This window comes from Henckelia pumila, chromosome 4, assembly GCF_033568475.1.
Source record: "Henckelia pumila isolate YLH828 chromosome 4, ASM3356847v2, whole genome shotgun sequence".
Lineage (NCBI taxonomy): Eukaryota > Viridiplantae > Streptophyta > Magnoliopsida > Lamiales > Gesneriaceae > Henckelia > Henckelia pumila.
The window spans coordinates 22,578,102-22,643,684 of NC_133123.1; the positions used below are offsets into that span (position 1 = coordinate 22,578,102).

Genomic DNA, 65,583 nt, shown 5'->3' on the forward strand with positions numbered 1-65,583 from the left:
TCCTGTCAACATAATAAATTTATTTTCAGTCTTGTAACTTGCATATTTGTTTTTAATTTTGGTCCAGATTACGGTGAATTTACATTTTCAGCCCTGCAACTTATGATTTGTTATCGTTTCTTGTTCTTCAATTGATATGCTATTTTTATTTTTATCTTTTCTTGTGTCAGGATCTACCGTATTTTTCGGTCATAAAAAGGTCAATTTTTGTTCTTTAACATGACAACAAATGAAAAAAAAATGCATGCAAGTTACATGATTGAAAATACAAATTAATAATAAGACCAAAAATGCAAAAAAAAATATTGTTACCTCAAATTAATAATAGGAAAAATTGCATATATTACCCTTGTGAAATCTCGGGTTTGCTGATAACCCCCTGACCGGCTAAATCGATATGATTAAAAATCAACTGGCAAGTGCACCAGGTCAAATTATAATATAGTGGACAAAGGTCCAGATGTCGAACCCACATGGACTGTATATATATGAATACCAAAATATATTTATTTCTACTTAATCAAGACTAATCAAAGAGAGAGATTTCAAATTTTAAACTAATAACTAAAAATTTCAATTAAAATAAAATTAGCTAAAACACAGCTGGAAAAATTGGATTTAACTCAAATTTGGGAAAAACTCGATCAAGGACTCACGTAGATACCAGACAATTCATGTAACAAGCAATCGATCTAAAACATCAGACTTAATCTTAATTCACGGGAATTTTCCTAATTTGTTCGAAGGACTATTTCTAGAACAATCAAACCTATTCAAATATTGATGAACTAATCTTTCGTAATTCTAATAAAATTTGAATGCATGAATAACTTTGAAAATTCAGTTTACACCCAAACCGCATAATGAAACCAAATTATATTTCTAGTCAGTTTTACACTATGTTGACTATCAAAGTGATCGAATTCGAAACCTCCTCTGTCGACTTGGAATCGATTAACAAGCAAACAAATAACTGGCCAAGAAATTTGCAAGACAAATATAAATTCGATAATCAATAAAATCAAATCAAGTCTGAAAATATCAAATAAACAAAACAAGTTTTCTACATAAATTGTCTGATCCAATCACGTGGCCTTGATCGAAAAAGAAAAACTACTCAAGAATCAAATTCATAATTCAAACAATGCTTTAATCATGAATTGATAAAAATAAAATAAAAGAAAAGAAGAAGAAATCATCTCCCAAGCCTGGTAGCAGTAGCCGCCTTGCGTCTCAATTTTCTGAATTCTGGAACCCTTTTTCACGTCTGAACAAGTCCTTTAAATATGAGTTTAAAAACCCATGAAAAATAGCCTGTAAAATAAGACTTTTTAATTTCCAAAATTTTGATTTTTTCCTGATCCCGAACGTACCGTTCGAGCGAGCACAACCTCTCGCTCGAGCGAAAGACTCTTTGTTCCGAAGAATTTATTTTCCCGTCTCGCTCGCTCGAGTGAGCACAAGCTCTCGCTCGAGCGAGCATGATTCTGCCCGAAAAATAACTCACACACAAATCCTTGCGCGATTGCTTCCTTCCTTGCGCGAATATTTAGCGTGTTTGCGCTTCTTCCTTGCGCTAACATTTAGCGCTAACCAAAATTCTTGATGCGCGATGGCGCTTCTACCATGCGCCAACAGCAAGACCAACAGCGCTGCTCCTAGCTTTCTCATGCGCGATAGCACAACATGCTGCTCCCTCCATTGCCAACCGCGCTACATCTCGTTTCGTTTTCAGGTTCTGCATAGCTGCTCTTCATCATTGTTGATGCGCGTAGGGGTGTTCATCGGTCGGTTCGGTTTTAATTTTTCTAATTTCGGTTCGGTTTTTTGGTTTTCGGTTTATAAAAAATGTAATCCGAAGTCAAACCGTTCTATTTTGGTTCGGTTTGGTTCGGTTTTTGTATTATAATGGACCGGTTTATACGGTTCGGTTTGGTCGGTTTGATCATTAATAATACATAACATAATAAAAGAAACATAAATTTCATTCAACATATAATTTAAATATACCAACACACAACTTAAATTTATAGTCATATAGTGAAGAAACAAAAAAATAACAAACACAAAGATCCAACCACAATCTTATAATATTTTAAAAATAACAAAACAAATTTTGATATGGTTATTCCGATTTTGATACAATTATTAAAATTAATAATATAAATACATTTTAAAATATAATATGTTTTTTGACATGATTTCTTAATAAAAACTTTAAAAATAAAGTTTAAATGACTTATATAAACAACAATCAACTAAAAATTAAATAAAAAAAATTTAATTAATCAACTATAAATTACATAAACGACAACAATGAATAAATAAATAACAATCAACTAAAATTATTCAAAATGATTATTCATTCACTAAATATCATCTCATAACATATAAAATATAAATAAAATTATTAATTTAATTCAATTTCGATTTTTTTGATCGGTTCGGTTTTGACATATATAATCCAAAATCGAACCAAATAAACTTCGGTTTTAATATTTAAATCCGAATTACAAAATACGTTTTTTGGTTCGGTTTGGTTTTTGATTTTTTCGGTTTGAATTTCCGATTTTTTCGGTTTTATCCGAAATATGAACACCCCTAGATGCGCGTCTCTTTCTTGCACAATAGTTATGACCATTAATCATGTTCTTAATGTAGGTGCCGCTGAATTATCTCATGCACAGCTGCTCAGCGTTCCAAATAATGCGCCGAGACACAGTCCCTTAAATCCCATTCTCTTCATCGGCAAGCTGATCCAATTAATGTGTCGCAAATCGACTCTCCCATCTCCAAAGCGACAGCTTATCTTCTTAACCAAAAATACCAAGTTTTCGCAATTTTCTGTAAATAAACCAAAAGAAATGCTATGAGCATAAAATGCATAAAATGACACAGAAACAAATATAAAATATTACGAACTAATGCAAGAACGACATAAAAACATCATAACAAAATGCATACAAAATGTAGTTATCAACACCCACATACTTAACTCTTACTCGCCCTCGAGCAAGACATGCAAAAATAAAATGCAAGCAAAACATAAGTAAGGACGATTCATGAGAGTGCACAACCTCCGAGAAGTTCAATCACAAAAACAAAATCACCGACATGCTCTCAACTTTTCATAATATACCTTCAGTTTAACGTGAACGCGTGTGTGTGAAATGTCATTCCAATTTCATGCAACTTAGACAGAATTCGTCTCAAATCTGCTTAGCAACCTATGACAAATTAGTGCAAGTTTCACTCTTCAAGTATCCATTCCTTCCAACGACCTCTAGACTAAACTCACCTCCCTTGAGATAATGAATTACACCTTCGGATTTTGCACCCGGTATTGCTTTTAGCCCCAATAATTACCCGCAAACTTAGCTATAACTGGCTAGGATATGAAAAATCATTATATTTTTTCTTTCTAATCCCCTCATCTATAGCCCGTATGGAGCATCAATCTCATTTAATCTGCATACTTAGCCTTAAATTTAATCTTTTATAGGATTTTAATCCTTTCAAGGCCCGGATGGAATTGTATATTAAAATTTTTTTTAGGTGCGCCCAAGATCATAAGTGTCTTACTAGAGCCTCATCAAAACTCATAGAACACAATCAAGATCCACAAACCACCTATTGTCGTGCAATGATCAAACAGACAGAAACTTCATCAAATCTTTCGCTACAATTCACTGGTCTAATATTAGTGCTTAAAAATATTCACGGTTCAACCTACAACTTCTTATGTCCAGTCAAGAGAAAAAATTTTAAATTTTTTTCAAAAACCCAATTTTTTCAAATAAACTTCATCATCATTGGCTATTATGACTCATCCAACTCATGCAAGACAACACAAATGAACAAAAACAAAAATATGAAAACAAACACGAAACATGACAGATGCAACACAAACACATAGATAATGCAATACTAGTCTACCCCCCCATACTTATCCAAAGCATTGCCCTCAATGCTCCAGAACAATGAACAAAATGAAAAACAAACAAAAACACAATGAAAACGAAAATAACACTCCCCTGGTTTTCAATTCATCCTCTTCCTTCTTGACAGTATCTGCTGGGACGGTATCAACAGTCTAGATATATCGGCGAGCACGACCAACTGGCATGGGAAAGAAACAAAACTCCATAAAAAATAAAGATAAAAACCAAAAACAAAATAAAAAGCAAAAAAAAAAAAAACACTGGGTTGCCTCCCAGTCAACGCTAAATTTATAGTCTATAGCCCGACTCTACTCCTCTCTTGAGTGGCGACATTCAAGGTGGTTTATCCACCGTCTTGGAACAACTCAGACTAGTCCTGCACTTGCATGCCACACCATTAAAGAAATTGTGCAAATGACTAATTCCTGCAGAGAGATGCACCTGCAGACATTCACCAACATCATGAATCATATCACCCAAATAAATCGCATAGCAAGATTTTAAAATTGGGCTCTCAGTAGCCGACTTTAACATTTTAAATATAACTTGCTCATCGTTCAGTCTCAAAACTAACTCTCCTCTCTCAACATCAACTAACGTTCTACTAGCAGCAAAAAAAAGGGCGTCCTAAAATCAACGGAACCTCACAATCCTCATCCATGTCAAGAATAACAAAATCTACAGGATAAGCTACATCCTGTGGATCGAGCGGCGAAGAGATCTTCAGAAATTTCAGTTTTTCCATTGCTTCAAAGCTCCGTCCTAGTCCGCCCAAAATATGCGACCTAACCACAAAAACGAGAATCCCATCATGCAAATACAAAAAATGCAATACTAACAAAATGCAAAAATAAAACATGTAAACTAATGCAAAACAACAACAAAATGACACTAACAAATGCAATAAAAACATAACTATCAGCAGGATTCTCAAATTTGGCCTTAAGGGCAAGTTGTCTCCCAGATTTATTGGTTCGTTTGAGATCTTGGAGAGCATTGGCGATTTGGCTTATCGTTTGGCTTTGCCACCGTATCTGTCCAGTATTCACAACGTGTTTCACGTATCTCTGTTGCGACGATATGTGGCAGATCCGTCTCATATTCTGCAGCGGTCTGAAGTTCAAATGGATAAGGATTTGACGTATTTTGAAAGACCTATTCGTATCCTGGATCATAAGGATAAGGTCTTGCGGAACAAAGTCATTCCTTTGGTTTTAGTTCAGTGGCAGCGCCGAGGCGCTGAGGAAGCTACTTGGGAACTTGAAGATAGGATGCGTGCAGAACATCCTGAGTTATTTTGATTTCATTTTTGATTTGTATTCAGATGTAAACATTTGATTTGAATAAAGAATGTTTTGGATTGTTGTTTTACATTCGGTACTTAAGATCGGATTTCGAGGACGAAATATCTTAAGTGGGGGAGAATGTAGTAACCCGTATCCAGAATTAATGATTTATGAGTAATTAATAATATGATCATGTTTAGATGTAATAAAACATGATTAAGGGAGTCCCAGATGGATTAACAGAGTTCGAAAATGGATTCAGAACGCTCGAAAATGGTTCGAGGGCCGTCGAGTTCGGAGGCTCCGAACTCAGGGTTAGGAAGGTCCGAAGTCAGGGTTCGGACGATCCGAAGAGTGGTTCGGACGCTCCGAACGTGCTGCCGACAGTCTTCATGGATGACGTCATTGTGCTGATGTAAGCAATGACGTATTATTGGGTTCGGGCGACCCGAAGTCGAGATCGGATGGTCCGATCATGTTCGGACGCTCCGAAGTCCAGTTCGGACGATCCGAATTCCGTCTATAAATAGGAGGGCCGAGATTCAGATTTAGACGCACCAATCACCTCTTCTCTCTCGATTCCTTAGCCTTCTAACTCAGATCTAGGAAATTCTAGGCGTCCCATCGGGAATCCGGAAGTGGCATAGAGATCCAGGCATCGTAGCGGAGCTGTGGCCTAGTTTTGAGGCAATCGACATCAAAGGACTAACGACGGACGAAGGTATAGCTTTTGCTTCCTAAAAATATTTAGGAGTATGCTTTAGCTTAGTTAAGGCTTTTAGAGTGCTATAATGATAGTAGTATCATTTGGCAGTGTAGAGCGGATTATAGGCGTGGACCTAGGGCTGATAGAACTTGCCTAGTATTTGAGGTACAAAAGTATTATTCGAGATATCCTGACTGAGTATGCATGTATTATGTGACTGCATGATTTATATGTCATTGATTTATGCTGCATACATTTTCATATTGAGCTATCTCGTTCGAGATGTCTATAGTAGGGGTGATTGGACTTCCATCGATTTGGGTCCGGCATATCCACTGGTATTTTGGTATGGGAGCCACCTCCTGAAGCGACGGCACAGCGTACTACATACCAGGGTCCGGTCTGTTTATGTTATCTGATCCTTGACCTCGAGTTTATAGGGAGTTCACTTTGCATGCATGTATACTCATACTCTCATGCTGAGTGTTTTATGCTCACGTCTCGTACTCTGTGTTCTGGACACCCTATTCTAAGGGGCAGGTTTGCGATTGGACGAGGCGGGTGGATCCAAGAGGGGCTAGGCAGTGGTTGATCAGCTGGAGCTTCGTTTAGGTTTTTATTCTGTTGTTTTGGGTTTATACAGCTATTCGATTTGGTTTTATATTATTTTGGATATTTACAGATTCCTTTTCTTGGGATTGTATAAATGTTATGGTTTCCGCAGTTGAATTCTGATTTCTGTTTAATTAAGTTAATTGCATGCCTAATTTCTGTTTAGTAGGTGATTCGGGTAAGGGTCACTACAGATATGTTATCTACTTGCAGCTCTAGACGTTGACTCCTCAGACTATGAAGTCCTTCATGCATCCAAATGGTTAAATGCAGTCACAATCCCTCTGTTCTTAAACAAGAATCAGGTGACTTCTGACCAGCTCAGGACTATCAAACGAGAAATTGGGGCAGATCAACAAACTGCCAAAAGCACTGCAGCTCCCCAAGGCAAGCGTACTCGACCGATCAGACAACCTATTCAAGTGGACTTTGATCTGGAGGATAAGGTTAGTGACAATGCTCCCTTAGTTCAAGTATTCGCTCACCCCTCTCCATCCAAAAAGGCAAAAATGGCTCCCAAACCATCTCACCCGAAACCAAAGAGGATCAAGTTGCTATCTACAGTTCACACCCCAACGTCTCAACTGGCCACAGCAACCACTGAAGTCTCAACATCCGAAACACTACCTACTCACCCAATCAAAATTCTCCAAATAACTTCCGAACCAATTTACAACACCATTGTTACCACATTACCCATTTATGTGCCCTGACCGACTTCATCAGTTGATATTGCTGCCATCATCAGTCAGCAAATCTTGAGAACACAAGAGTTGGTTGTGAAGACCCAGATTCCTCCACCAAAAAAAATCACTATCCAGGAACCCTCATTCTCTGTACTGACCACAACTTCAATCGACCCTCAGGGCAAAGGAAAAGCACCTCTCATACCATTTCAAAAAGCCCAATCGGTAGGAAAAATGAAGGTTCTTATCATAATTTTTAGCATTCTCCGGGCTGTGCGGTTCAAACTACAGGAATTTGATGAATGGGTGCACTATCGTCTGAATGCTTCATATTCTCAGATCTTGCTTGAGAATAAAATGGAATACCTTTCCAAATTAGAAGACAAGATATTCATTCTCACTGCCACATCAAGTCTTGAAACAGCACTCGGCAGATATAAGTTAGTGGACGTTCAGCTCCGTGATAGTCTCGCCCGATATATTCTTGACAAAAGAGAAGAGCACTATCAGCCGATGAGAAAAACTGCCAAAGATGACACTGAAGTCATCTTACGCCTTAAGCAGTCAGTTGATGTCACTGACACCTTTTTACGAGAATATCGGCTCAAATATTCCATCCCACTATCGGACGATAAATACATACAGGCGTATAACAACGAAGTTCAGGCCATGATCCCTCTTCTAGATTCTCATGATAACTCGGAAGCATCTAACTTCGTATTCTCAGCAGAGGAATAGGAATTTATTGCGGCACAAGACGAATGTCCCTTGGCATACTTTCCGTTTGCTTCCTCATCAGCCGCTGAACCTACATCAAGTGCTGATCTCATCACAGACCCTCAACTGATTGACCCAATCACAACAGTTGCTGGTGATAATCTTCCTGAGATCCCACTCACATCAGTCTCAGATGTTATGCAATCAATTTTTGATGATGAACAACCAACATCTCCTCTTCTGGAGATCCATTCTGAAGACTCGCCTCAACCGACGAATGACGGCTCGCAGCCCTCCAGTCCAATTCACCAAACAGATCAGGTGATTGGAATCGATGTTCGTTCATCAATCGAGACCACCAAAGTCTCGCCTCCAAAATATCAAACTGCCACACTTGCTTCAACTTCAGTTGCTGACTCCAAACCAGCGAATTATTATTTGGAACGCATCGTAGAAGATCTTTGCGTGACCATACAGCGACTCAGCAATCGCATACAAGGACAAGATGCTGACATTGACAACACAAGATCAGCGATAATGTCTCGTCTTAACAGTTTGTATTCTGAACTCGGCAGATGCATCACTGAACTGAAAACTACAAAGAACGCAATCTTCGAGCTATGGGTACTATTGCCGAACAGGTTTCTCAAACTGTTCGTCGCACGAATGAGCATACTTCAACGCAAATCTTAGTTCTTCAGGCTGACTTAACCGCTCATATCGACTCCCGTATTGACACTTTTCAAACCACTGTCGGTGCTCAACTAGGAGAGATCATCTCTTATCTCACCCTGGGTGATGTCAAAAAGGGGAAAGTATCCAGAAAATCAGTTGACACCTCTCCACAGAGAATGCAAAGGAAGTAAGGTACATTTTATGTACATTTTATTTACTTAACGCAATGTAGGTGTAATAAGTTTTCACTGCTACTTATCAATGATTGCTTGTAACATTAATTGTTCAATGCAATTCATCTTCGCAATGAATTCATTTACTACTATCTTCTTTAAATGATTTTTGGGGCCTAGGTTTTGTCATCACCAAAAAGGGGGAAATTGTTGAATCCTTACTTTTGTTGATAACAAAACAATACTTTGTTGTTTAGTCGGCCGCCATTTATTTGTATAAACAGCAGCTACGTCAACCGAACAATGACATATCTACCGACGTCAGCCAAAGCATGCAAAGCAGTTGTACGACAACCGAACAAAGAACTCATCTACCGACGTCAGCTAAAGCTTGTCAACCAACGAATAATGCAAAACAGTTGTATGTCAAACGGAACAAAGACATATCTACCGACTGAGATATCTACCGAACTTCAAATACAAAAAGCTACACGCTACATTTCGAAGTTACAGTTTCCCAGATCTCAGAAAGTGACAAGACAACTGAAAATCAAAGGACGAAACATTTAAGGATTCATCTGATAAAGTGAGAAAGTCTTAAATAGCATTTAATGTGAGCGACACATTGAATAAACAATTAAAGGCGCTCCCAGTAAGAAATATTCAGAAAGCTTTATCAGTAGGGCAATCTTAACGTTGGACAAAAGAAGAAAGACGTTGAAGACAAAGGCTATATATATCAAAGCCTCTCTAGACAGAAAATACGACACAACAATGCTTATTGAGAATCTGTCTATCTGAGCTCTCGAACCTATCTTGAATACTCGACCGCTCTAAGAGAAACCCTTAGCTTAAACAGCCTTATACGATCTTCGAAGAGATCTTTTCAAGGGTTGCTCAAATCCAGATATCGTTTGAAGAACGCTACCTGATACAAGGATTTGAGAAGTCTTAAGTCCTCGAGAGACTAAGACAATCATCATCACCATCTGAAGAAAAGTTTGATAAGAGCTTAAAATCTTATCACCATGAATCTAGGAGTTCCATATTAGGCATTAGATAAGTCCTAACTTGGATCGGGTGTATTGCAAGACGTTGTAATAACCAAAGTCTTCTAGTGAATCCTTTCGAGGTGAAAGAAGGGGTAACGTAGGAGATTGAGCTCCGAACATCCAGAAACATATATGTGTTTACTTACGTTATTGCATTGCATCATTCCATGGATATCATCTAGCATATTGAGAGTTATTTTCGCACTAATCTTAGTTGCTCTTATATCTCTAGCAGGCTAAAAAAAAACCGGTCGAGTGAACTAAAAATGGAGGCAGGGGAAGATCTAGAGTTTTGGATTTGGGGACCGCTTACAAAATATAAACAAAAGATTAAAAATAAAAGATAAAAATTACACTTTTTTAACAAATATATTTTTAGCTAAAATAAATTTGAAGTTCTATAAAATTTTTAAAATCTTCAATGATATCATCAATACAAATTTTTTTGGCAATGTTTTTTTTATAAAAATAATATCAATGCATTCGAGAGAAAATTATCATTCATTTTAGAGAAAACACAAGGGTTTTCATTTTTCATGATGAATATCCCTTTTTATTTTTATTATTTTGAAATCTCTTATTTTATATAATTTTAGAAGAAATTTAGAAGAAAAAAAAATAAAAGAATAGAAGTTTTCACATTTCACGATGAATAACCCTTTTTTTTTCTTTTTATTAGTGGTGTAATTTTTAATTTTATATAATTTTAGAGGAAAAGTTTTAAATATTTAAGTAAATAAAAAATTTATATTATTAGAATAGGGGTTTTTACTTTTCAAGATGAATAAAATTTTTTTTTATTAGTTTGTAATTTTTTATTATATATATATATATATATATATATATATATATTAAACAATAATTTACATATTTTAACAAAATAGGGAAAAGGGGGAAAAAAAATTGGTACAAGCTGATTCGAACTTGAGTCTTTCAAGTTAAAACAAGGTCTACCCAATAAGCCACACGAATGACACGATATTCATTCACCTTGGCCCTTGGGGGCCGATGGGTCGTTAAGTCCACTCATTGAAATGATCTGAGTAATTTTCTAAGAGTATGTCCAAGGGGCGATCAAGCCCAACTTGATCGCCCCATTAACTCCTCGCCCTTCTTTCCGCGTGCGCTCCTCATGGTGGGCCCCGCGCGAAGAGGCTCCGCGCGGTGAAGCCCACCATATATTATTATTATTTTTTAAATGAACGGCCAGATCTTTCTGGCCGTTTGAAGATCAAAGGGCCAGAAAAATCTGGCCCTTTGGTCTTAAAAAAAAAAAGAAAAAGTAAATTAAAAAAAATGAAGGGTTGGGATGATCTGGCCATTGATCAATCCCAGCCTATTTTTTTAAAAAAAATTATTAAAAATTAAAAAAATTAAAAAAAATCAAATTTTTTGAAAAAAATTCGAATTTTTTTTAAAAAAAATCTGAAAAAGTACAAACGGTAATATTTTTCAAATTTCAAGCCTTCTTCTATAAATATGTTTGGATACATCTCATAAAATTCACAATTTCTACTACTTGAATTCCAAAAATTCTATATTCTCCAACTTTCATTATATTTTCAATCCAATTTTGAAAATGGATTCATGGAAAAATAATGATCTCAATACTCCTTCACCAAATGCTTCTCAATTCACCGACGACCAAATGTTGAGTTTTATGTTCAACCAAACTCAATTCTTCCCAAAATCCCATCGAAGTCTCGCCTCCTACCTTTGAAGCCCCATCTACTAAATCTAGAAGGAAAGGGAAAAATATTGTTGTTGGCGATGGTGGTGAAGGCATAAGAAGGAAACCTTGGACGAAGGTTGAAGATGAACTTCTCGCAAAGTCATGGTGCAACGCTTCCACCAATCCGGCACTCGGCAATGATCAAAGCAACTCGAGTTTTTGGGGATTGATTTGGAGTGAATATAACCATGAGTTACCAAATGGATGGAAAATACGCTCACCGGACAACATGCGGCAGCATTGGAATGATGTTTCAAAACGAGTGTTCGCCTTCCAAAACAAAATGAGCGAACTTGAAGCACTCAACCAAAGCGGATCTTCATTTGATATGAATGTATGAATTTATAAATTTTTTTTAAATTTAAATTCAACATATTCGAAATTTTTTATTTTTATTTTTTAGTATGCTCAAGCTCAAACGATGTACGAGCAATATCATAACCATCCATGGTCCGATGAGAAAGCTTGGTTAGTGTTGAAGGATCAACCAAAATGAAAGATATGATCGTTCGATAAATTCTTAGGAAGTTCGACGAATGCTACGAAGAAGCTTAAGAATATTGATGGTGAATCCTCTCCATCTCCTTTCTCCACACCATCTGATACACAAATCGGCGAAGAAAGAGATGATGTGCAAGAAGTGAGCAAAACCACTAGACCGACGTGAAGGAAGGCCTTCAAAAGGGCAATGAGAGGAGAAGGATCGAAAGATGCAAACATGGTGGAAATGTTGAAAACAATACATGAAGTAGAGAAAAAAAAAAGATGAAGAGAGGACTGCTTTGACAAAAGAGCATTATGCAACAATGGTTCAAAATATGGAAAAGAAGTACGAAATGAGAATGATGAAGCACGAGATGAGGGTGAGGGAGCCAGAAAGAATGGAGATAGAACAAAAAAATCAAATCATGAAAAAAGATGTTAATGATCCAAGACTCAATGACATTCAACGTCAGTACTACATGAAGATGCAAGAACAAATTCTTCGAAAAAGATTCAATTAGTAATTTATTTCAGTGCTATCCCATTATATTTTATTCGATTGTAATCTTTTTAAATTTATTGTCTTTTTTTTATTTATTTTTTGTCTTTTGTTATTGCGTGTAATTTTTATTTTGAGTGTTTTTGTATTTCAATTAAGTTTTTAATTTTAATTATGTGTATTTTAAAATTATTATATTTATGTTCAAATTTATTATGTTTAAAGAAAAATATTAAATATAATAAAATAACAATATTTCAACATCACCACTACAACATCACCACACCATTGTAGAAACGTACAATGAAGTTATCAACGCTGACATCTTCAAGCGATCAAGTTTTCAACTTCACCACATCAACTTTCTCACATCCTTGTACATGCTCTAATGACTTCATGCATGATCAAACAGTAATGATGATGATGAGAATAACTTTGATCCTCTGATCTCGCTTTCGCTTCCTTACTTCTCTCAGGTCTCAATTAAGGAGATGTTTTCTATTTACATTCTCGTCTCTTAGAAAGGGCTGCTAAACGATCGGACCAAACATTTTTTCTAGGCTTAACTTCATCGTATTATTGTGGACACCGAAAAATGCTGATATGACATCGAAAATTTTGACAAGTTAGTAGAGTAAACCAATGTTATTAAAACCGGACCGGACCGGTCGATTCGACCGGGAACCGGTCGTCGGTCCGGTTCGGAACTTCACGGGGAACCAGAAAACCGGTCCAACCGATCAGAACCGGTCAAGAACCGGTTGGACCGGTCAATAACCGGAAAACCGGTTCAACCGGTTGAACCGATTTTTTTATTTTTTTATTTTTTTTTTGAAAATTTGAATTTTTTTATTTTAAAAACTTTAAATTTAATATATTTTTATATATATACATGATTATTTGGAATTTGTACTTCATTAAAAAATTATTTTAATAATTATTGATTTTTTAAAAATTAAATAATTAATTATTTAAATAATTTAGAAGTATAATTGACATTTTGAATATATTTACATATTTATTTAGCTTTCAAACTATGACAAATATATATATTTTTTGTTTATTTATATATATTTTTGAGTTTTTAAAATTCAAAATATATTATTTATTAGATTATATTATATAAACGGTTTTCCGGTTCGACCGTCCGGTTAAAACGGTACGACCGGTTGGATCATTTTTTTTAGATAGACCGGTTCGATCACCGGTCCGGTTATGAAAACACTGGAGTAAACAAATTATGAAACAAGTTAGTGAATTAAAAAAAATTCCCTTATTTTTGTATCCATGGGAATTGTTTTTTAAATAAAACATAAAAATTCGTATGAAACGGTCTCATAAATTAATTTTGTGAGACGAGTCTCATGTTCGATCACTCGACCCATGAGAAAATATTAGTTCTCATCCCAAAAAGGCAAAAATATTACTTTTGGGTCGGATCAACCCATCTCATAGATACAGATCCGTGAGACCGTCTCATAAGAGACTATCTTATAATAAATTATCCATCAAATTTCATATTTCTTTTATATTTATTATTTTTTTATTTACAATATAAATTTTGGTTTAAAAATTAATTTGAACTTAAAATTTCTCTGCTCCAAATATATTATGGGCTAGTTTAAATATAGAAGATTAAAAAAAACGCTTAAATGAGTTCAATTATTTTAAGTATTTTTATTTTTTTTAAAAAAAAAGCAGAAACGATTTTTGCGTTTGGATAAATGTTAAAAAATGTTTTTATTTAAAGTATAAATATTTAGAAGCAAAAACCCAAAAAAACTAGAAATTCTAGCTTTTAAAGAAAGCATTTTGTAAGTTTTTTTTAAAATGACTTTTAATTTGTAACCAAACGCAACAATTTTTTTAAAAAAGTGTTTTTTGCTAAAAAAAATTATTTTTATCCTCCCAGCTTCTCACCCCAAGTAGAAATTATTTTTTTTAAAAAAATTCTAATGGTTTGTTTGGACTTTAGATAATTATACAAAATGGTCTAATACATGCGTCATGGGGCCCAGAAATCCCATACCATAATGCCCTCCCTTTTCATTATTTTATATTGTATTTTATGAATAAAAGTTAGAATACTTTTAGTCATAGATTTTTTTTTTTGCCACATGACATAGGCGTGTTGGTAAGGCTTAAGGTGACGTGAAAAGAGATTCTTCAGCGTTGCAGGTTCGATCCTCGTATGGAGCATATTATGATCTGCTGAAATATTGTGGGGTATGTTCTGGGGTTTACCATGTTGCTCCCCTGCCGCTCGTGCACATCCCTCGATTTAACCTTCGCATGAGCCAATGACTCTGATTCATGTGAAATGAGGTCATTTTTGGGGTAACTCTTTTAAGATATATTAAAATTTTAAAAAATAAAAATTTAAAATAAAAATAAATAATATTACTTTATCACGATTCAATGTTATAGGGTGTTATACAAGCAAAATAATTAAGGAGAAATTACATTATTTCCCTATAATTTACATTTGTTTTTAGTTTTTTTAACGATGAATATGTGGGGTTTTTTTTTTTTTTTTTTTTTATCTTGTAGATCGGATGTGTGTGTGTGTGTGTGTGTGTTTTTTTTTTTTTTCCATTTTTAGTGCATTTTTAGTCATTTATAACTTGATTTTTTAAATTCTCTGTGCTTTACTCGTGTATATATATTTATTTGTGTTTTAAGTATTTTTCGGACTAACATCATGCACAATGTACTCCAATAAAAAAAGAATAAAAACTAAAAGGAAAAAGGACATATAAACTGCAAAACTAAAGATAATTTAACTGCATACATGTGATTATGTAAGTAATTTAATATTTTTAAATATCAAAATATAATTTTATAACTTGGTCAAAAAAAGTTCATAACATTTTTTTTAAAAAAAAAAATCATACAAAGAGAATTAAAATATTATCAATTTAATATTGCAAAACACTTAAAAGTTAAAAGAGAATCACACACGAAATCACATCAACATGAATTATCCAATTAAAAAATCAACCACATTATCAAAATAAATTTTATAAAATATGCAATCAATTATCAATTAGATAAATTCTGCTTCAGAAATTTTATAAAAACGGGACTACGAACATTAACAAGGAATGTAAGAAGGTCCGATGCATCAATATTTTGTGTCAGGACTCTCACGTAAAAACATTATCAAAATCGAAAATAAATAACTATCTATAAGCTGACGACCAAAAATGTAATTTGAAAACTAATATGACTATAAAATGACTAAGTTACATGCTCGGAAATTTTAAATTATCATAATTTTAGATATCATGAATTAGGGAAAATGAACATTCTAGGTGTCACCCACTACGTAATCAGGAGATGTGAGAATTGAGAAACATGGCGTTGTTCTTAATTTTTATGTATTTTTATTTGAAATCATGAACATTACTATTCTCTCTGTCTTAAATATATAATCAAGTTCGTTTTTCATGTAAATTAAAAAATCATCAGACAATCAAAGTTTTCCAAAAAAAAAAAAACATTCATCCTGTTTTATATCTATTTTTAATTTGATTCATTCAAATTTGGTTGCATGTAATTTCCCAAGCTTAATTAGCAGGAATGCACATATTAGTAAGGACAAGAAAAAAATGCTATTAAATATAAAATTTTGATTTCTATATAAATGGAGTAACTCGATTACCATTTTAAGGTGGTTAAATATTAAACATGATTAAGGATTATTAATTTAAATAACTCAAATCTACAATCAAGGTCAGAACCTAGAAAATGGGCTTTGGAAGATCCGAAGTCCAGCACCGAACTGGTGAGTGAATATTGAGTTTGGATACAGTATACGTGTACAGTAGGTTTAAACCATGATTGGAAGGTCCAATTAGTGTTATAACATGCAAAGTGTGAGGTGGAAATATTGCACGGATACGTGGGAGTTCGAAAGATCCGAACTCAATCGTACACTTAGGTGTCAATTAGAGACCTCAGACACGTCACTATATGCATGCGATCGGAAGGTCCGAATAGGAGACCAAAATGTCTGGGGTCAACAGTTCGGAATGGGGAAATCACATGCGCAACTCGTAATATCGTTGTCTTAGTTTATTTTTCACATCAGTTGGATAAATATTCTGGGTGTCACTGACAAGGGCAACCCTCACCTCTTGAGCTAACTTTTGAGGTGAGTTAGGTCCTAATAAATTTCTAACATGGTATCAGAGCCCAGTTCCACCGTTATATGTTGAACGACCCATATTTGGTCTTACCCGTCCCATAGTTGGCCACCCGTTAATATATCCACGCTCCAGTCGTTTCATTCCTGGGCGTGAGAGGGGTGTGTTGGTGTCTTAGTTTATGTTCCACATCGGTTAGATAAATATCATGGGTGCCCTTGACAAGGGCAACCCTCACCTCTTGAGATGTGCGAGCTGGGGTTAGACCATCCGAACTCTGATCCGCCTATAAATAGGCCATCCGAGATCGGTTTTCCTTGCTAATTTCCACTCCTACTCTCTAGTTTCTTGTGTGTTCTAGCCGCTTGTTCGAGGTCCGGTCACTAGTGGGGCGCTTCTGGGGTAGCAGCGGAGCAGTGCCTAAGAGACAGAGCCTTTGACATCAAAAGGCTGACAACGAACGCATGTAAAAATTTAGACTCTCAATAGCTTTTGGGAGTAGCTATTATTCTAGCCACAAATTTTAGTAAGAAATAAGTGATGGTAGTTACTTCATTATAGACTTGGACGTTTGACCAATGTTGCTAGGTTGCTTGTTAGAGGTACATAAGTACTATCCGAGATATCCTGGTTGAGTATGCATGCTCGATGTGTTTGCATGTTATCTTGCATGTTTTATGTGCATATATTATGTCACGATTATTATGTTACGTACATACATTTTCATATTGAGTCTATACCCTTGAATAACTTGTAGTGGGGGTGACTGATCCCCTTTTTTCCTTGAGTAGATGATTAGACCCGCTAGTACGGGATCAGATCACCTATATCCACAGTAATTTATTTGGGTGTGTGAGCCACTTCTTGATGAGACGTTTCAGTGTGCTACTTGTCATGACACCTTCTTGACTGTGCAAGAGTTTGACCGAGATAGTTTTTCGATATCCTGTACATTTGCATTAACACACTTATAAAATATGTATGAGACATAACTTAGGTTGAACGGACCCAGCAAGTGTGGCTGTTGGAGGCGATGGCTGCAGCTTTTTCCGAGGATGAGTGATTTTGTTCCAGTTTAATTAGTTGGTGTATTCGTACTATTTCGATATATATAGTTGTATTATATTTGAGTATTAATTTGCAGTATTTTCGATTGAGTTGTAATAATTTAATTTTCGGTTGTTTTATCTGTTTATGCTTATCTTAAGTTAATTGCATGTTATTATTATGTATCGTCTCGTAGGTGATTCGAAATGAGTCAGTACAATAAATGAGACAGATGTGATCATTTTCATTCAAGTTGATAGAGAAAGAAGACACATACGATATTGTGCGCCACATGCCTATCAAGTTGACTTGACATTTTTCATTTGGAAAAAAACGCCAACCTCAAGAAATGAAAGCAATAAATAGGCAGCATATATATATGCATCACTCCCAACTTTATTACAAGTTTGAAAGAATTGCCAAATGTTATGAACAGGTAAAAGAAACCAAAAACTGCCCGCATGCATTAAATAATTCCCTCAACAAACTCTTTAATTTAATGGGTACAGCAGAAAGAATCTTTATATGAAAATTTGGTGGCCATTACGCCTTCCGCTGAACTGCTATTCTTTTTTTTTTTTTTCTCAGTACTCTTACTCATCATGAAAATGAAAGAATGCTTTTGCCGATTAAATAGCTTAATTGTTTATAAAAAGAATTGGGTTCTTCATTTGTTTTAGTGCATGCAGAAAAAAGGAACCCGAGTTTATTTAAATTCATTCTGAGTTTATATTTTGCTTTTGTTTGAGTATTATTGGGATTTATAATATGTTTTCGAGAAGATTGTCTTGCAGTGTTGCTTTGGCTTTTCGGCTTTTTTTGCTCATTACTTCTTCTGCTGCAGAACAAGGTACATTCATACGCCGTATAGAGAATTGTTTTAATATATTTTTCTACTCTGATTTTATTTAATTTATATACATATATATATATATATATATATATATATATATATATATATTTATGACCATGACAATTCACAGTATTGAAGAAACATGCGTGTATGTACGATGAATTGCATTTACTTTGAATCTAAAATGCATTATAATGGGCTAATTATGTTGTGTTATACTATCTCCGTCCCAATTATATTGTCTATGTTTTCTTTTTTGTTTATCCCAAATATATAGTCATATACCATATTTAGTAATATTTTTTTACACTTCTTTACTAATATACCCTTATTTACTACACCTTGAAAATTATGCAATCATTTTTTAATACATTGAATAAGGATAAAATAGGAAGTTTATATTGAATTTGTTTTCCCAATACATTTTTCTTAATCTGTGTGAAAATCTAAAGAGGGCAATATATATGAGACGGATGGAGTATATATAATAATTAATTTTTTTTATGTTTTTCTCCATGTCGTTCACTTAACTACATACTAGTATCTTTGATACGTAATACTTGCATAGTCCAAATTTGTTTATTTTTTGACAAATAATATACTAAGACGTCTCAGATTTAATAAGATAGTGTATATATATGTATATAAATGTGATAAAAATGCTTTTTAAAAAAGAATATCAATGGTAAGTTTCATTTTACAATTCAACAAAGTTTTTGGATTTTTCCCCCCAAATATTATAACAATTTTACAGTTCAATTTATTTCCTCTTTTCTAGCTTTAAAGTATATATGCCCGACAATTATAAAATACATGGATTTTTGTATTTGTTAGCACCGTACAACTCTTTTGCCAGAGATGCTACCTCGGCTCCGCCGGTAGAGTACTACGACTACATAATAGTCGGTGGCGGAACGGCCGGCTGCGCGCTGGCGGCAACACTTTCCTCCGCCGCGAAGGTACTCCTACTTGAAAGAGGCGGCCTGCCTTACGACAACCCCAACGTCACCAACATAAGCGGCTTCCCGTTCTCCCTCGCGGACACCTCCCCCACCTCCGCCGCGCAGCAGTTCATCTCCACCGACGGGGTCTTCAATCACCGCGGCCGTGTCCTCGGCGGCAGCTCCGCCATCAACGCGGGGTTCTTCACCAGGGCGAGCGCGGAGTACGTCCGGGAGGCGGGGTGGGACCCACGCATGGCGAACGAGTCTTACGAGTGGGCCGAGAGGAAGGTGGCGTTCCAGCCGCGGGTGGCGGCGTGGCAAGCCGCCGTGAGGGACGGCCTTCTGGACGCCGGGATCTTGCCGTACAGGGGGTTCACGCTCGAGCATCTTCATGGGACGAAGGTGGGAGGGTCCATTTTCGACGAAAATGGTCACCGACATACGGCGGCGGATTTGCTCGAGTACGCTGATTCAACCAAGATTCGTGTATATTTGCATGCAACTGTTCATCGACTCTTGTTTACCTCTGCTCTAGGTAACAAACTTTGCCCTAAATCAACTCCATTGCTTGATATGAAAATTGTTTTTTCTCTTAAATTATATTTGGAATTGTTTTTTTTTTTTAATACGTATTACAATTTTGATATGTTGTCCACTCACCGTGCCCACCATTAAGACATCCAATAGTTGAGTGTTACCTCAATGATGGGCACGATGGTTGGGCGTACAAGATATCAAAACTCTGTATGTATATCATGATTTTGAAATTACAGTTGCTATAATTAATTGGACATTTTGCAGTCACGCTAGATGTGAGCATTATTATATATGTATTTATAGAGCAAATTGTGTTAGCTATTTGTGTAGAAGGATGAGATAGATACACGATAGTTGCTATCCATGCACATTGTACAGTTTAAACCTAGGCTAGATGTATGACATAATTAAGATGCAAACCGAAGAAGGGTAGATTGAAAACAGTTCGATTTTTTAATGGGTCCATCTATAATTATATCGCGTAAAATTTGCATCACGTAACATTAAGAATTAATGAATCAAAGTTCAATATTAGTGTCATATATATATATATATATATATATATAGTTTTGCTATGCTGCCCACCTATGAGGTGTCAATCATCCAATGGATGAGATGAATCATATACAATTGGTTTATCCAATGGATGAGTGTCGCCTCATAGATAGACATGGAGGTGGTTACCGGATGTGGGCAGCATAGCAAAACTCTATATATATATATATATTTTATAGGTTTTATGTATTATGGGACAGCTAGAGTTAACATAATACTTTTAAAAATAATAATGATAATAATAATCGCGATTGGCTTATATTATAACGTGATTAGAATAATATTTGCAGGAGGAAGACCAAAAGCCTATGGTGTTCTCTTTAAAGATTCAAAAGGTCTAAGGCACGTGGCTTTTTTGAACTATGGGCCCAAGAACGAGATCATTATTTCAGCTGGGGCATTGGGCAGCCCACAGCTGCTGATGTTGAGTGGTATTGGGCCAGCCCGTAATCTTGAAGCCCATGGAATTAGAGTGATATTGGACCAGCCCATGGTGGGCCAAGGGATGTCGGATAACCCAATGAATGTGGTATTTGTTCCTTCGCCCCGGCCCGTTGAAATATCTCTCATTCAAGTAGTGGGCATTACTGAAGTAGGCAGCTATGTTGAGGCTGCTAGTGGTTTCTTTGAGCTGGTTTGGGCATATAGAATCGCACAAGATTTTGCTAAGTTGGCAAATCAGGTTAGTACGTACGTTATTATTATTATTTTTAAAAAAAATTATATACTAGTTTTCGATGCAACTCAAACTAATTAACGAGTATATATATCGAGTTAATTATCGGTATTATAAAGTTATGTCTATTTTATTGCAAACATTGTGCAGTCTATGGATGCGTTCACGCTCCCAACCAACTCAACTATCTTCCAAGAACTAATCCAACAGCCTGACCCGACCCGGAGCCGAAATATACAAGCCGGAGTCATCCTAGAAAAGGTGATCGGACCATTCTCGACAGGCTATCTGGAGCTCCAAACCCGCAACCCAGAAGACAATCCACGGGTCACGTTTAACTACTTCCAAGACCCTAGAGACCTCCAAAGGTGTGTTCAAGGCATGGAGATCATAAAACGAGTCGTCGAGTCGCCTTCTTTCTCCGCGTTTCGGTACCCCTTCGCTTCTTTCCAATCCCTCATCGATTTCATGTTGTCGGTACCAATAAATTTGAGGCGAAAACATCTTGGGTCGACGTATTCGATGGAACAGTATTGTATCGACACTGTGATGACTATATGGCATTATCATGGAGGATGCCAAGTGAACCGGGTCGTCGATCGAGACTATCGAGTACTCGGTGTCGACGCACTACGCGTGATCGACGGTTCGACGTTTTATAATTCTCCGGGCACTAATCCTCAGGCTACTGTTATGATGCTTGGAAGGTAAGAAACAGTGACTTCAATTTGACTAAAGTGATATTATTAATTAATGGATTAATTTTAATAACTCAATTTAATTTTTTTTTTTATGGAAGGTACATGGGGCAGAAGATTTTGAACGAGAGATGAAATTGTTATTATTATTTGGTTGTATTTGGTTCATAATTTTAGTTTTATATATTTGCTCAAAATTTGCTTCACCTGATATATATATGTGGGCCGAGTACTCATGTCATGTATCATGATATGCTCCATTTTGCCTATGTATTCCACTTCTACTTTTTTTCCCCCACTTAGATATTGACCTTACACAAGTGCATTAAAGATTTGATCAGTTGAAGGAATATTTTTTTTTTCAGTTTCTATACTTCTTATAATTAGATTTCAAACACGAGATTTTATTTTAAATTTAGAATTTTAATATAAAATGTAATTTATTGGTATAATCACTGTTAAAATTGAAATTGCGAGTATCAAAGAATTTACAATAGTCAAAACATAGCATTTTAATTTTAAACATTAAAATTCATAGCTACTATTAATATAGAGTACAAGGATGATACAAATACATGTATATATATGCTAGTGTGTAAATACATCAAGAATCAATAATGGATTCTTTTTAAAAGTTCTAGGTATTCCTTCTCCAAAAAGGGCAAATGTATGCCAATAAAGTTCATGGAGGAGTGAAAGGAGGAATCTAGTATCATCCTATGGACTCTATAGAGACTTTACATTAATTTCTTGGGGAAAAAAAAAAGAAAGAAAGAAAGAAAAGAAAGGAAAAGATAGTAAAATGTGAGAGAAACTTTAAGTATATTCCATTCCTCTGTTTTCCACTAGTAAAGTGTTATTTATACAGCAACACTAAAAATTTAGTATTAATTCAACCAAAAAAGAGAGAGAGAGAGAGAGAGAGAGAGAGAGAGAGAGAGAGAGAGAGAGAGAGAGAGAGAGAGAGAGAGAGAGAGAGAGAGAGAGAGAGAAATCCAAGAAATTGGTTTGTGTAAGCGAATCATTTATAGGGTTACTCTTAATTGGCATGAATTTCAAAAGGTTTTTTTTTTTTTTTGGGTTTTGTATTTTCTATAATCCAATTTTTATCCACAATTACATATATATATATATATATATATATATATATATATATATATACATGCCAAAGGAGAGTTGCCCAGTGAATGCTTCTGTTTATAAACTTATGGTGTATATTCATAGTATACACCATTTCCTTTTGGTTCAATGGCATACTGCCGTTCTTGCCTTTGGTCCATAAATGAAATACCCTTTAAATTTGATTCTACGAGGAATCGAGTCGTGTACATTACGAGAGGTAAGCAGATATTCGATTTTTTATAATGAGAAATCGTTACATTTTTTCTTGTGTGTGTAGAAATTCAATGTTAATATTCTGTTTAGGATCGGTAATCGGTTTTTTTTATACCCTTATACGTACGATACAATGCAAGAATTATCATCATCGAAATTTGATATGTTTTTGCTATTGAGAGAAAATGGAAGATGCAAAATGCAAGAAAACCTCAAATTGCATGTTTTATGATCAGTTTAATTCTCATGTCTCGTAGAAATTAAAGATGATTTTAAATGTGAAATCCCAATCGAAGACTAATTCATAGGCAATTAATATAATAGTGTTTCTTCAAAATAGTTGCTGGTTAGTTTTAACTTTAGTATTTGGCTAGATTTTGAATAAGTTAAGGGTGAAAATTAAATTAAAATAAAATAAAGCGGACATATCCTTTTCTTTTTGTTGATTCATGTGTTTTTCCTCTTAGAGATCGATCTTTAAAAGGCCTATGTTGAACATGTCCCAACTAATATTCATTCACTTGCATATTATATGATGTTTTTTTTTGTACTCAAGGTTTACAAGTACAATAATTTTTTTAAAAAAAAGGTTTTAAAGGGAATAATACAATTATGTGTGTGATGTAGCAAAAAAATGACGTTACCCGATTGGAGAAAATCCGGGTAATCCGTTGAGATTCGAACGGCCGGATTAGTACTTGAACAAGTCTATAGAACGAGCTTTGTGGATCGTTAATCACAAAGCAAAGTGAGTAGCGTCGGGGGTTGTCATGTGAAGACACTCCAACGCTCAAGTCAGTATTTGTGCAATAAAAGTTCTAGAGAACTAGAACATTGACTATAAAGAGCGTACTTTAAAAATAAAAAAAAACTTGAGCAATTTGTAGATAGTTTAAGAGTTTTATAGACTTGAGCCTCTTATTGGCTTTTAAAAATTTATGGATCTTGATAAAATGTTCAAATAAATAACCAAATAATATGAGACCTAAATGAATTGAATAACTGGGCTTAGGCCCATGAGAAAGTCATTACTATCAACGTGTAATCTTTCATGAAAATACAATCATTTTCACATAATGTACGTTAAGCAAATTAAATAATAAAGTTGGTCAATTTTTAATCAGAAGACATAATAAATAATTCTAACTATCGATGTTAATGGTGCCAGTAATGAGTAATGACATCCAAGTCCTAGCATAAAATAAAAGGTTATTTTGTCTTTTAGTGAATGTATTAATTTTCATCTACCAAAACATCCATATAAAAAATATACTCATATTCTCGAAAAGCCATCATATCAAATCAGTATTTTAACATATTATTTTTTACAAATATATAATATTTAGGACATAAATAATTAATATAAATAATAAAATCCTAGATTTCAGTTGGAGATGAGTATTATAGATCTTAAAACCAAGATATCGTCTCAAATTTAAAATTTTAATGTCAAATAAAGTATAAATCATATACTCAAACATATTTTTGTCAACCCTTTGGCTTTGATGCCGGCCACTAAAGAACCTTTATTTTTCTTCATTTCACTTTTTTTTTATTTTTTCATGGAAACTAAATTTTTTATGTCATTAATGATGACCAAAATTTGAGGGTCCAAGAATGGGCAAAATGGTCCCAAAGTCACGTGTTAAGGATTTCTGCATTTAAAACTCGAAATTTTTTCTTTTCCTGATATTTTATTTCATCATAACACAAAATATATTTCGTATTTTATGATAATTTTCTTTGTTGAAAACGATTATAATCGTATTTATATGATTTTTAAATTTATTTTTAAAATACACAACGTACCATTCACATTTCATAATTTAAAGCAACGACTCGTCATAATGCCAAGTCAAGCATTATACAAAAAGAGGAAATGACATATATCATCTTTGTCAAATCTCGGGTTTGCTGATAACTTTTTATGAAAGTCTTTTGAGCTACTAGCCCTTTGTGATTTTATATCTGTAGCATACACACCTCTTCCGACTAAAAAATAACTAAACTATCCTTAAATGACTTTTATGAACTCTTTTACCACCCTTTATTAAAAATTTAAATTAAAAATCATTGCATTTACTTATATTTTCAATTAATTTTATTTATACAATCATTTTAATTTATTTAAACATTAAATTTTATTTAAAAAATAATTAAACTTATTACTTTATTTAATGTAATAATATAATTTACTATTAAAAAATATTTCACGTATAACAAATATTAAGATAAAATAATTATATATAATTTTCATAGTTATTTAACTAAAATTTGATTATTTTATTTAATTAAATATAAAATTATAAAACAAAATTAATTTAATTATTTATTTAAGTAGGAATATTTTTGTCATTTTTTAGTTGGAAGAAGTATGGGAAAAACTGTATATGCTACAAATCTAAAATCAGATAGGGTTATTAGCTAAAAAAAAATTTATATAAGATTATCAACAAATTCGATATTTCATAATTATGATATATGTAATTTTTACTTATACATATTCAAAAGAAGAAGTCAATGCTTGTGCTATTGAATATAATCATTTGAATGTCCCTTTCCAATCAAAGTGTTTAATATTGAAAAACAATACTTTTTTCACACTTCTCTTCAAAAGCAAGCATCCGAAGCACATTAAAAAGAATGAATCAAATGCCCAAAACATACATCAAGAAACAAAGAAAAGATGAATCCACCTAGATTGAAGGAGGCAACACAAGTATGCCTTCAAGGTTGCTGTTCTAATCCCATCTTCAATACATGCGAACCGCAACGAGAACGAACTACAAGGATTCGAAGCACCACTTCTTCAGTTTGTCGCCACAATTTCGCAGCCGTGACAAAGTCTTCCTTCTTCCCGAACACACATTTTACAAACCATGAATCTATCCCTTCTTTGCAAGAAGCCTACACGCAGTTTGCTAAAGTTTATCCCAAGTATGAAGAAGCTGATCGAATTGACAAGATTCGAGCCCAAGAGTATAGCCAACTCGCCGTTTCTAACCATGTGTGCCTTGACTATATCGGTGTTGGCCTCTTTTCGCAGTCTCAGGTTAAGTCGGTTGAAATCGAATCTGCAGCTTCTTCACAAACTCAAGAGTCTGGTTTTCCCTTTTTTTGTTTGACTTTCAAGTCAGTAAACCTCAAGTCACAGCTGATTCATGGTGGGGAAGGATCCGGCCTCGAATCTGCTTTCAAGAAAAGAATAATGGATTTTCTTAAAATCTCTCAAAATGATTATTCTATGGTTTTCACAGCTAATAGGTCGTGTGCTTACAAACTTGTGGCAGAATCTTACCCTTTTCAATCTAGTCGAAAACTACTCACGGTATACGATCATGAGAGCGAGGCAATTGAGGGGATGATCAATGTGTCAAAGAAGAGAGGGGCTCGTGTCATGGCAGCGGAGTTCAAGTGGCCGAGGATGAGGATTCGCTCACTTAAACTTCAAAACATGATTGTCGGAAAGAAGATGAAGAAGACGAATAGAGGGCTATTCGTGTTCCCTCTTCAGTCAAGAATGACAGGAGTTAGCTATTCCTATCAATGGATGACAATGGCACAGGAACATGGATGGCATGTCTTGTTTGATGCCTGTTCATTGGGGCCGAAAGAAATGGATAGCTTCGGGCTGTCACTTTTCCAACCAGATTTCCTCGTCTGCTCATTCTACAAGATTTTCGGGGAAAACCCAACTGGCTTTGGATGCCTATTTGTCAAGAAAAGTACAGCACAAATCTTGGAAGATTCAACTGGTGCTGGCATTGTATCTATCACACCATCAAAGGATCTGTTCAGCTTCGTTGAGGATTCTTCAGGCACAGATACAGAGCTCGAAAAAATATCAAAACGTTGGACAGAAGGAGATTCTGTCCGTAAAATTTCCGAGGACAATGAAATCTCGAAAATGGAATGCAGATGCTTGGATCAGGTGGATTCGTTAGGATTAATGATGATAGGTAGCAGAGGGAGGTATCTCATAAATTGGCTCGTCAATTCACTCACGAAACTTCAACATCCTAATAGGCTCGAAAACTGCCCTCTGGTGACAATATACGGCCCAAATGTAAAATTTGATCGCGGACAGGCTTTAGCGTTCAATATACACGACTGGAAAGGAGAGAAAATCGATCCCATTCTTGTACAGAAGCTAGCAGATAGAAACAATATTTCCGTAAGCCAAGGATTTTTGCGCCACATTTGGTTCCCGGAGAAGTACGAAGAGGATAAACACGGAATCATATCAAGAAACATCAAAGAAAAAGAAACATTTAGAATCAAGAACTGCAAAATTGAACAGGGAATTACTGTGGTGACCGCTGCATTCACTTTCTTGACCAACTTTCATGATGTATATATGCTCTGGGCATTCATTGCAAGATTCTTGGATGCAGATTTTGTAGAAAAGGAGCGGTGGAGGTACACGGCCCTGAATCAGAAAACCATTGAAATTTGAGAATGAAATTGTATTGTTAAATTGGAACAGAAAACAAAAATGTATACCTGATCCAAGTTATGGATTGGGATCATTTCATTGTGTGAAGTTTTTATAACCTTTCAGTGTGAAATTCAACTTTTTTTGTTTGTTTGCACCATCTTACTTTTGAAGCTGTTACATGACGAGAATGCAAAGAAATGCATACTTCACAATGAATTTGAAGTGATCATATTGCAATATTGGTCAAGGAATACATACAGTTTCAATTCCCATCTTGCACATTTGTCAACATAGGTCACTTATCAAACACAACATTTTGAGGCAAAATTTATATTTCGGAGTCGTGAAAATTCAACATTTCTCTTGTTTGAAAGTGCTATGTTGCCCCTGTTGCTCCATTACTCAAAATTCTCTTTACGCATTTAATCAAACATGTAATGAACAGTGCCAAAAAGTTTTGCAGTTGTACAAGTCACGGAGAGAAACTAATTCAAGATTCAAGAACGATCAAATAAGCGTTATATCATTTTCCCAGAACAAAAAAATTACAGGGAAATTACCCCGATCTCAACGTCCTCCTGAAAAAATTCCAAAAAACTTTCTTCCGCAAGTTAAACTATTAATACTTACGTTTACTATATATATATATATAGTTTATGTATAATATTATATAAAAATTATTCTGCTTTATAGCTTCCAAAAAAATCCAAAAAGGTTTCTTCCGCAAATTAAACTCCCATTTAGGGTCAACGTGATAACCCAACCCTTTTTCCTCAATTCTTGCATTTTTTTCGCCTCCTTTTACAATATCCTTGCTGGAATGGCTAACCCCTGAGAAGCCGATATGAGGTACTTCTTCATGCTTTAAACCAGAGAAAATTTGTTAGCGAGAAATACTTTCATGATTTCAATAAATTCTTGATCTCATTAAATGTGAAAGACTTGATTTTTAATCTTGGCGGTGATGTTATTTGCTCTCTAATTCTTGGATTTGTATAATCTGTTATGCAACTGTTTAAGGCGAAATCACAGAATTAATTTCTGATTTAAATGGGTAATTTCATTAGCATGCTGTTGCATTTTTTTTACCCCCATTTTCTTCTTAGTTTGTTGACTTGTTTGGATCAACAAGAATGGAACAGTTATGTGAATAAGCGATGTGATGCAGCTCACTTTTGTGGATCCAATTCAAACGACCCCTTGGTAAGCCATAGATGAATGAACTCGAAGCTAAGAGACCACAGCAGTGAATAGAACAATTGATTGGTGGCAACGATTGCTTGTGCAAAGCATCAAAAAGTAGTGTGATAGTTTGTGTTTAAAAGATTTGAAGTACACAGATATACTCGCTATAACTTTTGGTAAAGACATCAGGAGAACATTTATAGCTTCGTGCCGGATTTGGGATCCTGCCCTGTATCATTGATTAGAGCAAATTGGCATTCATATGGAGGTTGAAGGTCAAGAAAATGATCGAGACGAGGAGCCGTCTCCATCCACTGGTTTTGCTCAGTTATGGAGTCAATGGCAACTCCTAGATTCCGTGCTCCCCACCGGTGGATTTGCTCATTCTTTCGGTCTCGAATCAGCCGCGCAAGCACGATTGGTCGTTCATCTCGAAGACCTACAAACTTATGTCATCCATGTACTTGAAAACACCGGAAGCCTACTTCTTCCTTTCATATATGCCATGACCATTTCACCAGACGAACAAACATGGCATAAAATTGATAAACTCCTAAATGCCACGCTCACAAACGATGTTAGTCGTAAGGCATCAATGTCTCAGGGATCAGCCCTCATGAGAGTAGCTGCAGCAGTTTTCTCCGAAATCCCTTTGCTTAAGATGTTGAGGAGTTCTGCTTTGGCAACTGGGGGAATTGCTTTCCACCACGCTCCCATTTTTGGACTCGTATGTGCCCTTCTTGGATTTGGGCCTGAGATTGCTCAAAGAGCATACATGTTTGTTACAATGCGAGACATTATATCTGCTGCCACAAGGCTGAATCTGGTCGGACCGATGGGTGCTGCGGTGTTGCAGCATCGGGTCGCTTCGGTTGCAGAGGAGTTGTCGAAAAAATGGATGAATCGGGACGTCGAGGAGGCGTGTCAGGTGTGTCCTTTGCTTGATATTGTGCAGGGGTGCCATGGATACTTGTTTTCAAGACTCTTTTGTTCTTGAAGTTTCTTTTTTCTTTTTTTCTTTCTTTCGGTCTCCATTATACCTTGCAGTGTAGCCTATGCTTCATCTGCTGGAGATACACTCTATGCATACATTGCTTGAGGATTAAATAATACCAGTGACAAAGTCGCACACGATTTGTTTGCTAGTACAGTTTGGTTTTGGAAAATCAGTTTTTGAAACTTATTCATCGGTTTTGTCAATAGATTCGTTCTTAATACTCGTATGTAGTTTAGTTGAAGCAGGAGTTTAGTGTCACATTGAAGAACCAAATGAGTTAACTATACATTACTCAAGTTTAATAAAGAGCTATAGACAAAGTTTATGTATAAATTTGTAACTAATGTAGTCTGTAAACTGCTATGAATCACATTGAAATCTAAATGAAAAGATCATGACTATCCAAATTCATATCTCTGTTCCACATTTGGCTAACACAGAAATTTTGTCAATTGAAAATTATCAAACAAGCATATTTTAAATAGATTATTATGTAAAAGTTGCAAACAACAAAAAATTATGGTCTAACTTTTTCAATACCACAATATATTATTACTCCAAAAAAAAGTAATTACAAAAAAATAACCATTTCACCAGACGAACTTACATGGCACAAACTTATGAACTCCTAAAAAGGAGTCAATCGATCAATGTCTCAAAGATCAGTCCTCGTGAGAGTACCTGCGGCTCCGAAATCCCTTTGCTTAAAACGTTGAGGAGTTCCACTTTGACAATTGGGGTCATTGCTTTCCACCACGATGCGTCGATGCCATTTTTGGATTCGTTTATGTGCTTCTTGGATTCAAACCCGCGGTTGCTCTACATCATGCATGTTTGTTAACATGTGATGTGAGATGTTACATCTGCTGCGACAAGGCTGAATCTAGTCGGACGGTTTGGTGCTTCAGTGTTGTAGAATCAGGTCGCTCCGGTTGCAGAAGAGTTGTCGAAAAAAAAAAAAAGGATGAATAGGGGTCATGGACGAGGCCTGTTAGGTGTCCTTTGCTTGATATTGTACATGGATACTAATACTGGTTTTCAATCTTGCAATCCCCATTGCATTTTCCAATATAACATATACATTATTTGCAAGAACATATAATAAAAAGATTATTTTATAGTTTGAATACCATTCAAACCAATATTTGATTTGAATTAGTTTTCTTGTAAAATCCATTGAAAGTCTCAACTCAATTCATGTATGTATGTATACCAAATTCATAGAACTGCCAAAAGTTTGACCAAATGAATCACAATTACAGATCTTTATAATATACAACATCGCCACGTGTCATAATCTGAAAGCGTTGTGAACTTCCGAATAAATATGCACCATCGATTCCCTTTGCCCAACAAATATATAGGAAATGGCACCACCGAGAGGGACCCTCACCCTTTCTCCCATCACCCGTTTGATAAAAGGTGGGACCAAAATATTTTCTTCCAAGAAATTTATACACATGGCCTCAATCTTCCGCCACCACCTCCGCCTCGAGAATCTTGAACCTCAAGAAGAGCACGACGTCGCCGCCCTCTCCTCCGATCCCCTCCTCCCTAATGAGTATACTATTACGGCCCTGGAAACGGCGGAGACCGACCCATCTCCTCCCAGAGGCTCGGAGATTCCGCCGCTGTTGAAAGATGAGCCGGATGACGGGGATTTGAGGGGGGATTTGTCGGTTGGGTTGAGGGCATCTCCGCCGAAGGAGGTGGCGGCGGCGGCGCCACCGAAGAGGTCGAGTAAGGACCGGCACACGAAGGTGGAGGGACGCGGGCGGAGAATCCGGATGCCGGCTGCGGTTGCGGCGAGGATTTTCCAGCTGACGCGGGAGCTGGGCCACAAGTCCGACGGCGAGACGATTCGTTGGCTCCTCGAGCGCGCCGAGCCAGCTATCATAGAGGCAACGGGTACCGGCACCATCCCCGCCATAGCTGTCTCGGTGAACGGCACACTCAAAATCCCAACCACCCCTTCCCCCGCCGCCGCCGCCCCAGAATCCCCGAGAAAACGGAGGAAAAGGGCTTCGAATAGCGAGTTTTGCGACGTCAACGACTCTTCAAACTTCGCCCCCGTCGCACCCATTGCACCCCAAGGGCTTGTTCCCGTATTTCCAACCGGAACCTTCTTCATGATCCCCCCCACAGGCGCCTCCGCCGCACCGCCCAGTCATCCGCAGTTCTGGGCCATACCAGCCACGGCAACTCCAGTTTTCAACGTCTCCGCTCGACCCATTCCAAATTTCATGACGTTCGGCGCTCCTACGGTCGGTAACACCTCCGCCATCGCCTACGGCGGCGGTGAGACACAAGTTTTGCCGGATAACAGCATAAAATCCAGCGCAAAGGAACCTGCAACAACCATGGCACCGAATACAGCAAATGGTACAAGAAATGGTACGCAGATCCTGAGGGATTTTTCGTTGGAGATTTACGATAAAAAGGAGCTTCAGTTCATGGTGGGCTCTGCTGATTCAAGGACTCTTGAACAAATTCCTTCCTCTAAACCCTAAACCAGAACTGAACTTGGGTGAGATTAGACTATGGTTTTTGGTCATAGTCTTTTTTTATTTTTGTCATGTTTTGGTCCAATTGTTAAACAATTTTGCTAATTACTAATGACATTTTCTTACTCAGTTTTCATCTATCTTTCTTCTTTTGTTTAAATATTTTTTATTATTATGTGACAAATTTAATTTTCAGATCTAAAAAGTTTAAAACTACAACACTCGTGTGATTGAGATGTGACACTTTTTCTACAAGTCTTATTATATCAAACATCAAATTAATGCATTTATGATAAAATAATATCTCATACATGAATTTAAGTTATGCTACCTTTTGGAAAGAAACTCAAATATATGCCAAAAGTTGTGAGTATCTCTACTTGCACTAATGTCAAATATAATTTTACAATGATAGTGGCCTAATAGCGTAAAATGAATCACATCTATGTTATATCGAGATCATTTCTTTTGGTGAATTTTTTTGTCAACCATTACATTTGGATGAATCCCACCAAAACAGGTGAATGAATTTGGTGTAAATTTTGATTCTTGTGATTTTCGATTATGTTATCATATTTATTTGGATTCATTTATATAGTTAGGTTTTCCTAAATCTTAGGATAATTTCATATCCACTTGGTCTTCATTAGAGCTGTCAAACGGGTCAACCCATGGCGGGGCGGGCCGTCCCACCAAAAACCCACCTTTTGGCGGGTCGATGGCGGGCCGACCCACCATCCTGGCGGACTGGAAATCCTCAACCCAACCCAACCCAAGGTGGGTTGCGGGTTAGGCGGGTCGGCCCAGAGGTTGGATCACGACAAAAAAAATAAATAAAAAATATTATAATTAATTATAAATATCATTTCATAAATAAATATTAATAGAAATATAATAATAAAAATTTTAATTATTGATTTCATGTGTGTAAATTTTATATAAAGTAATTAATACAAAAAAAATCACAACTTTTATTAAAAAATTCATATATAACAATAAAATTAAAAATAAATTATTAATTTTACAAGCCCGCAGGCCAACCCGCGCTGGTCGCGGGCCTAGGCGGATTGGCCCATCTAGGCCCACCTTTTGTTGGGTTGAAAAAATTTCAACCCAACCCACTTAAATTATGTGGCGGGTCGGGCCAATCGGACGGGTCTAACCCAAATTGACGGCTCTAGTCCTCATGTTCTTTGAGCTAACTTCAACAGAAGAAATGTAACTAGTGTAATTTCAATTGGGTCTCACCCATTTGATGGGTCGACTTGAATCGTTGTATGTTTTCGTTGTAGCTTGCCTTGCTCGAGATACTTCATTGTCGAATAAGAGTCGATTAAGGGAGTGTTTGTAAAAAATTATGTTTTTGTAAAAGTGATTAAATTTATAAATTACAAAAAGTTAAGAAAAATCAAAAGTTGGTAGTGTTTGAAAAAAATTTGAAAATCTAAAAATCAAAGTTGTGTAGTGTTTGATAAATAAGTGATTAAAGTGATTTTAACATTTACATTTTTATTAGAATTAATTTTGGAGAAATCATAATCATCATATGACTAGTTTTTAGATTTCAATTGAGTTAAGCATAAGCTTACACATAATTTAAGTTTAAAAAATACACAAAAGTGATTTTTTAAGCTAAAATCTAACACAATCACTTTTTTTTTAGTGATTGCAAACACTCCCTAAGATTGTGTTCGGATTAATGGTCTAGAACGATTATCAAATTCTTTAACAAGTTTGAATAAACAAAATTTAAGAAAATTTCATACTTATCAAGTAGTCATCAATTTAATTAGTAATTTTTGTGAAATTACAACTAAAATAGGTTCATTTGAACTCCACTTCTCGACTAGCCAAATCCCAGGATATATTTTTATATACATAAAAATAAATTATTAGTAAAATTTTTTGAAAAGTTGGATTTTCATTTTCCTTGGAGGTCTGAAAAGTTGGATTTGCCCATAAAATTAAAAGATAATATAATTTAGTGGCCGGTGATGTGAAATTAATTAATAGCTGCACGTGAGTTTTGGGGTGCACGTGGAAAGTGGACCCCCCACGTGAGTTGTGTGGTCCACTGTTGGGTGGGGGTCCTCGTGGATGTTGATAAACATTATCTATAAAGCTCCAAATTGGTTCCCGCTACTTTAAAATTTCAGGGAAAAAAAAAATTAAAAATTCATGACATTGGTTTGTTATAAAAAAAATTTCATTTAATTCAAATACAACAAAGTCCGTCTCTTGTCAAACCAACTCAAGAATTTTATTAAGACGAGCCATTTATAAACAAAATGGATTTTTTATGATCGGACGGTTCGAAAATCAATATCACAAAATGGATTCCTAATACAAACGTATATTATTATTATATACATTCTTTTTATTAAATACTAAAGGTATCAACATTTAAAAATATGGTATCTTAGTTTATCTAAAACATGAAAACAAAAAATTTATAATATAGTTTCATGAGTTAATTTTATAAGATGTATGTACATATAAAAAATATTATTTTGTATTTAAAATTTATTGATTTTCATTATAGATACGAATGAATCGATGCAAATTATTTAAATCATTCTAATTTAATTTTATTTTATATAAATCAAAGGTCACGAGTGATTAAAAATTTTGAATTCTACACTAATAAATATAATGTTTTTAATTCATTTATATTCCACACCAATCAATAAATTCGTTTATAATCAAAATTTATTTTTTTTAAAACCAAAATATTATTTTTTTTAAAAAAAAAATCAAAAGGAAGGGGAAGGGAGAAAGAAAGTCTCCGTATTTCCTTGGGGAGTGGACCCCGCGAGACACTCTAGGAATAGGCGCGTGGTGGTCCCCACAGGCTGCTGCTTCGGGGACAATATGCCAGCCTGGATATGCGGCTAGACATTTAATTTTAAGTAATAGTGATTTTAATTTAACAATATATAAATATATTATATAAATGATACAATATAAATTATTATATTATATTATCATAAGAAATATATAAGCTATAGTTTTTTTTTAAGCTATAAAAGCTATAGTTAGGAATCAAAGTTAACGTTTGGATTTTCTTATAATTTATATTTAAGTAAACTCAATGGCTCTTTAATAAAATTAACCTCATAAATATCGGCAAATTATAAAATCGATGTTTTAAGTCGATCTCATCTTGATTCGATTCATTAAATAATTGAATTTATTTTCAATCATTTATTTTTTGTTATTTTGCTAGGAATTAAATACACCGAAAAAGATAATATTTGTTTCATATTTGTATACTGTTTTGGAGATTAATAATAACAACAAACAAGAATAAGTACGATAGTGTACGGTAAAAATTGCAATGGATTGGGTATGGTTAGGATATTGTATCTCAATTTTAATACGCATTTATTAAATTTATTTTCATACTCATACTCATCGGGTATTCAATTTCATCTTCATCCTCATACTTATTGGAGGATCGAATATTCATATCCTAATCATATCCTCATTTATTGTATCTACTCCATAAAAATATATTTTTTCAAATTTGAATTATTTTGATAAAACTATGCTTATTTAATAAATTTTATACCAACATTTTTAAGAAAACAATAAAAAAATAAAACATAAAAGAAAATCTACAACCTAAGAATTATATATTATATAAAAAATAAAACTACTAAAAAAAGAGCATTAGTTTTATACTAATAATTTTTATTATTCCATTAACTAACATAATTTAACAAAAAAATTAAATGATGATTTATTTAATATAAATTAATATGTATATATATATATATATATATATATATTTAATCGGGTATCGGGTCGGATATGAGTAGGATATTACTAGATTCTCCTCCATCCTCATATATGAGATCCCCATACCCATTTACTTATTTATTTAATCGGGTTCAAAAAATGTCTTCATATCCTCCTCCATTCTGGTCGGATATCGAATTCTTCATCGAGTTCGGAGAAAATTGTCATCCCTAAGTAAACAACTATAAATTAATATCTGTCATAAACATATATATCTGTACAATAAAAAAAATTATAAATTAACATCTGTGATAAACATATATATCGACTAAAAACACGTCTTACAGAATTGATATGCAATAATATATACCATTTTGTTACTCTTATTTGTAGTTGGTAATGGATGAAGTTGTATTTATTTTGCTTACATACTTTTTGATTTATTAGTATTAATATTAACATTATTAATTTAAAAAAACTTAAACATTTATTTAAAATAAAACTAGAAGAATCGATATTCTAATTTATTAACTAATTTCATTTTATTACTTATATTTGTTGTTGGCTTTATGATCCTTCATAATTGGAAGGGGTGAATTCAAATTTTCAATTACATATTTAATATTGACTTACACATTGATATTGCTCCCCGTATAATTGAAATTATTGGAATCATATTTATTATTCGTACAAAGTAATTGTACGAAATAAAAATTGTTTCCCTTCAACTGGGCCTTCACTGAATCAGTTTCCCTTACCCTTATTTGGGCCTTTAAAAAAATGTTAAATAAACAATATTTTGGGCCTTGTTTATAATAATATAGAATGTATCCGTCTGGATCGGAGAGCAGGACCGAAAACATTATCATCATTATTTTATTAAGGGTATGTTTGGTTGCATATTAGTAATATTTGTATGATTTATCTTATCCAATCTCACGTTTTTTTATCATATTATTTATCCATCTACTAATTATTTATATTACATCAATCAAATCATTAATTAATTATTTTGCATCAATCAAATCATTAAATTTAAATTATTATATTATCTTTTATAAATAACATTATTTATATTTTTTAATTAATAAAGGACAAAATTGTATCAAAAATTTAATCAATCAAATATAACAAACTATTATCAATCAAATCAAATAATATTTTAACTTTTATTTTTTATTTATTTTTTATTACATTATATTACTTATCTTATCTGCCAAAACAAACGTCGATACCTAATTATGTCACAATTTTATTAATCGTAATTAAAGAAAAAATTTATACATAATATGATCTTCAGTCTATCCAATACACACACGCTCTCTGTCTCTCTCATATTCTCAAGTTTGGGTGATCTCTCCGACTAGAATAATTGTCACGTAAAAAAACAAAAAAATTGAAAAAATTAGATATATTGAAATTGAAATTCGACGACATAAAAAACCAAAATATTTCGCAAACATGCCGGCAAAAATGCCAAAAGCAATTTTCAGTTACAAAATTGTGTGGCCTGGGTTAATAATTAATAATTAAAAAAAGGTTTACATGCAAAAACCAAAATAATATCCTCCAATGGTTCCATTTAAGAACCGATCTATATTAAATATATATAGCTTCCTCTAATCACCATTACATGGATATATCTTTAATTGTCTTATCTTGAATATGTATTATTGCACTTAGCTTTTGAGAATAGCCACAACTACAAATTGATTTAGAAGGCGTAATTAAGGAGAGAAATTTGACGTATTTTAGTGGTCGAAATATGAATATCTCCAAAATTATATTATATTATAATATTTCATTACGGACCTTAATTGTTCCTTCCCTCTACTAGATCCCTCCTTAACTTTGTAGCTTTTTTTTTTTTTTATCAAGACTTTGTAGCTATTAAATGCGCATACACGTATATTTATATACACGTGTATGCATAATGTATATAATACTAATGTTTCATTTTACATACTGTTTTCATCAATCACCGTCCTGTTTGGTTTAGTCAAACCGGGAAAAAAGCAAAAGAGTTATGCTATATGTGGAATGAAGATCGTATACACGGTTAACATTATTTTTGAAATCACAAAATTATTTCAAATGCATTTTAATTAAAAAAAAACTCTTTTGAAAATACGTTTGATATAGTTTTATAATTTTAAAAGTAATATATAACATCAACGGTTTCTAAAGACAAATATCTAAATTTATTGTAAGTAAAAAATACACTCGATCTATATTAAAAAACAAAATGAACACGAATCAATATGGTTTGTTGGTTCTTCCCAATTAAAGGACTTATTTAGTGCAATTTATCTCACGCGGACCACTTTATCAAATATTTTTATTTATTTATTTCAAATCAAATGAGGATTAGAAGGCTCGTCTTGGTTTCGAACTTGATATAGAGATGAGAGAACTCAGAGTCCATTTGGATAAGTACGTACTCTAAAAATATATTTAGGTTTCGTTTGGATATGTATTTATAAAACATTTTTATAAAAATATTTATTTAAAGTTTTTTATAAAATGTTTTTAAAGTTATTTTAAGAATAAATATGTATTTGAACAACTATTCTATAAAAATATTTTAACATTTCAAAAGTCATGTTTTTCATCTTTGTCTTTCATGGTTCTTTGGTAAAACATCTAAAAACCTTTCAAGTATTATTAAAAAACTATAATTGGAGAACACTTTTAAAAATAGTTTTCAAAAACATTTTACCAAATTTTTATCCAAACACATACTTTAAGTTTTTTTCACTTATAAAACACTAAAAACGTTTTTAAAGTGCATGTCCAAACGGAACCTTAATGTTTTATAAGTTTTAAAAAATTTAAAGTGTTCGGATAGAATTTTGTGGAATGCTAAAACAAATTTGTTTCTATGTCGGACGAGCAACCAAGACAATTAGAGTGTTTTTTTAGAGTACAAGTACAATCTTAGATTCAAATATCAACTATAGAATGAAACTGTCCGCACAACCGACGAGGCTTGAGTAAGGACTCAAGACTTGCTTATCTTGAGCCAAAAAATTACAAAACAAATTAATAAATCTATCTAAATAAATTATGGCAGCTACCCGCAGTCAACAAAAATCAAACCTGAGACCAAATGGTCTCAGAGTCTGAGCCTTAGCCTTAATGGCTAAGGCCTCATCGGCGAGACAATTATAGTTATTTAACAGAGGCAAAGTTTTATTTCTTTATAATATGATAGCGTGGAGCCTCATACAAAGGACTAGTGAACATGAGGGGTTGTGTATCTATTTGGGTGTCAATGAGTCGGTTTATTTTAGCCCATTTAGGTAGTGTTTGCAACCTCTAAAAATAAGTAATTATGGAGATTCTCTTCACAAATTAGTTTGGAATAATTGTGATTTTGTCTCATGTCTACGAATAATCTCTTATCACTTTCTTGTTTTTAGCTTCATATATATATATATATATATCTTCGCCAAAGTTCGGTCTAACCCATTAATATCTGATGTCTCTCTTTTCCTACTCACATAATTGTCGGCAAAAGACACATGGGAGACATGCATTAAATGCATGTGTTACATATTCAAATATGGTAGGCAGAAAATGGATGAAAAATGTGAAGGAAATTCACAATGAATTTCCTTTCTCATGACTATGCCGTGTTCAGACGAGAATCCTCACTATAAATAGGTGTCTTCCCTCGACATTTCAGGATTATCCCTCAGCCTCAAGCATTCTTCTGTTCTTGAGTGCATTTCTTCTCTCCCTAGTTATTTCTATATATTTGTGAGATAGGTTTTCTCCTGTATAAGAGAGTGAGTGTCTCTTTGGAAACACAGAGGGAGGTTGTAATTCTCCAAATATTATAGTGGAATCTTTTGGTCTTGCCCGTGGTTTTTACCCTAATAATTTTTGGGGGTTTTCCACGTAAATCTTGGTGTCTATTTTATTATTCAATTTCCATAGTTTCTATCTCGTAATGCTGCACCTGGGACCAACAAGTGGTATCAAAGCCTTGGCATAAAATTTCTTAAAATTTTGAGTATGCTCTGTGGTTGCAGCTTTGACTGATCTTCCACATCAGAAAAGATTTTTTGAAGATTTTATAAGGCAGGATTCTTGTAGTCAAGATGACGGCAAAATACGAGATAGAAAAGTTCAACGGGAGCAATTTTTTGCTGTGGAAATTGAAGGTGCAAACAATTCTAACAAAGGAACGTTGCTTGGCAGCTATTGGAGATAGATCGGTGGATGTCACGGACGATCAAAAGTGAATGAGATGAATCACAATGCTGTTGTCAATTTGCACTTGGCTATAGCGGATGAAGTTTTGTCAAGTATCTCTGAAATAAAAAGCGCAAAAGTTATTTGGGATACTCTGACAAAATTGTACGAGGTCAAGTCACTACACAACAAAATTTTCCTAAAGAGAAAGCTTTATACTCTTCGGATGGCGGAATCCTTATCGATGACCGAACATATCAACACACTGAATACTCTATTTTCCCGGCTCACCTCTATGGGGCATAAAATAGAGGAAAAAGAACGTGCGGAGCTTCTACTTCAGAGTCTACCAGATTCATACGATCAGCTCATCATCAATGTTACCAACAATGTTCTTTCGGATAATTTAAATTTTGACGACTTCTTAACTGCGGTTCTTGGAGAAAAGAGTCGTCGAAGGAACAAGGAAGATAGGTTGACAACATCGAAGCAAGCAGAGGCTTTACCGATGACGAGAGGAAGATTGACGGAGCGTGACTCCAGTGGGAGCCACAGATATGGTAGATCCAAGTCAAGAAGTAAGAAGAAGAATATTTACTGCTTTAAATGTGGCGGTAAACGGCACTTCAAGAGAGAGTGTACGAAGAGCATTGATAAGGGATCTCAAGGAAATGTGGCCAGTACTTCAGGCGGTGGTGAAATATTATTCAGCGAAGCAGCAATAGTTGCGGAAGGCAGACACAAATTTTGTGATGCATGGATTATGGATTCAGGAGCGACATGGCATATGACGTCAAGGAGAGAATGGTTCGAACAGTATGAATCAGTCTCGGGAGGATCTATATTCATGGGAAATTATCATGCCTTGGAAATCGCTGGGGTCGGTACCATTAAAATCAAAATATTTTATGGTACTATTCGCACCATACAGGAGGTACGACATGTGAAGGGCCTGACAAAAAATCTTTTGTCTTTGGGGCAATTGGATGATATTGGGTGCAAAACCTGTATCGAAAAAGGGATCATGAAAATTGTGAAAGGCGCGCTTGTGGTTATGAAGGCTGAAAAGGTTGATGCAAATTTGTATGTATTGTTGGGGGAAACACACAAAGAGGCGGAACTAGCTGTTGCATCAATTGGTTCGGGGGAAGAATCAACAGTGTTGTGGCATAGAAAGCTTGGGCATATGTCAGAACGAGGAATGAAGATTCTCTCAGAACGGAAGCTGTTGCCAGGGCTTACAAAAGTGACTCTACCATTTTGTGAGCATTGTGTTACCAGTAAACAACACAGATTGAAGTTTGGCACATCTATTGCCAAAAGCAAAGGCATATTGGAGCTGATTCATTCTGATGTTTGGCAAGCACCGGTAGTGTTCCTAAGAAGAGCGAGATACTTTGTCTCGTTTATTGATGATTTCTCTAGGAGATGTTGGGTGTATCCAATCAAGAAGAAGTCAGATGTTTTCGAAGTCTTCAAAGTTTTCAAAGCGCGGGTTGAACTTGATTCTGATAAGAAAATCAAGTGTTTGAGGACTGACAATGGAGGAGAATATACCAGTGATGAATTTGATGCATTCTATCAGCATGAGGGCATCAAAAGACAGTTCACGACGGCGTACACGCCTCAGCAGAATGGAGTGGCAGAGCGGATGAACAGAACTTTGTTGGACAGAACAAGGGCCATGTTGAGTACTGCGGGCTACCAAAGTCATTTTGGGCAGAAGCAGTTAAAACCGCTTCTTACATCATCAATCGTTCTCCTTCAGTGGCGATTGATTTGAAGACTCCGATGGAGGTGTGGACTGGCAAGCCAGCTGATTATTCTCGGTTATATACATTTGGAAGTCCGGTGTACGTGTTGTACAATGAGAAAGAAAGATCAAAGTTGGATTCTAAATCCAGAAAGTGTATCTTTTTGGGCTATGCTGATGGAGTAAAAGGGTTTTGCTTGTGGGATCCTACTGTCCACAAGCTTATCATCAGTAAAGATGTTATCTTCGAGGAAGATAAAGTGAAGGGAGACAAGGGCACACTGAATTCAGAAAATACTATCACTCAGGTGGAAAATAATACAGACGAAGATCAAGTTTCTTGTGAAGCAGTACCGGAGCACGAGAAACAAGAACCAGTTGAGTCAGAGGTTTCCAAAGTGAGGCAGTCAACTCGAGAGAGAAGACCACCAGGTTGGCTTTCAGATTATGTCACTGAAAGCAATATTGCATATTGTCTATTAACAGAGGATGGTGAGCCATCGAGTTTCCATGAGGCTACTCAAGGCTCGGATGTATCCCTGTGGATGACAGCGATGCAGGAAAAATTAGAAGCATTGAACAGAAACAAAACTTGGGATCTTGTTACACTACCACGAGGGAGGAAAGCTATCAGTAACAGATGGGTCTATAAGATCAAGCGTGATGACAATAACCAAGTGGAGCGGTATCGTACGAGATTGGTTGTCAAAGGGTATGCTCAGAAAGAAGGTATTGTCTTCAATGAGATATTTTCTCTTGTGGTTCGACTTTCTACAGTCAGGGTAGTATTGGCATTATGTGCGGTGTTTGACCTACATCTAGAATAGCTAGATGTGAAAACGGCATTTCTTCATGGCAATCTTGAAGAAGAAATTTATATGCTCCAGCCAGAAGGTTTTGCAGAAAAAGGCAAAGAGAAATTGGTTTGTAGGTTGAACAAATCTCTGTACGGTCTCAAACAGGCGCCGAGGTGTTGGTACAAGAGATTTGATTCCTATATCATAAGCCTTGGGTACAACGGACTCAGTGCAGACCCTTGTACGTATTTCAAGAGGTTTGGTGATGATGATTATATCATTTTGCTGTTGTACGTGTACGACATGTTGGTAGCAGGCCCCAACAAAGATCGGGTCCAAGAATTGAAGGCACAGTTGGCTAGGGAATTTGATATGAAGGACTTGGGACCAGCAAACAAGATTCTAGGGATGCAAGTTCACCGAGACAGAAGCAATAGGAAGATTTGGCTTTCCCAGAAAAATTATTTGAAGAAAGTCTTGCAGCGCTTCAACATGCAAGATAGTAAGCCAATTTCAACCCCTCTTCCTATTAACTTCAAGTTATCTTCTGAGATGTGTCCTAGCAGTAAAGCAGAGAAGATGGAGATGTCTCGAGTACCGTATGCATCAGCAGTGGAAAGTTTAATGTTCTCTATGATCTATACTAGACCAGACATTGCACAAGCAGTGGGAGCAGTCAGTCGATATATGGCGAATCCTGGACAAGAGCATTGGAGCACGGTTAAGAGGATCCTTAGATATATTAAGGGTACCTCGGATGCTGCATTATGTTTTGGAGGATCAGATTTTACACTCAGGGGCTATATGGATTCAGATTACGCAGGTGATCCAGATAAGAAAAAAATCTACTACTGGTTATGTGTTTACAGTTGCAGGAGGTGCAGTCAGCTGAGTTTCAAAACTGCAAACAGTTGTGGCATTATCTACAACGGAAGTAGAATACATGGCAGCTACTCAAGCTTGCAAGGAGGCAATATGGATTAAAAGGTTATTGGAGGAGCTTGGGCACAAACAAGAAAAGATTCCTCTGTTTTGTGACAGTCAGAGTGCCTTGCACATTGCAAGGAATCCAGCCTTTCATTCCAGGACTAAACACATTGGAGTTCAATTTTACTTTGTTCGGGAAGTAGTTGAGGAAGGAAGTGTGGACATGCTGAAGATCCATACAAAGGATAACATAGCTGATTTTCTGACCAAGCCAGTGAGTACAGAGAATTTTGAGTGGTGTAGATCCTCAAGTGGCCTAGCAGAAACGTAAGCAGCGGGAATGGCAAGATTGAAAGGATGTGTGGAGATGTGTTTGATTCTCAATCAAATCTCCAAGTGGGAGAAATGTCGGCAAAAGACACATGGAAGACATGCATTAAATGCATGTGTTACATATTCAAATATGGTAGGCAGAAAATGGACGGAAAGTGTGAAGGAAATTCACGATGAATTTCCTTTCTCATGACTATGCCGTGTTCAGACGAGAATCCTCACTATAAATAGGTGTCTTCCCTCGGCATTTCAAGATTATCCCTCAGCCTCAATCATTCTTATGTTCTTGAGTGCATTTCTTCTCTCCCTAGTTATTTCTATATATTTGTGAGATAGGTTTTCTCCTGTATAAGAGAGTGAGTGACTCTTTGAAAACACAGAGAGAGGTTGTAATTCTCCAAATATTATAGTGGAATCTTTTGGTCTTGCCCGTGGTTTTTACCCAAATAATTTTTGTGGGTTTTCCACGTAAATCTTGTTGTCTATTTTATTATTCAATTTTCATAGTTTCTATCTCGTAATGCTGCACCTGGGACCAACTATAATATCATATAGCTTTCATTAACCGTACGATGCCATCACGGCATCACGCCACCTACAAATTAAACATACCTGTCCAGAAGATATTTCAATATTACTCTCCACTAAAAAATTGTTGACCTAACAAATATAACAGAATTTATTGAAGGATTTTACAGAATAAAGTTAATCGAAAATATGAATATTGCAAATGTTGTTGGTATAGAATTAGAAGATCTCAACAAACATATCGTGATGTCTTGAAATGTCAGGATTTTGAGATAAAGAGCCGACATCGACATTCAGAATTTTATTTCAAAATGCAAAATTAAAATCATAATCTCACTTTAAGTTTCCCAAAAATTGATGATTAATTTTACGAGCTTATACTTGGATATTTGTAAGAGTGTTCAAATTTCGGTTCAATCTCGAAAATAACCTATATAACCAAAAATTACATTTTTTTTGGTTTTGGTTCTGAGTATAAGAAAGTTACGGTTTACGGTTTTAAGAGAAAAAAATCGAAGTAACCGAAAAGTGAAAAATTTTAAAATCTTCATTACTATGTTTTTTTTTTTACCTTTCTTTTAACTTTTTCTTTTTTTTCTTTTTTTTTTCTTTTCTCCCCTTTTTGGTATGAATGAACCCAACATGTTGTAGCTCAGAAAAAACATGAACGTGCTGATTTTTCAAATTACTAATATTTGTACTTTATTTTTTCTCATTCAAAATTTTAAAAACTTTTAATTCTTCTAAAGGTTTTAATCGATTTTTTCATTTATAATTTTTAGGAGCAATTCAATTCGTGATTCAATTTACGGATTGGACCAAAGAAAAAAATCATATCATATTATTAAAAAAAAAGTAAATCGAACCGAAATAAAATAGTTTGGATATTGGATTCGGAATGTGTAAATCAGATAACCGAAAATTCGAATCTAATATTGCAAAATAAAAATGATGAAGTTATTTTAAATCTTGCTTGTATAAGAGATACAAACGGCGTTGTTTTTTTTTTTTGTTTTTTTGTTTTTATTTCATAGGAAAGTTAGTTATCAATTAATGAAATGTGGAACTAAATTGGGAGATATTAAATGGTAATCTTGTATTGATCGAAATATATATGGGAAACCCTAAAAACCAATGCCTAATCACTCTAGGGGGGGGTACAATCTTTACAAGTCCCAAACCAAAAATTTTAAATTTTATTAATTCGCCGACCTACATTATTTTAGGCAAAATGGTCCCAAGTTTGAATTTAGTTATTTTTTAAGGAAGGATAGAATCCGGGTAGATGCGGGTATGGGCCACTGCTTTTTTAAATTTTGAAAAATTAATTCGATTTATATTTTTAAAAATTTTATTGCACGGAAAATATATTAAATGGCCCTTACAGTCAAACATAATTTATATTTTTGTAACTTATTTAAGACTTGATGGTTGATTTTTTTCTTTGCATTCTCATATCTCTACTCAATGAGCCAATGTGTTTTTACAGCTACTGATCCAACATTAGGAAACAACTCTATTAACTTTTTCATTTATTTTTTATTTACATGTAATCAAGGAATGTGTTTTTCTTAGTACATCACATCTTTCATACTTACAAAGGATGTGCAATAAATACCGCATTAATGCTAGCTAGTCCGCGACATTAATGAAATATACTTTTTTTGACAATACATTAATGAAATATACTATGAAGGCAGAACGACTAATAAATTAAATGAGGTGACTACTGAAAAGTAGTCTACTTAGTTTTCTCGATTTGTTTTTCTACTGCTACTAGTTATCATCACCAAAAATAAATTATTTAACGTACGTGCTTGGTTTTTCATATTTTATAATAACAAAAAACTATTTTATTTTTATTTGATTTTATATTTAATTTATTTGTAGAATATATTCAATCAAGAACTTTGAAATAAATTGTGTGAATACATAATAATCAAGTATTACATTACTCACACGATATGTGTGCACTGTCGCTTGTACTATAACTAAAATCAAACCCTCTAGATTATCTGATTTTTAATATGGTACTGGTGAAAATTTTTTTATTCAAAAAATACCCTTTAATCATCCAATTGTGTATTCTAAATTTATTTTTTAATAATATTCTCCTATCGTTTTAATAAAAAAATTTACATTAATGTTAGTGAACAATTACATTTCTGGTCTTATAATTTACAAATTTTCTAATTTTGATCATCCTAACAAATGAATTTGCATTTACTTGTTTTTATTTTCCATTATTTTTTTTTGGTTTTTTCTCTACCAAAATCCATTATATCCGCCGAAATTTACTCCATGTGACGCCGTAGAAACTGACATGGATTTTTAAAAAACCATATGATATATATTCTTAAAATATTACGATACATATGTAAGTTTTCTTCCAGAAATTCTTGTTATCATCTACTTATAAATGCGGTCTTTTTATTAAACCTTTCATGAACTAGTATTTATAATTTGTATATAGTACTATGTTTTTCTAGAACTAGTTAATAAGTCAACTGTGTGTTCACTGTCCCATATTTAGATTATCACGTCGTGAAAAACAGATGGGTTAAATTTTAATGAATAAATATCAAAATTAAATGCATTTTAAGTTTAGATTTGGGTAAATTTCTCATCCTCTTTCTATTAGAAAAAACTAAATATTTTGTATGACGATCTCGTGGATAATAAATATTTTTTTATCATAAATATGACAAGATTGACTCATATAGAAGCGTCTCACATAAACTTTGTGCAAAAAAAAAAAAAAAAAAAAGTGAAAACCAAAAAGATTATTTTTTATATTATAAATCACGAGAATAAAAATTTTACACACAAAAATATATTAATTCATTTTCCCCGAAGTCTCCCATTTTGCCCATCTAAGTAAATTTTTTTATGATATGAGAATTACTCGAACTTGCTAACCCGATCTCTAATGCGCTCAAGTACCTCACAAACAACAGCCCTAACGTTAGACCTTCAATATTGGCCTCGTCCACCAGCAATTTTAGATCTAGAGTTTGTCCTATTTCAAACACAAACATTCCGAAAAACAAGGTGCTTACTACTGCTGCAGGGTTGGCGGCTTCTATTGACCTTCTTGGATGTCTCGCCCTGTTCACGGTGATGGAGAGCAGTAGGATTGGAGAAAAATATCGAAAACTCTTGTATATCGTACTTACCGTACCGAAGAATACCGCACATGTCGAATTTGACGGTATACCGAAAAATTCGGTACGGTATGACATCGATACCGAAAAATTCGGTATCGATATCGATATGACACTAAAATATTTTTGGTATTTCGGTATACCGAAAAATTATTTATATTAGAAATTATAATAATAATTTTGTATTGGGCTCAATCAATTTTGGTATGCACGGTATATTACCGGTAACATACCGAAAGAGGATGAACAAATTTACATATAATTTCGGTATGAACGGTATATTATCGGTAACGTCTCGAAATTTTGGTATATCGATATTTCGGTACGGTATCGGTTTGAAAATTTATATCGTACCAAACATTCGGTATACCAAAGTTTCGGTATACCGAATATTCGGTACGGTATCGGTATCATATTTTCCAATACCGAATATTTCGGTACGATATACGATATTTGTTAAAAACCTCGGTATACCGTTCCGACCCACCCCTAGAGAGTAGCGACCGTCGACAATGGAGAGCTGGCGCCCATGAATCTCTAAACCCTAGGGTGCGTGAATCAAAATTGTACCTTAAATTCGTATCCAACATATATTTTGTTTTGTTTTGTTTTGTTTTCCTATACCGATTAAAAATATAATTTAAAAATGAAATCATACAAATAAATTTTCTATTTGACCTAATTTATTCAATGAGTGTTTTGTTCGTCTTTCATCCCAATAATTAATTACAAGCGTGCACGTTAAATAGAGATCTAATCCATATAAGATAAATTAAATCTTACTATAAAGCATAGATATTTGATTATATACTTGGAACAAAACGCATGCAAAATGCTTCGTTCGACTGTTTAACTCGAAAAAACTTTGGATTCCTTAGCTTCTTGCATTTAATTTTTGTATTTGATAATGATTTGGCATGAAAAATTGCTTATGAAATACAAATATCCTGTTCATATAGTGAACATATATACATGTATTCTATTTTTATAACCTTAGGTCATTCACAATGGACGATGAAGTAGGCTTCTTTCCCATTTCAATTTTCAAGGGACGAGAATGTTGCACGATGAATAGTCGTCCTCGTGTAATTAGGCAAGTCCCGCGCAAATTTCTTCCGCGCAGTAAGTCTGCCTTCCATTTTTTTTTAAAAAAAAAAATGTTTTTATTTTTTTATAATGCTTATCACGGGCTAATTGCATCCACACCCCCTGTGAAAAATCTAAAAGACATAAAACCCCTTAAAAAATATTAATAGGCTAATGCATCCCTCAGTTTTTTAAAATGTAGCACATTTTACCCCTATGTTATACAAACTCGGGCACATTTATACCCTCTCATAGGAGTTTTTATGCTAATTTTTTTAAAACATAGGGTCTAATATGCTATTAATTTTACACATGGGGTTTTATGACTTTTAGACTTTTCACAGGGGGTGTGGATGCAATTAGCTATTATTATCACATCCAACGGTCAAGTTAATCTGGTCATTTTAAATTATTAAAAATAATTAAAAAATAAAATTAATAATAAAACATTTTTAAGAAAAAATATAAAAAAAATGAATGAATTTGACCGTTGTAGGTAACTTATTTAGTTGTAGTTAATTTGATTTAATTATTTGTAATTCTTGATTTAGTGTATTTCTTAATTTTATGTAATATTTAAATTTTAATTATTTTTCAATTTTATTTATGCAAATTTATTTTGTGTTCAATAAAAAATATATTTAATGAAAAAAATTAATATTTTAACATCATCTCACAATAATAGAACAATGAGATAAAGTTATAATGGGTGACATCAATATGCAATGAAATTACCAACCGATAACATTTTTTTTTAAATTTTCTTTTCCTCTCGGACCCAAATGCTCATGAAGCTTTTACATTTTTTCCTGTTTACGCTATGCCCGACAATGGATTTAATCCAATTGCCAGCACTTTCTGTGAGTGAATAATAATTGCGTATAACGCATAAAAAGAGAACATTTAATTCACCTAGCTAATTTCAAATTTCATAAAAACTTTGTAAATGATTCTGTCATAATAATGTTGAATAATATTTGTGCCATAATACGTATAAGCTGCACTCCTCCCATTGGTCGAGGTAAATAGTATTGTCTAATAAAAGCTGTATGTGTTGTCGCCACTCCATTTGTGGACACGTTACGTCAGAGTACGATGATGTTAACACTAGGATTCCCATTTATTCAAACAATAAACTAAATTTTGTCCATATTAAGCACTCCCTTTTTATGGGTTCAAATATTTGAAATTATCAATACATTAATAAATATTTTTTTAAAAAAATTATATGTGAGAAGTTAACTAAGAAGGTATTTGGCAGAGTTTATAAGTTATATAAAACAACTGTTAATTTTTTTTTAATTATTTTTTTCCAAACAACTCTTATAAGTTGTTTTGAAACTTATAAGTTGTTGAAATTTGTTTGCTAAATTTTTTTTCAAATAGCTAATAAGATGTCAAAATAACCTGTTTGACAACTCATAAGTTGTTTTTTTATAAAAAAAATAAGGGCGACAAAATAAGCTGCTCAATATTTTATTTATTCAAAATACCATTGCATATTTTTAATAAATCATCAACATTTCTTCCATCCATTAAATATTATTTTAATTTTTTTTCAACATCAAATTTTATAAATTAATATTATAAAATAATCTTATTTTTTAATATAGTTTTCTTATAGTTATTTTTGTATATATATAACTATTTACATTAAAAAATACTTAATATTATACTCGAAGTTACTTGTAACTATAGTTAAGGGATATTCAATTCATTACACCAATGTAATATATAAATGGTATCGTTTCGTAATCACAATATAGTAAATTTAATCCCGTAGCCACAAAATAATAAATTTAATCGAGAAAATAACAATTTTCTTCTCGTATGTTTGGTTTTTATATCAGTTTTTGTCATTTATATTGTCAAATTCATTATTTTGTCATATATATATATACAAATTTAACTTTTTCTGCGTGAAATTCATCTGTTAGTGCTGATATATATATATATATATATATAGTCACATTAACACACGATGAAAAAAAAACAAAATTTTCCAAAACTCAGAAGATACTTGATTAAGACTAAAATTTGATAACACAAAGAACATATTCGCAGACAAACAAACAAACAAAAATGTCATTGCCCAAATAAATTTTTAACGATTAATTAATCTTATTATTGTACATGTGACGAATATATAAATGATTTATATATATATATATAGAGTTTTGATCACATGGGCAACTACCATGGACAATTACGTGAGCAACAGCTGACGTGACACCTTGGACATCCAATGAGTAATTGTCACGTCAGCTGTTGCTCACGTAGTTGCTCATGGTGGTTGCCCATGTGATCGGGAACTAGAAAACGACCCATCACAACTTCTGAACAAAATTTGGAGCAAATAATTATAAAATTTAATGTCTCTAAATAATATTTAATGAACATTTCCTCTTCTGCCGACGACGGCGCTTCTCAATATATAATTTGTAATATTAGCTGTAGTCTTCGACCCTTTTCAGCAACCACCTTTCCCAATTTCTTTAACAAGAAATAATACCAAAATGTCATTTTATTTATATTTATATATATATATAACGATATTATTTTGAGTGAAACTTTTGTGCGTGTCTTTTTTTTTTGCCTTTTTTGTGGGTAAGACTCGATGAAAAAAGACAGAGAGAATAACAGATTTGTGATCAATATGGAAATAATTTTGGGTCATGTGGCCTGAAAAAAAAGAGAGTGTTGCATCAATTACTATTTCAATTTCAAGATAAAAAGATCCCTAGTTCTTCTTCATCTTCTTCCTTTTTATACACACACAAATATACATTAATTTATATGCCAAAGTCATATACATAATTTAGAGCTCAAGATTTTTTCTGGGTTTCTTATTTTATCGTCTTTTTTTTTTCCTAATATCTTGCCTTTTCGATCTAGAGTAATTAAATCCTCGAGAGCTAGCTAGGGTTTGTAGGTTGTAGCTTTCCTTAATTAAATGAAGTGAAATTTTGAAATTTTTGGCACTAGATTTTGCTAGGTTTTGTGGGGAGTTTTCTGGTGTGTGTGGATATAAATCTGAGCACTACGTACAGGCATTTAAATCACTCTCTTTTTATTTTATTTTAACTTTATTTTTTTTTTCTTTTTGGGGGTCGTGTGGATTTATCAGTACAAATCTTCAAAATTTCTCCTTTTCTAGAATTTTTTTTATTTTGTTTTATTTTATAAGTTTGGCAAGTTACTAGATTAGTTCTGAGCCGAAGGGGCTAGCTGGCTGGCTACATCTTATTCATCAAGATTCTTGAAGTATATTTATTGGCTCTTGGTAAGATTAGGAAGTCTCTGAGGTTATTTTAAGGTAATTCTTGATGAGGGTTTTTTTTTTTTTATGAGCTAGCTTTATGTATATAATATTCATTTTAATCTTGGAAAAAGGGATTTAATCTGGGATTTTGATTGTTTGCAGCAAGAAAAAAAGGAAAAAAATGGTGAGAGGGAAGGTTCAAATGAAACGAATCGAGAACGCGACGAGCCGACAAGTAACGTTTTCCAAGCGTAGGAATGGGATCTTGAAGAAAGCTTATGAGCTCTCAGTTCTTTGTGATGCAGAAGTGGCTTTGATCGTTTTCTCTCAGAAGGGGAGACTCTATGAATTCTCAAGCTCCAGGTGATTATGTTTCGATTTAAAAATAATCCGATCATATTTCTCAATCAATCTCCATGAAAATAATCCCATATGGATAACTTTTTTTAATCAACAAGTTTCACTTTATTCAATGTGTACATGTACTACTTGTTCTTGTGTGCTTTTTGGTAGCCTTTGTGTGTGTACTCTTTGGCCATTTAGTACCATGAAGTACTAATTAAACACACTAATTTCTAGTTTGATTAGAAAATAATTATCAATTTAGGGTCTTTTTTTTTTTTTTTTTTTTTCTCCTATATCATTTGATTCTTTAACAGAAACTTTATCATTGATTAGTCGTCTCCATTTTTCTAGCTTGTTGGATACTTGGAAAACGAGCTATATATATACGTACCTTTTACCCTATATTCTTTGGAGATTGGTCACGGTTTCTTCTTTTATACAAATCCATGAACAGAAATAAGTAGATTTTTTAAATATTTATTTACGACCTTTAATTCGATGGTTTTTTGTGAAATTTTTGATTTTTTTGGGGTGCATGTAGTTATTGTTCAAGAAATTGGAAATTAGGTTGTGTACGTGAGTGTGTGTTTTAAGCTTTTACACATAATTAATGATGGCTTTTTATGCATAGATATATTATGAATACTGCGGTTTATTGATCATTCTACAACTAATTTCATAAAAACTAGGTAGGTAAGGTTTTCTTTGTTATTTCGTGTCTCGATCGATCCTCGAAAGGACGCTTTCAATTTTTTTTTTTATATAACAAATCAATTAAGATTTTATTATATGGCTTGGTCGTGTAGCATTAGATGTACGTATACGGTATATCTCTTTTTTATGCTGATTTATATAATCTTTTACGTACGTAAACCGACAAAATAATTTTAATTATGTTAATGTACATATATAACAAATATACAAGCATATATAACTTGTATACTACATACGTTCTAGCTACAAATGGGTGTGTTATATATATGTGCATATATATATTTACCTAATATTTTTTTTCGAACATTTAATTCATATATAGTCGATCGAGAAATTAATGATATATCGTGTAATTATACATTTTTGTTTACCTGTAAATTTGTAAAATTGATTGCCATAAGTTTTTAAGGTAGCTAATTGTTTTAGTAAAATCTGATTGAATTAATTAAGCATGCAAAAGATAATAGAGAGATACCTGGAGCATGCTAAAGAAGACAGAAATATTACCAATGGAGCTGAACTACAAATGCAGGTTAATTATTTTATAGCTGCTGTTATTTATGTTTTATTCGGTGTGTTATAATTGAGTCTCGAAGCCGATACATCGTCCCAAATTTAGAACATTGGTGTCAGATGGTTTATAAGTCATCGCCTGATCTTCTTTACAATTTAAACCTAACTTCGTACGAAAGTTGCCATACCATGAAAACACCCCAAAAACATGAACAAGTGGATATGATCTTATTATTTCTCCAAAATTTTGTACACTTGTCTATGGTGCTCATGAATCAGGCTTAACTTATGGATATTATGCGAGAAAAAATATTGGAAATTAATGAATAACTCGTGCAATGAGGCGAAAACTTTGTTATTATAAATATTAATATACTTATGTTTATATAAATTTTTGTGATTTTTTGTAACCAACATTTCTTAATTACTAATTACTCATGTTTTAAAAAAACTAAAAAAATCTTTTAACTCGTCTCGATATAATATCACTAAAAAAATATGTTCTTTTTTCAAGTTACAAAAGACTATTGGTATTAATTAAGAATGAAGCTAATAGTTGTTGCATGCAGCACTTGAAGCATGAAGCAGCCTTCATCTCAAAGAAAATAGAGCTCCTAGAAAATGCCCAAAGGTCCTCTTTTTTTTTCTTTTTTTTTTAAAAACTAATAACTAGTGTTAACATATGTGTGTTGTTTCCCTTTTTCTTTCTTCTTCTAAATTTGATTGAATTTATGGGTTTGATAGAAAGATTTTGGGGCATAATCTGGGAACAAGTTCGTTGGAGGAGCTTCAAGAAATTGACAGTAAGCTGGAAAAAAGTCTAAGGAACATCAGGGAGAGAAAGGTAAATTCACCTTCGAATTCTCGATCCAAAATTTCATTACCAATATCGACCAAGTTCATAAATTTGAGCTCAAATATTGTTGTTGGATTTTATGCGGTGCACAATGACCTGCATGATCGTTGGATCATGTGGACCTTACATCTGATCTGAATTAAAAATTTCGACGCCCTTAAAACGTTCAAACACACAAGCACAATCCATTTTGTGAGACATTAAGGTAGTGCTTGGAAGAATTTATAGAAAACACTTCTGAGCTTTTTTTTTCACAAAATTTCAATTTTTTGTTAAAAAAAAATTGAGAAGTGTTTTTTTGAAACTCTCTCAAACACTACCTAAATTAGATTTAAAATATGAAGATTGAAATATTAAACAATAACATGACGATATTTTCTTGTTTGTTTTCCAGGCTCAACTGTACAAAGAGGAAGTTGAAAAATTACAAACCAAGGTATACATACATACACATGATAATTTATAATCATCCAATGGTCACATCTCGGGTAGCAAGCGTTATTCGCCCTTTTTATTCCGTACGTGCAATATGGTGTTCAGCAACAGATCTAGCTAAGGCCGAGATAGTCGTGCTAAAAACTTTGGTTTTTAAGCGTAATTTTTGCACCAAGTATATTTTCGATGAATTTCTGGTTACGTCTCTGTCTCTGTTCACTATGATTTAGTAACATCATAGGTTTTGGCTATTTTTGTTATTGATTGATGCTTTCTTACCATATTTGATCAGGAGAAGCTTCTGCTAGAAGAAAATGCAAAATTATGTGAAAAGGTGAGTGAAATTGTGATGCAGCCCTTTTTTGGAGCTGTTGGACTTTTTATACTTTAAGTGATTATTGATTTTTCCTTCACAAATTTGTTAACATAAAATCCATAATCACTTAGTTTGAAAAAAATTGTAATTTTGGTATGATATCATTGTTTCTCTGTGATTTAGGTTATCTATGTTAACAAATTTGAGTTTTATATATCCTTTAAACTTTGGCAAATGTAGTCCTTTTTTCCTGATTGGTGGATATTTTCATATTTGCAGAGTGGGTTGGAGCATAGGCAGGCCCAAGTGAAGCATAAAGAAATTGGGAGCGGCAGCCGAAGTACAATTAGCACGGACTTGTTTATTGGGCCCCCCGTTACACGAAATGGGCCTTGAGAATTATTTGTCCAATTATCACAAATATACGATACACGATTTAATATTAATTATCATCATCACTAAGGTTTAATAAAGAGTTAAATTACTAGCTATTTGTCGCATTATTATTATTTTTATGATGTTGCCAATAGATTAGGCCCAAGAATTGTGAATTAGGCCTTCTTTGGGCTTGATACTGGGCCCCTAGCGTAATTTCTATAATTTTGGAGCATAAGAAAAAATGTTCATAATTTAAATATGATTCTCAATTTCTCACAAAATAATTTTATTAATTTATTTTATTGAGTGACAAAATTTGCCCCAAATTGATTGTTCTACAATTAAACTACATCAACACGCCCTTTTATGCAAATTATTTTATCTTCGAACTTAGCATTTTGGTATGTCGGCTAGGTCTCGATCGCGCGGGGTTAGTATACTCTGCAACAAATATATTGATAGGACTTAGCTGACGACGTGACGTGATGCGTAGTGTTCAAGGTGTTTTCAAATGATGGCTTGCATGTCTTAAAGCATGTTCGACGATATGAAATAATTGATGTATTAAAGTTGATAATTTAATCGAATGATAATGCTAGTGTTGATAGCTTAATTGCAAAATTATAAAATTATCTAGGCTCGACCTTCTAACTCCCTTAAAGGTAGCTCTCTCATCCTGAGCAAGATGCAACTTTCCCGCCAGCCCTGAGCTGCACCTTTAAAATAGAGAGCCCGCCCCTAACATCCTTGTCCAGTAGGCCTGCGCAATATAGTTAAAGGAATACTGGGGTTGTCAGAGAAAAGAAACCATCTCCATTCATCAGAAACTATCAATTACGAGTCCGGGGCCTCCAACCTCCGAAACGGATAAGATCCCAAGAGCATTTATGCTATGCCCTGCATCGTGTTCCTGTGGCCAAATAAGCTTTAGCGGGTCGTATTACTTTAGTCGGACTCCAGACCAACGCAGCGCCTAGGCTTCCAAGGCGGAGACTAGGAGCCGCTAGACAAATTCCATAGTATAGCATAATAATTAACAAGTTATAACTCTGACATGATAACAGCAAATTTAAAATGAGTTTATCTAAAAAAAATAAATTAATTAATTAAAATGGTTTCAAAAGTACGTAACTAATATAATTCCATAAATTACGCTCCTTATCATCAATAAATTTCTCTACCCAGTATTCTACATATTTTCTTTTCTTTCTCTTTGGAAATAGCGTGAAAGGGTTTTCGTGCAAATGTGAATAAATTTTTTTTGTCAGTTTTTTTTATTAGGCTTATGATTTAAAATAAAAAAAAAAAACATTTCCGCCCAAGCCCACATAGGCTAGCCTAATAGCACTTTTTCGGTGTGGTCGACCAACGTCTAGTGCCTAGGGGTTGCCTAGGTTGGTTTTTAGAACACTGCTTTATTATATGTTCTTATATTGGTGTGTTGATGTTAAAATATTATTTTTTATTCCATTAATTTTTTTAAACCTAATACAAATGCACATAAATATAACAAATTAAAAATACATATAATTAAATTAAAAAATTACACATAATTTAAAAAACATTACATAATATTCGAAAATAAAAAAAAACGCACATACGTAAAAAAAAATATACATGAATTAAAATTGATACAAGTAAATATAAGTGGACGAGTTCCACTATTCAGTCCCATGTAAATTTCAGACGTGTTCGATCAGGTCTTTCTGAAGCCTGTGGTGCAAGTCTCGGTTACGAATGCCGACACATCATTTCATAAAGGTGTTGAACTCTACGGTAAGATCTCTTGAAGGGATAATATAATTGGTGTCCCATATTCATTATCTCTAGCTAAAAAATCATGGCCTTCGAATATATCCTCCCTTTTGTCCACCATGTTATATAGAATGATACATATTTTCTTTATATAATCCAATTCAATTGAATCCATCAAGCAAGATAAACCTCTCACTATATACCAGAATACTTGGAGTACACCAAAGACTCGCTCAATATTTTTTCTCACCCCTCTTGATATCGTGCAAAAAAATTCTATGTTTCTAGGAGAGTGATCGGTGGATAAATACCGTTGTGGGATAATATCTCATATTGTACTTATTCTCGTTAACCTCAAATTGCGCATGCACTGGATGGGCTTCTTTCTTTGCAAGATTTAAGAACAATTTGGACTACGTTGATGTCATTGTTGCATCCTAGTATGCTAAAATATGCATGCCAAATCTACAAATATTTTGATGAAACCACTTGTAGTATGATTTACGATTCTTTTTTATATCCACTTTGATATTGTCCTGTCCAAGCTATCGCACAAATTTTCCAAGTCCAATGCATATAATCAATGCTTCCAAGTGTTTGTCATTCAAGCATTTTCAGCAATTAGCCAAACAACGTCCTCAAGTGTGTTGGTTGCCTCTTATATTGCTCATAAAATATATCATACACCCGCTGCAAAATGTTTTCAAATAATCCAATGCTGTCGATTCGCCTATACTCAAATATTCGTCAACATTATCGCCTACAACATCATATGCAAGCACCCGGACCACAACCCACTACAAGAAAAACTCTTATTCACAACACTCAAACGACAACAGTTTTATCCCAAAACCGTTGTCTTTTATCATATAACAACGGTTTTAATTAAAATTGTTGTCTTTAGGTGTTTTTCTAATAAAAAAAGATAACATTTTTTAAAAACCGTTGTCTTTGGTGGTATAATACAACGGTTGTTTTAATTGAAAAACCGTTATCTTTGAACGAGTTTTTGGGGGATACGATAATAGTTTTTGTCAACTTTTATGTAATAATGTTGTTTACATGTAAAAGACAATGGTTTTTAAAAGGGTAGTCTATGAGCGGATTTTGGAGAGATACGACAATGGTTTTGACGATGTTTTTTTAATTGTTGTCTTTTAATTCTTTATTGTGTTTTTTTTAAAAATGTACTATATACACACTTGTGAAAGGAAAGGGAAAAGAAAAGAAACACTTTTCCCAACTTTCATTTTCGCCTCCCTCAAATCCTCTAAATTTAAATATCCATATCTCCTCCGCCCGCCACCATAAATTCGAATGGTTTTAGGGGTTTTGTTTGTTAATTAGATCAGTAGCTTCGATTTGAACCATTAATAATTGTTTTTATGCTCGTTTCTCCCCGAACCGAGCCATGTTCCTGACGTGCTGCTCCGTGCAACTTCTCCGATGAGTTCAACGCCGATTTCTGTTCGATTCTTATTGTCCTAGCTTGGTCTCAAAGCTTAAGTTAGTATTTGAGCCAAGACCATAACTTTCTGCTCATTTCTGCTGCAATTTTAGGTTCTCAGACAACCTGCTGCCACTCAACCATCGTGGAACAAGTGTTGTTCGGTTTCCATCCTGGTCTAGCTTCGATTCATTAAGTTTTTAGCTCTGCGTATGTTTATATCTCTGTGTATAAGACTTTTAAGAACTTTGAAATATTTGTGGATTGAATGTGCTTCATAATTGTATTGGATAATTCTTACTCGTGACAAAACAAAATGTTTTTTTATATAAATAAGGTGAAGTTTTTACATTTTCATACTTGGCCGTTTTTTCAAATAACTATGCTTGTATGAGAATAATATAAATTTTAAAGATCATTTTATTTTCGTTAGTGATAAAGAGGATGAACCAATCATAGCGAATAGTGAATTTTGAATTAATTAGTCAGTTGTTTCTTAACTTGTTTGTAATATAATACATATGTTAGGAATACTGCAATGAATTTGATAGGAATGAGACCATATATTGTTAAATTCATTATAGTCACAAGACGTCTGTAAAAGTGGTCATTAATTAATTAGTTTATTGGGGCTTTGAAGAAATGAATCGTAGGAGTTCGAATATATTATTTCTCAAAATATATTTATTTAAGTTAAAGTTTGAAGATATTATTCGTTAGGTATTTAGTTTGATTCATTACTTGAATTGTGTTAATGATTTTTGTTTTTGTCGAATAATTTACATTTTGGATATACAACATAATAGAAAAGAAATCATTACGGCTTTCATGAAAAATCTCGGGTCAAGAAATTGTAGTTATGAAGTAATTAGTTGTGGCTCGAGTCGGATGCTAATCTATATTGAATGGGGGATTCCAAGTTTATCAAGAATATTCAAGATTAATGTACATCTTTATTTTTCAATGTGTATGGAATTAGAATTAGAATTTTGTATTTTAAGTGACTTATTTTATTTTATTTTTTGAATTTTAATTGACTATTGAATTTTATTTTCGAATTTCGAATGATTTATAATGCTGAAATTGTATGTTATTTTTTTTGTTTTTTTATCTTAAAAAAGACAACGTTTTTTCTGTTGTCTTAAATTGTTTAAAACTGTTGTTAAATTTTGTTTTTAAAAAACATGCTAAAAGACAACGATTTTTCATGTTGTCTAGACTGTTTAAAATCGTTATCTTTGAAAGAAACAATTTTTCACTGCTATAAACCGTTGTATTTGCATACAAAGACAAAGGTAAAAAACCGTTGTATTTGAGTGCACCTTTTAACAAAAGGGGTTTAACAATAATTTTAAATGCCCTACGACAACGGGGAAAAGATGTTGTTGGGATTTTTTTTTTTTGAAGTGATCAAAATGAGTTAGCTTTCATTTCCAAGAGTATTGGAAAGAACGTCGGAAAGTCGAAAAAAATAGAAGGACCTCAGCAGGTGAAGGAGCAATAGGAGCTGGAGTGCAGCCTCTTCACCAGCATCTAAAAAAAATCTCATATGTTGTGTTGTTTTACCTTTATTTTGTTAGTGTCGTTATTTGTCATTTTATTGGTTGCTTATAAATTTCTTCAAAATGTTGAAAATATTATTTTCGAATGTTGAAAATTTGTGTATTAAATTTTATTTTTGGATTTTGTATTTTAAATTATTTATATTAATGCTGAAAAATTTTGTATTAAATTTTAAAAAAAATTTGTATTAAATTTTAAAAAAAAATTATACGAAAAAATACAGTGGTTTTTCATCGTTGTCATAGGTAATTTAAAACTGTTGTTGAATGCCCTGTTGTTAAAAATGCATGCTCAAAGATAACGGGTTAAGGCAAAGACAACAATTTTCACCGTTGTAAAACCGTTGTTTTTTCCTTCAAAGACAACGATTTTTGAGTGCCCTTTTTAACAACACGACTTTTAACAATAGTTTTTTAGAACGTACGACAACCGTTGTCAATGAGAGTTTTTCTTGTTGTGACTGTAACCTTAATTATGCATCGATGACAACTTGAGTTTATCGGTTTCGTCCCTCCCTTGGAAAAAGTAAGCCACATTGGTTGTAGAGCTTCCACAATTCTAAAAAATAAATTAAAGGTCTTCTCATTCGGAATCGCGTTTGAAAATCATGCTCGCTCTTCGACGAAGCAATCTTTAAATAATCTTTTAGATCCGAAAGCATGCACGTTCTCGATTTTTTTATTTCTGTTTGTAGTCACGTATACGACTTGACTCTCTCGATTGAAGCGCACAAACATTAATGATTAGATTCTGAGTTAATGAAAGTGTTGGTGGGAAGAGAAATTTGTCCATCATCGGATCATGTAGCATAATAATTTCATCGTCTGATGATGAAGAACTCATGTATACGCTGAAACTTATTGACGATTGTGTGTGAGATTGTATAAACAAATTAGAGAATGTGTGTAAAGTAAAAAAAATTGAGTTTATTTATAGAAAATTTGACGGATTTTGAAAATTATAGCCGTTGGACATTTTTATTTCTTATTATTATGTTTTTTTGAACTTTTTACAATTTATTTAATTAAAATCATTTTTTGAAATAAAAATATTGGTTGAGATGAACCGTGTGATCGACGGTAAGATCATCTCAATGTTTATTTTTTTAAAATAAAAAATAAAAAATTTCATTGGTGGGCTGATCCGTGCGAAAGGTCCGCGCAGGGGCGGGTCTAAAGGAAAATGAGATCCGGGGCGAAGATTAAAGAAAGAGTTTTTTCAATTAATTTAAAAAAATGATATTTATATTCTATTTTTTTTTTATTTGCACTCAATTTATAAATAAATGTTCACTCTATTTTACACATAAATTGGAGTGTAGGTAACACAAAATACACTAAAAATATCAAATCTCATTTAAAAAATCAAATATAATCGAGTTATACGAAATTATCTTCCTATTTTGTTAATATAATTATGAAATTATCCAAAAAAATATCACATTGAACCATCAAATTTTAAGTGCTAATTTAATTTAGGAGCAGTTAATTTAACCATTAAAGATAAATTAAATAAAAGTCCCAATTTTCAAAATTATAAGTTTCGAAATTCGTACCTTCAAATTTCAATCCATAATTTTCAAGCACGACATGAAATTAACTATAAATATTAAAATTCAACATTAAATCAAAAATAAATTGAACGAGTCATAAGTCAAATTTTAACGCACACGGAGATTAAAAAGAATTTGATCGAACATCAAGCAATAAAACTCAATGCCAAGAATGTCGATGATCAAGGAGAGACAATGAAAAGTGATGGTCGACGATACAACGTCAAATTGAGAGGTGAACAAAGCGAAAATTAAACATATTAATTTGGGTGATAGCTAATTTGTTGTTGATGACGTATAAATATGCTTCGATTTTTTTAATAACTACTATAAAATAATAATAATTAATTGAACTACATTAATACATAATATTTATAATATATATCTATAATAATTTTTTTTTTGATAAATTTGGGACCCCACCTGGGCATGGGCCCTACCCGCCCCTGGGTCCGCGCTGGACCCACTTCTTTCTCGCACGCGGAAGACTTTGGCATGCGATATCCTCGCTCATTGTAGGGCGAAGAAAACACATGCACTTGATCACACGTTTTTTTCGTCGTTTGGGAGTGCTCTTAGATATCAATCGGTCAACGTTAAAAAAAAAAATTAAACTAATAGCTTCGTTGAAGCATATAATGTGAAGTTTTTCATTCTAAAATTTTTTTGTATTTGACTCAAAAAAATCTTTAATTAGAATCGTCAATTCGAGTTTAGTCCGTCGAAACAACCTGTCATGCCACTAAAAAAGTGCAGGTCGCATTGTGTTTCTAGTGACCTATTTGGAGGCGGGCCGAAACAGTGGGTGCACACCACTTTTTGTTTACAATTTTTTTAATTATATTATATAATTATTATTTCTAATAATTTATCTATAGTCAATAAATTTGGAATGATTTATTATTATTTGAAATGATTTATATATGATCGATAAACTTTAAAAAATTTATATGATTTATAATAATTTATGCATAATTGATTATTTTGAAAATTATAATGATCTATATATAATTAATAATGGATTTCCAAATATGTATATCATTTATAATTATTTATGTATGATATTTTTCATAATTTTTTATTCTGGGATATGGTTGTTAAATAATTAAGAGAGAGAGACGATTGATTATTTACTAACCTACTTTTCGTGGTTGTTAAATGAGAGAGAGACTATTAATTATATGCTAACCTGGTCCTAAAGGATCAGGTAAGAACGAACTTTGTATTGTTAGGGTATATTTGGTACGAATGATGGGATAAATAATATATAGATAAGTAATGTATTGTAATAAAAATTAAATAAAAAATGATAGTGGATATAATATTTGATTTGATTGATGAATTATAGTTGATTTGATTTGATTGATTAAATTTTATATAAAAATTATAAATTACCATTTTATCCTTTTAAATAATAAATAAAATATAAATCATATTATTTATAAGGGGTAATATAGTAATTTAAATTCAATGATTTGATTGATGTATTATAAATAATTAATGATTTGATTGAAGTAAAATTATAATTAATAGATGGATAAATAATATGATGAGAAGAACGTGGGATTAAAGAGGATAAATTTATGCATGAATTATTAATAATTCTACCAAACATAGCCTAAGGTAGTGTTTGTGAGATTTTATTTTTTGCATTTTTAAGATTTTAGCCAATAAAATATTTGGAAATTTTACATAGAATTTGAGAAGAATTTAAAATAAACTCTTGCAAACACTATTTAAATATAATTTATTAATATTAAACCTAAAATAGGTCATAAAATAAATATTGGGTTAATTTTGATTAAAAATACACCATTTTAAAAAGCAAGTAGATATAATGTGTTTTCCTAAAAAATAAATATGTTTAAGATCACAACTTTTTTTTTAAGTTTTTAAAACAAAAATACTATATCCTTTAAAAAATTTCACCAAAAATTTCTTACAACTTCAAGTGATCATGAAATATTACATAGATTATATTTTCTAATTTACAAAATTAATCAACAAGACTCTTAGATGCATTTGAAGATATAGATTTGAAATTTGTGAATTTCGATTATAGTGTTATTGTTTACTATGAAATAATAAATAAAATTCTTAAATTCAAATAATACAAAGTAGAATAATTAAAAACCAATATTTGAAATCATCTACTTTTTTCCACATTTATTGGGTCTTTTGACTCGAGTAATACATCAATTTGCTATTCTTTTTCCTCATTTACGAAGAGAAAAACCCTTTGAAGACATCGAAACAGCAATTTGATTTGTATTCTTTGTTGAGGAAGATCAAATATTCTCTAAAGCTAGGTTATTAAAAATGCATTTACAAGAAATCCAAAAATGGAGAATATGGTGCTTGAAAAAGAAAATGGTTGTCATGGTGGCAAAGTAGGGAATTCACTCAATCTACATCGTCAATAAGCTTTATTATTTTTTTTTTGAGAAATTTGCATTTTTGGTCCCGTGATTTGCACGTTGTTTGTTTTTTTGTCTTGTAGTTTGTCAATTTAAAATTTTAATACATTTATTTGTAGTTTTTTTCCCTCTAAAATTAGTCCTTTTAATCGAAATGCTAATGTGGCAATGGAGACTGATGACGTGTTATCGAAACTTGATGTCGTGATGTTAGACATCGGTGAATCCAATGCAACATCAATCATCACAATTCACACCAATAAATAAATTTGACTAAAATTGACAAATAATGCGAATAAGTGGACTAATTAAACTGTGAATCGACCAAAAATATAATAAAAATTAAAACTTATAAGACCAAAATATAATTTTTCTTTGTTTTTTTGTTTGTTTTTTTTATATAGGAAAAACCACATATATTGCATGTATACAGACACATGCACCACATGACGTATAGCCGTATACAAATACGAATACAAGTTATAAGACCCATATCCAACCCGTTTGTACATTATTGCGTCCGACATAGCACAAGTCAATTTTTCGGAGAGTACTACGTACATCACACGAACCAAACATTGAGAAATGAGAAGAAACTCAAAATTGATTGATTTAATATATTGTACATATAATTTTTTGAAATATATAATTATAGATACCTTTATTTGATTAGATTTTTCATTGATTGATAAAATGTCCCCCAAAAAAATATTTTTTTAAAAAATAAAACCAAGTGTCCTCACTAGCTGCCAAAGATTCAATCAACAAATCATGGAAGATGGGAATACAAATTCCATCAAAATTCAAATTTCACCTGATTACAAAAGTGAATGACTAACTTCTGAAGTGGATTTTTATTTATTAATCGTCACCACAACATAAGATCGTTTCCATTGCTGTTTCGGAAGATATGATTGTTACTCTCCAGTCATGCACCATTCTTCCGATGTAGTAACCTTAGTTTCGTGTTACGAGATTAATTAAAACATAGTTATAAATGGATTAGTACTACATTATGTTAT

The 65,583-nt window shown here is 33.4% G+C and overlaps 5 protein-coding genes across 9 annotated transcripts; all 5 read left to right on the forward strand.

The window, feature by feature from the left end:
* Positions 1–19,672: 19,672 nt before the first annotated feature.
* LOC140865693 (protein HOTHEAD-like) lies at positions 19,673–22,279 on the forward strand. The gene is made up of 4 exons (XM_073270412.1): positions 19,673–20,089; positions 20,937–21,328; positions 21,473–22,029; positions 22,122–22,279. Exons 1-4 carry the CDS (start codon positions 19,807–19,809, stop codon positions 22,153–22,155), a joined length of 1,266 nt encoding a protein of 421 aa, XP_073126513.1. The 5' UTR covers positions 19,673–19,806; the 3' UTR covers positions 22,156–22,279.
* Positions 22,280–25,985: 3,706 nt separating this feature from the next.
* LOC140864580 (molybdenum cofactor sulfurase) lies at positions 25,986–27,830 on the forward strand. The gene has a single exon (XM_073268850.1). It carries the CDS (start codon positions 26,042–26,044, stop codon positions 27,809–27,811), a length of 1,770 nt encoding a protein of 589 aa, XP_073124951.1. The 5' UTR covers positions 25,986–26,041; the 3' UTR covers positions 27,812–27,830.
* Positions 27,831–28,381: 551 nt separating this feature from the next.
* On the forward strand, positions 28,382–30,165 carry LOC140864581 (urease accessory protein F). 4 transcript variants are annotated; one of them, XM_073268853.1, is made up of 2 exons: positions 28,382–28,642; positions 28,926–30,165. In XM_073268853.1, the coding sequence occupies exon 2, from the start codon at positions 29,241–29,243 to the stop codon at positions 29,973–29,975; it is 735 nt and encodes a 244-aa protein (XP_073124954.1). In that variant the 5' UTR covers positions 28,382–28,642; positions 28,926–29,240; the 3' UTR covers positions 29,976–30,165. The 4 variants fall into 4 exon arrangements, with proteins under 4 accessions (XP_073124954.1, XP_073124955.1, XP_073124952.1 ...); XM_073268854.1 differs by having other exon boundaries at positions 28,936–30,165; XM_073268851.1 differs by having other exon boundaries at positions 28,962–30,165.
* A 1,142-nt stretch (positions 30,166–31,307) lies between these two features.
* Positions 31,308–32,583, forward strand: LOC140866356 (transcription factor TCP19). The gene has a single exon (XM_073271335.1). The coding sequence runs from the start codon at positions 31,343–31,345 to the stop codon at positions 32,483–32,485; it is 1,143 nt and encodes a 380-aa protein (XP_073127436.1). The 5' UTR covers positions 31,308–31,342; the 3' UTR covers positions 32,486–32,583.
* A 19,051-nt stretch (positions 32,584–51,634) lies between these two features.
* On the forward strand, positions 51,635–55,929 carry LOC140864723 (MADS-box protein AGL42-like). Of its 2 annotated transcripts, none has more exons than XM_073269053.1 (8): positions 51,635–52,324; positions 52,433–52,633; positions 53,780–53,861; positions 54,412–54,473; positions 54,587–54,686; positions 55,093–55,134; positions 55,426–55,467; positions 55,729–55,929. In XM_073269053.1, exons 2-8 carry the CDS (start codon positions 52,452–52,454, stop codon positions 55,843–55,845), a joined length of 627 nt encoding a protein of 208 aa, XP_073125154.1. In that variant the 5' UTR covers positions 51,635–52,324; positions 52,433–52,451; the 3' UTR covers positions 55,846–55,929. The 2 variants fall into 2 exon arrangements, with proteins under 2 accessions (XP_073125154.1, XP_073125155.1); XM_073269054.1 differs by having other exon boundaries at positions 51,635–52,291.
* The last annotated feature ends 9,654 nt before the right edge of the window (positions 55,930–65,583 follow it).

Coding starts and splice junctions, on each gene's coding strand:
- LOC140864723 (XM_073269053.1), top strand. CDS start 52,452: ATGGTGAGAGGGAAGGTTCAAATGAAACGAATCGAGAACGCGACGAGC. Junction 53,862..54,411: donor GAGCTGAACTACAAATGCAG/GTTAATTATTTT, acceptor TGTTGCATGCAG/CACTTGAAGCATGAAGCAGC. Junction 54,687..55,092: donor GGAACATCAGGGAGAGAAAG/GTAAATTCACCT, acceptor TTTGTTTTCCAG/GCTCAACTGTACAAAGAGGA.
- LOC140865693 (XM_073270412.1), top strand. CDS start 19,807: ATGGCGAACGAGTCTTACGAGTGGGCCGAGAGGAAGGTGGCGTTCCAG. Junction 20,090..20,936: donor CTTGTTTACCTCTGCTCTAG/GTAACAAACTTT, acceptor TAATATTTGCAG/GAGGAAGACCAAAAGCCTAT. Junction 21,329..21,472: donor TTGCTAAGTTGGCAAATCAG/GTTAGTACGTAC, acceptor AACATTGTGCAG/TCTATGGATGCGTTCACGCT.
- LOC140866356 (XM_073271335.1), top strand. CDS start 31,343: ATGGCACCACCGAGAGGGACCCTCACCCTTTCTCCCATCACCCGTTTG.
- LOC140864581 (XM_073268853.1), top strand. CDS start 29,241: ATGGAGGTTGAAGGTCAAGAAAATGATCGAGACGAGGAGCCGTCTCCA.
- LOC140864580 (XM_073268850.1), top strand. CDS start 26,042: ATGAATCCACCTAGATTGAAGGAGGCAACACAAGTATGCCTTCAAGGT.